The 72,089-nt window shown below is 37.1% G+C and overlaps 1 pseudogene; it reads right to left on the bottom strand.

The window, feature by feature from the left end:
* Positions 1-13,461: 13,461 nt before the first annotated feature.
* On the bottom strand, positions 13,462-37,863 carry LOC143389393 (mothers against decapentaplegic homolog 5-like; annotated as a pseudogene).
* Positions 37,864-72,089: the final 34,226 nt, after the last annotated feature.

Here is a 72,089-nt window from a genome sequence, read left to right as displayed (position 1 = left end):
TTCCCCTGTGGCTCTGTTCCTAAGTCTATAGCTATGTCTTTGACCCTCCCTCTTTCTGCGACCCTATGTGCGTGCTTGCTAGCTTGCTCTGGATCCCCCTGCCCCCCATACCAGCCCCCCCTCCGTACCAACCCTCCCCCTACACCCTTCCCCCCCCCATGCCCCAGATCAGCTTTCTTGCTCTTCCGTATTCTGTGTTCCTGAGTGATGTGAGGCGGGCAGTGGGCAGTCACAGCCGTGTCCTCCCTTGCCCTCATTGGTTTGCAGCTTCTCCCAGGGAGCAGCCACCACCAATCCCGTCCCCCACACACACCAAAGAGCGCCCAGAGATGCCTCAGAGCTATCTCCAGCTCAAACAGGAGCCAAGCAGGCAGAGGGAGTGAGGACAAGCTGGCCACACACACCGGGATGTCTTGACAAGAACGCGGGATTGCAGGACTGCCTTGATAGCTGCCAAGGTGGTGGCGCCAGAGCCTGAGGACTCCGTGCCACCCTCCCTCGGTGCACTCTGTGTCCAGTGCGGAGCTGCGGCAGCACTCACTCAGCACCTACCAGTTTCAAAGTTAGCCTTATTCTAAGGAGTCTTTCTTTTTATTAAATATTTTTGGGAGTCATCTGGCTCAATGTGACACTAGAACTTAGAGAAGTTTGGACTGAAAAAAAAATGACAGATTATCTAATTCAATAATTCAAAAATATTTAGGGCCACTGGGCTTTGAGAATTGGAACAAGATAAGGACTCTTGTCCCTGGCAAGATGCATATAGCCATGCAATTCTGCAACATTTATAAGGGTTGACAGACATTGAAACATCCTGAAGGCCAAGCTTGGGGTGCAGAAAAGACTAGCCAGGGCTCCCATCACCACTTCTCAGCATAAAATTGACCCTGGGTTCCTATTCTGGGAAGCAATGGAGAAGTGTAATAGAAACCAAGAACCCCAATTCTGCGGACATCTTACAGAGCATCATAACTTAGTCTTTGGAACCATATCCAAATTTCCCCAGTCTACAGTAAGGGTGACCCAGTTCATTTGCACCAACTTTGGTTGCAGAGAGGATTAGATGGGAAAAAAGGTACAAAATACAATCCCCTGGCTGGTGTACCAAAAGCACATGCTGTTGATCTGGGGGATCCTTCAGCCTTGATGTGGGATTATGAGAGGTAGGAGACTAATGTATGAACAGGATGTTCTTCCACCATATCACAGACTTGAAGGTAGTATGAAAGATGGCTCAGAAGACATGCTCTAGAGTCTAACCGTCTAGCTTTAGATTCCAGCTTCACCTCTCAATAGCTATGTGACCTTGAGCAAATTATTTAACCTGAGCTTGTTTCCTCAGCTGTGAAATGGATATTATACTGTCTAGTTCTACAGGGTTGAATATTAAGTAGTATGACCAATGTGACATGCTAGCACAATGCTTGTACAAAGCGACCACCCAAGTGTAAGCTATCGTTATAATTGAGCTGCAGACTTGAGGCAGCACTACTGATGGGAAAAGCTGAACCCCAAACATGATACAGTCTCACAAAAGCCCACTGCCTTTTGTGACCACAAACAAATGCAAGAGCTGGTCCTTTCATGGGAGAAAGGTTTCAGTGGCTTAGAAATCCCTTGTAGTTCCTAGACAATTATCCTCTAGAATCAGAGTGATCCAGGAGACTCTTGGGATTCCTTAAAGTAAGCCAAAAAGTGCTAAGATGTATACAATTTGGAAGGTATCTGATATCTCTGTTGGGTTACAGTGACCCCAACACCTAAGCAAAGGCTTGGCCACTTCAAATAAACATACTCTTCTGAAATAAATTCCTGGGTAATTGAACTTGCATAGAACTTGAATCTAGAAAGCAAGCCGATTTTGTAAGAGTGCTGTTTGCCAGCACTATAAACCTGAGTAACTTCATTTCCTTTTCTAGGATAGTGTTGGACTAGCTGAGTGGCAGTGGGTTTTTCCTCATATTGGATCCAGCCTTAGATTCTCCCCTAAACAAGTGACATGGCAAGTTCATGTCTGCCACTAAATACAATATAGTGATGACACATTCAGACCATGTTATAGACCAAAAGAATACAAATGTTCTTCCAAAATTCCTATGTTAAAACCCCAACTCCCAAAACAACTATATTAATTAAGGTCACATATTGTCATAGGATGGGGCCATGATCCTATAGGATTAGTGTCCTTATGAAACCTGGGACATAGTGGGACAGAACATAGTGAGATGTTGGCCATTCATAAACCAGGAAAATGGCCCTCAGAAACTGAATCATCTAGAATTGTAATCTTAGACTTGCTTCTAGAACTGTAAAAATTAAATTTCTGTTGTTTAAGTCACCCAGTGTATGGTATTTTTTTCTGGCAACTCAAGTTAAGATAGATGGCTATCTGTGACATCGATCTGAACACACACTTTCCTGCCTTTTGCTACCCTAATAATTCCAGGATGCCTTGGAACCATCTTTATGCAGTTGGGGATGGCAAGTTAAGAATAGGAATAGAATTGCCATAGGTATCTGGGCTCCTCTGGTAAAACCAGCCACTACAAGCAGGCAGGGGGGTTAAGGAGAAGACACTTTTGATAAGTGATGGGTGGGTGAGAGGTTCGAAATTGGAACAGCAAAGTGATTGTAGATACTAGTGTAAGCTATCGTTATAATTGAGCTGCAGACTTGAGAGAGGCAAAAGGCTGATTCCTGGGACTAGGTGACCTGAGCTTGACCATCTCCTCTAGGTCTCCATCATGTTTCTGAATTTCTGCTAACCTGTTTCTTCAGCTGTAAAATGGAGATAATAATACTAACTGTCTCATAGGATTTTCAACACTGAGTGAGACATTGTAGGTGAAGTGTTAACTCATGTTTGATATACAGGAAGTGCTCTGAATGTGAGCAATCATCATTAAATAGCATGATCATTTATAAGCGCTTGCATCAGTACAAACAGTAACTGCTTTCTATCAGTGACTTGCAGTCCTTTTTCAGGAATGTGCTATCACAAGACAGTACAGAGGTCTGCCACTGCACAGCCACTGTACCCAGAGTTGGAGATCTCTTCTGGATCTCATCCATTCTCATGGCTTCAGTTGCTTTTCAGATGACTCTTGCTACACAAGCCCACTCAATATCTCTATTGGCTATCTCACAGGAAACCTCAGACTCAACAAGTCTAAAACTCTTCATCTTTTGTAATTAGATGCTCCTTCAGTCTTCTCAATTTCAATAAATTGCAACATATGACTGCCCAAAGGAGATTTAAAAAAAAAAGCATGGGGGTCATTCTTAACACCAACCTCTTCTGCATCCTCCCATATGCAATCATCACCTGCACTCCATTCTACCCCATCAAATCCACACAGTCTCCACTATCACGACCCTAGCTCAAAGCCCTACATTCACTTTTACGTCTCCAATCAAAACACACATCTGATCATGATATCTGCCTCCAGCAGCCTCCACTCTAATGGTTTTTCCTAGTACTTGTGATTAAATACAAAACCCTAATCTTAGCCTATGAGGCCTAGAATCATCTGGCCCCACCCACATCTCCTCACATCCCTCTTGTACTCCAGGCTACAGTGACAGTGGCCTTCTTGGTCCTTAAGTTACCTTGCCTAAGTTATTTTCTTTCACCTTCCTTCGGTTAATGCCTTTTCATTTTTTAGAACTCTACTTAAATATTTCTTCCTCATAAAGGACTTTCCTGAAATCTCTAATAGCCCCAAATCATCTCTGTATTCATAGCTATTAAATGACAATGCAATTATAAGCATACTTATATAAGCATACTTTCTTCCTACTAATATGTAAATTATATGAAGTCAGGGACAACATCTTCTTTTCACTGTTTATTGAGAAACTATGTTTTAACCACAAAACAGGTACTTGGTATTTGTTGAAAGCAACATGGTGGGAAAACAGTGCTAGAGCTTTATCTGTATATTCTTCATCTGAACATATCTCCTTTGATTTTCCACCTTAAACAAAAACTTTATCAGATAAAATATTGACTTGAACTCTTCCTTACTTATTGGTCTTCCAAGTAGCCAGATTCCTGGGGCAGTAATCCAAAAAGTTGTCAGCAAGTAACATTTCCTGTCTCCATCTGTGCAACACCTCAGGTATTACTGTTATCTCCTGAAGAGACTAAAGAACATACAATTTTTTAAAGTTTGTACCTTTAGCTATTTCTGCATGAAATACTTTTTTCCATTGCAAAGCACAGACCTTAGCAATATCATTCACATGCTTGTCAATTGCCTTGAATAAAAAATCTGTTTAATCTACTTCACATATCACTTACCTTTTTCTGCACTTAAACTAGATTCTAATTAGATCTTCCCTGGGTGCTATGCCTAAAATTGCAATTACTCTCCTCTCTCACCCTGACATCTCCTTTTCCTTAGAATTCACCAGTAAATTTACTATGCATGTTATTTACGTTTTTGGTATATCCATCAACCAAAATAAAAAACTATCAGGAAAATTGCTTTTGTTTTATCCTATTTATCCTCAACTTGACATCTAACAGCTCTCAAATATTAACTGAATGAATATACAACCTGATACTGCTCAGGGTTAAACAAAACAAAACCCACAGATATTCCACAACAAAGGAGGGTGCTCCTTTGTGGGCACCCTCCCAAACTGATCAGATTAATCCCTAACTAGCCAAGAATTAAATACTCCATGTTATAGCTTTGCTTTCAATGAGGCAGGAACTTCAACTCCAGCTGTACCATCTAGAATGAGGCTTGATTTGAACAAAGTACTTGACAGTTCGATGAGAGTAACTGAAAGAGTAAGTAGTTTCAACTAGCTCATAGTCTAAGTAGTTGAAACAATATCACTGTGGTGCAAGGTTGTGGGGTCCTTTCTTACAGTAACCTCCCAGGGGCAGCAAAACTCTGAAATATTCATCCCTTGGCTTCCATATCCACTTTTACTTCCCAAAGTCATATCTGCTTTCTAGCCATTGTAAAGGAGAAAGAACATTTCTCTTCCAAGCAGAAGTGGCACATATCATTTCTGCTTATATTCTATTGGCTAGAATTCATTCACATGTGGTCAGAATTCAGGCATATGACTTAACCTAACTCGAAGCCCCAAGGACTGAAAAAATGTGTTTTCCAGATGAATGTAGGTGGTCTACAATTAAAGAAGGGGTGAACAGGGATTTGTAAAACTTCTAGCAGTTTATCACACAATAAAGGGCCTTTTCATATAAACATCATTTCTGAACTATTTATATATTGTAAATCTCTGCTTGCATTCATCATCTTCATATCCACTGACATCACTAACTTGGCCTAAACAACTCTAGGTTAATGAAAACCACATTTCACAGTTTATGTAAAAAGAAAAGGCAATAAGGGACTGTTTACCATTAACTATGTTTTTAATTAATATTGACACAACTGTAGATGGGGGTAAAATATGTCAAAGCCCTCCAGACCCCAGTGCTTTTCTTCTTGCCAATTTTCTTCCCCTGTATCACCCACACACACTCTTCAGCAAAAATAATCTTTTATTCTCAAGTGCAAAATATGAGTCACATATTTGGTCTGTCATATGTTCTCTCTCTCAAAGGCATTCCCAAAAGTGGCCCACCTGAGTGCAACTGGCCTGTCCATCACATATAATAGTCAGGGAAGAACATTATGGGGCCTAGGCCAGGACAACAAAATCAAACTAAAAGTTGGTTTTTTAAAACCCTCACCTCTGTAAGCTCTGAAATACAGTGCACCATTTGGGTTATTTTCTGTTGTCTTCTACATGGAAGAAACTGTCCTTTCTCCTTTTTCTGGAAAAATATTAAATGGCAACAGGTTAAAGCTCCAACTCGACTGGCAATTTTATATGTTTTCTGAGCAAAAAATTCAGGAACTTGATTACCTGACCCAAAAGTTCAAAAACAAAGAATTTAAGAGTGTTATAATTTTTTTAGTTGAATTTCCAGCTTTCTCATGAGTTATGGTAATAACTAATAAATTACTGAGCCAGAATCAATTAAACTAGCAGTTGTCATATTACATTTAAAAAAGTGAATTATATTATTAAAAAGGAAAACCCACTCTGCTCAGTCAACAAGTCCTGGTGTGCTGACTAACTACGTGTCAGGAATTGCTCTAGCAGAGACAAAGATCTGTCCTTAGATCTTATGTTCTCATGAGGTGACAAAAGGGTAAAGAGATATATTTTATGTGTGAAATAGTGAGAAAAGCTATGCAGAATGATCTCTTGGTTATATAGGAGGAAAAACTTGGAAACCAAGCCAATTTCTCTGAGAATCCTTTCAAATTAAGGAGCAATAGCCCCACCCATGATCGGCTATATATTTGTTAAAGAACATTAAAACAAATGCAAAACAAACAAACAAACAAACAAACAAATGCAGACTACCAGAACTGGTTTGAAAGGAATGTGCATACTCAGGCATGATGGCACACACCAGTGACCAGTCACTTAGTGACTCAGGAGGCTGAGGCAGGAAGACTGCAAGTTCAAGGTTAGCCTCAGCCACTTAGCAAGATTCTCAGATCCTTAGTGAGTGATAACACAACTCAAAATAAAAAGGGCGAGGATGTAGTTCAGTGGTAAAATATCCCTAGCTCAATTCCCAGTATTGACAAAACAAACAAAATTTGTAAATGTCTAGTGGTTAGCTATTGGAAGAAAGGTTTTAGTTTATGCTTTTCTGTTCTGTTAAATCCTCACCATTTATCTCAGATAAAAGTATTTTTTTTTAAATGAGCTAATGGGTGAGATTTATTGTATGGAGAAGGGATAAGAGATTAAGAAAGTTTAAGGAGTTTTCAAAAATCCATGCCCAAACATGAATAAACTGCCTCACCAGGAATTACATTCACATAATTTGGTACAATATGGATTCTAAGAGTCTTTACCACCAGATTAAAATCACCCCTTTCCCACCTCCCATCTGACATACTGTAAGATGGAGCTGGTTCAGCAAGCTGGCCAAAAGCTCCTCTTTAAAATTTTCCAATAGCCCCACTACCCTAAGCTTCAAAATATGGTGATAAAAATGATTGAGGCTGATTTTTTTTTAAACTTTATTGAAGAATTATAAATTTGACAACAAAAATCACAGTAATATTTTATAATGTTAATTGTGGGAAGGTTTTTAAAAAATACTTCCTCCCTCTAACCATATATAGACTATGATAACCTTTAAATAATTACTTTCTTATAGGCATTGTCCAATCTGACAGACTTCTTATAAGTGTTTATAAAATAGAGACGTGCACCAAAATTGCATTCTGGATTTTAATAGGGAATAGTAATAGTCATTGAGTCTCACCATCTGTACTCATCATCTGAATGTTTGGGCTTCAGCAGTTTGAAAACTAATTACCTTAAATCTGAAATCTTTTGCCAGGAAAAGTGTTTTTTTTTTTTTTTTTTAAGGAATGCCTCTAAAATAGCCAATGAAGTTGCTACCAAGTACCTCACTAAATGACTTTCAAAGGAAATGACAGAATGAACTGATTTGCAATAATTGATTCTTGTAATGAAGTCTTTTCTCTAAAGACAAGAATAAGAGCTTTCATATTTATTCTTTTGAGTCAAAATATTTAGTTTAGCTTTCTCTACTTTTCTAGTCAGGGTGCATGCCACTCCCTGCCCCCAGCCACTTGGAATGAGTTTGTACCTGTTGTGTATGTAATCCAGAGGGTGGTAAAAGTATGCATCACAGTGAGGGAGATAAAAAAGCTAGTCTATGATTTACATTTTTTTTCAAAACAGGATAATCAGAAACTAAAAGCACAGCTAATTCACAAAGTGGAAAATCAAGTGTTGATCTACCAAAGACAAGCAGCCTCAGAAATAATTACTCTAAATCAAAGAAATAATAGAAATGTAAAAGATATTAATTTCTAAATGAGTTCTTTCATGCCAGGTTGTTCTAAGTACTTTTATTGTTATTACTTCATTTTTGTATAAAGCGAACTTTTGTTTTACAGATGAGGAAAACTGAGGCAGAGTCGTAAAGCAACCTGCAAAAGGGCACAGAAGTATGCAGCCCAGGACTCAAATGCATATTCTAGAGTCAGCTCTGTAAAATCTGTCTTCCTATTCTGCCTCCCAATCACCCAGCCAAACCCCCTCATTTACAATGACATCTAGAGAAGGGAAATTTAGTGATTAAACTAAAAAAAAAAAAAAACAAAACCAGAGTCTAGGTTCAAATCCTCTATCAAAACATAACAAAGAAAAACACATCAATTCCCTTACAAAGAGAAAGAAAAACAATCAATTATACTGAGCAACCCTCACGCTTAGTGAAAAGGCATGGTATATCATATTTTCTATCACTAGCACACAGATAATTCAGCAGGTTGTATCAACCGATAATCCCATCCCTCTTCTATAACTCCATTCAATGAACATAAATCAGAAAAAATTACCAAAAGAAAAAAAGACACATTAAGCAGATTTTGAGGTTTATTAAAATAAAGTATTAGCAAACAAAATGCAAAAACAAATTTAAGAGTTATGGCTTTGAAACGCACAGTATAGTAAAACATAATATATTTTTATAAGTATCAAAAGGATAGCAGAATTGAAGCATCATGCTATAATTTCGTTTTCTATAACACGAACAGAAGCAGAACAAGAACAAATAAAAAACAGTCCTACAGTGCAGCCATTGGTTTGGTCTTTATCATTTACATATGAAAGATCTTTTTTAAACAGAGTGTAGGTAAGTACATACATTCAGTTTCAATGATCTTAACCGAATTTAAAATAAGTGAATTTTGAATTGCAACTTTAAACAACCAGGTTAAAAAGAATATCTCTAGCCCAATCATCATCCTCAAGAGTTCCTCTAGTAAAGTCAAAGCAACATCATTTCCAATAGTATTATACAGAAAAATCTGACACTATAAGATTTTTTCTTTTACAAAACTCTTGGGATTCTTTGGCTTAACTGGAGTTCTCTTATAGCTAACACCAGTTAGTTTTAAGACAGGCAATATCTACCAATAGCGGGTGGGGATTTATTTATACAAAATTCTGAACTTTTAAAAATTACAGCAACTTCAAATAAATCCTTAAATGATAATGGTTCATGATTATTTTAGAAATTTTAAGAACTGAGTATATGGACAAGAACCATAAAACCCTTTTAACACTGACATGATCAAAGATCCTGCTATTTTCAAAAAATAACTCATTACTTATTTTACAGCAAATGCTACCAACAATATTACAGCATGTACTCTTACAAAATAACAATAAACAAAACCAGAATATATTAAATCTTGATTATTAGTTTGCATATACCAACTTAGTTTTGAGTGTCGCTTCAATTATAATGCAGTTGTATTTTGTTTTGGAGATGAGTTTCATCGTATTTTTCTCCCCACCCACCCATGGGTAGATCTAATCCAGGGTCTCCCACATGCTAGCAAATGTCTACCACTGACCACCATTCACAGCCAGGAAAGCAAATTTCTTTTATCAATAATCCAGTTTAACAAAGGCTTTATAATACTTTTACCTCCTGTAATCAGGACATACTAAACTGCAATCCAGTGAATTCTAAAGAACTATCCAGATTTCTCTCCAGCAAGATTTGTTTATGCAGGGGAGGAAAAAAATGCCTTGCAAGTACATTCAAGAATCTCACCTCTATCAATGAAGAAAATAATATTGTTCAAATAATGCTGTTGGGGAGAACAGGCAGCAAAAGAAAAATTACCCTCAAAATAGCTGTCTTAGTTAATATCTGAGAAAATCACTTAGGAAAACTCACTCCCATAAAAACCATTAAACAATTCTAAGACCACCACACTATCTCACCTTAAAAGATACTTGCTTATCTTGCTGATGAAAAAAATCAGAATGAACACTTATATTCATACTCCAGACATCAAGAGTTCTTAAAATAGGTCCAAAACTGCAACTCATCAATGAAGGCTGAATTCAATAATTATCAAAGGATTCTTCCTTCTTCAGGAAGTAAAAAGGATAATATATTTAAATGAGAAAGATGACAGTAACTCAAAGTACCATTAAGCAAATAACTAGAAAAATTATTTAAAAATGGACCCAGAGTGGAGTATGAGATGCTCTCTAGAACACAAGTGCAGCACTTTAATACATACTACCAAACTTTTTAGAGTTCCTCTGCTATCAGTAGAATTCTGTTATTTTGTAAACTTTTTCCTCCAAAAGGACACTATTACAAGGGAAGGAAAGGTTTCTCACAGGTACCCTCAGGTAATAACAGGGAAGGTTTTATAAGGTGAACCCTAGTTCTTATCTTGTAAATAGCCTTCAGATTTGAAGACTTAGTAATTGTTTTACATCCCCTAAAGGACGTCTTACTCTCAAAAGTTATGAAAAGCATAAATTTGTAATACTAGGTGTAGCTTGTTGAATGGAATCTTATTCTGGGCTTAACCTCAGCAACACAGCCAGTTCAACTGCTGGGTTATACAGCAACCATGAAATGTTGACATATATATATATATATATATATATATATATATATATATATATATATATATATATATATATATTCATATTCTAATGAAGATATCTTTATTTTGGTGATGCTGCAGGGATTGAACCCAGAGTCTCAAGATCACCAGGAAAGCTCTCTTCCATTGAGCTATGCTCCCAGGACCTGTATTTGACATTTTTGATGTCTTCCTTAAATTTTCTCTAGAGAAAAGTGTCAAATTCAGTATATCAGTAACATGCCTACTAGTTTATATTCCATATATTAGCCATGAAATCAATAAGATGTTAGTCAAATGCACTTTTTATAACCTGCTTTTTTGGCAATCAAGATCTTGTTACTTCAATTCATTATGAGATTAATTTGATTCTGTTCTGCTTTTTGCATTTACCAAACTGGCTGCAATTTCAGTATTCCCAGATTCTTTTAACTGGCATGTATTAATATAGTCTATCTGCGATAAAATGTGATTATTGTAGTAGTACTGATATTCTTGCAAATTTGACTATAAACCAGTCTAATATTAAATAAAATCTTAATATTGTACTTTTTTGAAATAGTTTCTTTTAGAGATACTTTCTTATTGTTAGCCAGAATTTTACTTTGCTTTTTCTGTTTTCATCTTATTAATAATTTTTATCTCATGTATGTATAATATATACATTACACATACATATACATATATCTTTAGGGTTTATAAGAATAGTAGAACTGAATAAAATTTTCATTTAAAGGCCACAGGTGAAAAATTGACAATCTTTAGGATATATAACAGGTTTCTACTTCATGAAATTCTTAACAGTTAACAGCTTCAGTAATGTCATTCAAAAGATAATACTTCTTAAAAAAATAAACAGAGAAAAAGCCAATCACATAATACCTGCTAAGTATCTGAAAGCTGAAACAGGGTGTCTGCAAACAAAACATTTTTTAACCTGCAGCTAAAAACATCTATAAAACTATTTGATGACTAACATAATCACTAAAGTTGACTATATGTATCTGTCATTCAACTTGAGCAAATTCTTTTTCATAAATTTGTGCCATGAGCCTGTTAAGTAAAAGAATGATAAAAATACCTATGTTCTATCAATAAACAAGTAATTCTCTTTCATGTGGCTCATACAACTTAGAATACATGTTACATAATACTTACGTTGAAGGCTCAGGTGACTGTCTGAAATTATTCTTCTTACCCAACAAAGAATTCTAAGCTGAAACACAAATGACACTTCACCTGAAGGCACTAAAATCATCCAATGGCTGCACTTTGAAAAAGCAATAGATAATGACACAAAAAGCAAAAGGAATAGCAAAATGCTTTCCTAAAAAATATTTTTGTGTTTTTTTTCCTCATAAAAGCAGAAAGGGCAAAGCAGAAATTCAAATCAAAAATAACGTTTTTAACAGCTGAATAGCATGGCTCCAGATACTTACAAAGGCACTAGAAAACAAAGCTTCTCATTCTGATTAGGTACATTAGGTCATTGTTCTTTTCAAATTAATTTCTGGTTTCTTGTGCCATAACTAAATGTCCATCTGACTATTCCCTAGAAAAGTTGGTTAATACTTTCAAAGTAAAAACATGACTGATTAAATGGATATTTCAAAGTTGTCATCTTTCCTTTAGAAGACTGTGTTCTGGGAGATTAGCAGCCATGTAGATACTAAAAAAAAGTAGAAAAAGAGCATTGATGATTAGTGAGAGAACAGTCTTTGATACGTAAATGTTTTGAAATCAGCTATCCCAACACCTACTGCCAATTCATTTAATATCAGACCAGTAGCCTCACCCTTGAGGCCCAATCAAAGAGACTCCTCTGGCTACAGTGCATAGGACCTTGCATGGGGAGACCAATACAAGTGAGAACAATGACATTAAGTACATGATTGTCCAACATTAATAAGACCCACAAGCCTGTAGAAATTAAAAAGGCACCTTAGTCGGAGCTATAGAAGAACAATCTTATAACCTAGATTGAAAATAAAATACTAGAAAAAGGCATAACTTCCTAAAACTGTAAACTGTAAATTGTAGTTTGTTAATACAAAAAGGGTAACAAGGAATTGAAGTTAAGCATCTAAGTCCAAGTCACTTGAGTGTTTTACCAAAGATTACACTAAAAACTGTCACCCATAAAAGTGAAAAATAAAAGATTAATGCATGTCAAAATTACAATCCTTGCAACATTGGCCAAAAGCAGTAAACATAGCTGAACAAGGCCATGCATGCACTGTCACTAGCTAAAAAGTAGTATTTATGACAAGATTTTGAGTAAATGACATATACTAGAGATCAATTACTTGGCATTTTTTTTAAAAAGGAAATGCTTTACAAAAGATATTGAGCATGAAGTCACATTATACTGACAAACATTTAGCTATATAAATGTAAATTTTATGTCATCTAGAAAACTCACTTCGCTTTTACTGAACACTACTTGTTAGAGCAGTGCATAGTGTTCCATCATATAAAAAGATTATTTTAGAGTTCCTTTTAAGCCCCGACCATAGGCTTTTTAAAAACTATGTGTTACGCTTTTTTAAAGTTGGTGGGACAAAGAAATTGTTAGAAGTATAGTTTCTGGAAAATCCACAAAAGGAAGACTATTTTTCCTTATTTATAACCTCTATATCATGTGATGCATACTTTAAAAAAATTAACAAATAAAAAACCTGTTGGGATGATAATCTAAAGCATGTTCCAGTTTAAAATCAATACCGAAATTCAGAACATGGGCATAATACTTAGTCCACATCTTTTACAATACCTTTGAGAGTTAATCACATGAACATGAATACAAACAAATGCAGATTCATCACAAAATACAAATGTGTTGGTCACAATTATGTAGAAAAGAAAAAGCTATAAAATCTGTTTTTCCATGTCGGCTCACAGTATTTGTACTGGAAGTTTCTCTAAAATTAAAATAAGTCCAGTAATAAAAATTGAAAAGAATATTTCTGCACTATGAAACGGAAGATATGGGATTTAAAGGAGATCCCATCGGAGTAAAGACTTTATCCAGTCACTGAAGTGGCCCCTGGAGATGCATCTCAATCCAACATGGGGTGCTGGTAACATTCTGTCGGTGATATTCTGCTCCCCAGCCCTATGAAAATGAACAGATATCATAGTCAATCTCTCTTTAAGTTGTCAACAAGTCTAAAGCAATTATAATAACAAACAGATAGTTTAACAGTAAAGATATAAAGAATACTTAAATAACTATCACAAAACCAATCTTGATATTCACCATGGAATTATAAGAAAAGATGTACAATGTTCAGAGATATATGAATTTTTGAATAACATATACTTCTCCTAATAGAAACGCATGACACCAGGTGTTCCAGCATATTTTTTTAATTTTAGAAACATTATAAAGTACACTATCTCATAATTAAAATATTATTTATTTCTTGTATGAGATATTTTCTCACTTATTAGGATAAATAAAACCCATAAATAGCCTCACATAACTTCATGTCAGATTATATGACCAAAAAACTTTGTTTTCAGGTTTTGTTTTTGTTACTAGGGATTGAACCCAGAGTGCTCTATCACTAAACTACACCCCCAGTCCTCTTTATTTGTCAAGATAGGGCCTCGATAAGTTGTGGAGACTGTCCTGGAAATTTCAATCCTCCTCAGTCACTGGGATTTACAAGCATGTGCCACTGTGTCTGACGTGTTTTGATATTTTTAAAATTTTGCTTTTTTTTAATTTTTTTCCTGTCACATAAGGCACTGTAGATAGTGATAAACACATTTATAAATAACTTAATGTAGTGATTACATAGCCATTATCCTTAAAGCTGGGAAAATAATGAGATAAAATGAACTAAAATCCTAGATTAAAACTACAAACAAAAACAAAAAGGAAATTTTTCACTTTTCTTCCATCTGAGTTTATCAAGCTCTCTGTGTTACTGCTTATTCTAGCCCTGGTCCAGGAAAATTATGGGAGGAAAGAGGAAAAAGAATGGAGAAAATGGGGAATGCAGATAAACTAAATATACAAAAGTCTCATTTCTATAGAGCAAGGGGAAATAACTTTAGGGTGATTGAAAATTCAATGTACACATCAGATCTACAGTAAAGTATCAAGAAAACACTGGATGGATGGATGGATGGATGGATGGAAGAATGGAAGGAAGGAAGGAAAGAAACACTAGATAGGGAGTGAATGCCAAAAAGAAAAAAAATTCACACATGGCATATGATAGTTGTTGTTCTTGGGCTAAAAATCTTTATGTGAATATAGTATATGTTTCTTAAATATATCACAAATTCTTTTCAAATTCTGTTCAAGAACCATGTTCGGAATATTCAATAAAATCAGGCCAAGAGGGTAAATGATGAACTTGAACTTTGCAAATTTTTAATAACAAAGCTCAGTTCAAGGAAAATAATTTTAGAACTCCAAATAATTGTCAAGTCAGTCTAATAGAATCTAATAATAATCAAAACTATCGATGCTGAGGGACTCAATAAGCAATTTTAATATTAAATGTTTTCAAATACTTTAATCATTTAACTGACATTCTTTGTAAGCTCAACCCCCGTTCAATATCAATCATGCATTTTATGTCATTATCTTAGACTTACCATAGGTTTACAATCATAAACTCAAGGATTTCATCTAAGAACCTAGTAAACCAAGTTGAAAGTAATACCCACATTTAACGATTTTTCTATTACAACCTATAGACATACATATTTATAGTGACCCATACATATTTTCAATACAGATCACACATACTTACCTTAACAAAACTTATTCGAATGGTGTACATTTTTATGAGCTCATAGACTGCCTCAAACCCATGATTGACAGACTGAGCCAGATGCTGAGCAAATTCCTGATTATTAAAAATTTTGAGGCTGCAGCTGCTGGGAATCTTACAGACAGTGGTGGGATGAAAACCACGATGAAAGTTGCTGTTCCTACTCTGTACAAATATTCTGTTGTCACTGAGACACTCCGAATACACCTCCCCGACAACATAGTACAGATGAACACCTTAAAAAGATGAGTAGCATGAGTCAGTTTAACAAAGCAAAAGAGATTATATGGTATAAGCAAAATATGGAGATGTTCATAGCAAACTCTCTACTGTCTTCAGATAAAAGCAACCACTAGATGGCCTACTGCTGCCAAAGATAATGAAGAGGTTATTGTCTGCCTAAGTCTAACATGGTCCTCAAATAACTAAGTTAAGCCTGAAGCTGACAGCTGATTTGGTTATCTACTTTTAAGTTGTTTTCCTTTTCCAAAATCTTCTATTATCTCTATGAGAGAAAGAGATGGTTAAGAAAATAAAATTGCCTTTTCATGAATTCTTTAAATAATCAGTCATTGGCATAGTTTTGCATTTTCTTTTTGTTAACAGAGGACAACAATATTAAACAAAAATACAAACAAAACCCCCAAAGGTGCATATGTACTTTCAGGTCACCACAAGAGTTTTTAAATTGCAGACATTTTGTAATTTTGAATTATTTTTAATATATTTAAAATATATGAATAGTGTGTGTGTATGTGTGTGTGTATAAAAATAATGCATGAAAAGTTTCAATACAAAAATTTAAATTGTGTAACTAAAGCTGGTATTTTCCCAACATATCTATAACCTCAAATTTCTCTTCATTAAGTGTAGAAACTGATATCAAAATGGTGGATATCTTTTGAACCTTTTTAAGTGCATTTAGTTTTATATAAATGTTCCTATGTAATTTTCGTGTGTGTGTTTGTGTGGAAGGTTGGGTGTTCTTCTTTGTTTTTTATGTGAATATACCACATTCTATTAATCAAAAACTTGTTCTTTCACCTTAAGCAATCTTGAGGATTCTAGTACGCTTCAAAATATAAATTTGCCACTGTATATATCCTCTAAATGCCACTTATAATTCTAGGTTTGTCTACTATCTACTTATGAACAACTTTTCTTTACCACAGTGCTTTGTAGCACCATCCCTGAATACACATATCTCTCTGCACACAAGTAAGTCATAAAATTATATCAGTCGATAATAATAAAAATTCAGCTTTGTTTCTAAGTAAATAAAAATGACCCATGAACAAAAGGATCCTAGAATAGTATGCTGAAAAAAAGACAACTAATTTTAGAAATTCAAAATTTACCAAATAGATTTCACTTAAAATTATTTTTACTGGGATGGGGTGGGAAATCAATGCATACAAGGAAGACATTTTACCACAAACAAACAAAAACACTATCATGGCAAGTAGGCAATGAACTCAACAGAGAATGGGAACTTTGTATTCAACCTATTTTTGACCATAATATTTTATGAAACCTCTTCTATAAAAAAATGCCATCATAATTATATTTATTTGCCTTTGTTTCCACTTGTAGTAAGACCCTCTTAAGTTAAAGCAAAAAGCAGCAAGAGGTGAAAACAAAACTTCTTGATGCATGCATGAGACTCTGGCATCTCATTGCAGTGTGAGATAGTTGTTGTGGCAGCTATATTTCACGATGAATTATACAAAAAAACCTTCCTGAATTTAAAAGGTGAGGGGTGATAATAAAGCCACCAAAGAACTTCGTCATTCACACTTGGTTTCTCCACCTCTAACTCCACTCCCCCAACATCATGGTAATTCCTACACATTATAGCTCAATTGAAGATGCTCCACAAATACCATAATTATGAAATCCTCATTCTTCACTAGCAGTCATGTGTTCCACAAATATATTTGTTGTATATTTCATGAGCCAAGCACTGTCCTAGCTACTGTTATGAACATGATAAATTTCTGTGCAGTTTATATTCCATTTAGGGTAACACTCAAAAAACAAAGAAATAATTATTTCAGATCTCTAGTACTTAAGCAGAAAAACTAAAAAGGGATTGAGGACTCATGATATCTTTATTTGATTTTTACATTCTTTAGTATATGCAACATGAGGCAGAGGCCTTTAGATTCTTTGTAAGTTTACAGCACCTTCCTTAAACAAACTGTGGCTCATGGCCAATACAAAAAAGGGCTGAATTCAACTGAATGTATGATTACCTTTTCCAATATGACACCTAGTATTTTCAATTGTTGAATTACGATTAACATTTGACAACAATCCCAAGCAGAATCTACTTTTGTTATTTGAAGGGTTTGTGAATCCATCTACTAACACATTAGTAGAAGATGCATGAAAAGCTTCCCCAATGTGGTTGTTTAATTCATAGTAAACAATTGAACACCAATGTTTTGGTTCTTCATAAGCAACAGGCTGAACATCTATGAACAAACCAGACAGAAAAGAAACTTAATAAGTGATTATCCAAAACTCCAGATTCACTATGTGTTTAATGTTCAACCAAACCCAAAGAGCTACATGAGAAAGAAAACAAGACATTTCGCTTAAGTATCACTGTCCTTCCTGGGTTTGAACCTATATCCAAAAATACTAGAAATAGACATAAATATGACAATTTAAGCAATTTGAGAAAAAAAGATAAGCAACTATCTGTCTTACTTAACCTGCTCAGACTCCCTTAACAAAAATATCATATTCTAAGTGGATTAATTTTCCCCTTCACAGTTCTGGATGCTGGGAAGTACATCAAGGTGTCAGCTGGTCTGATATGTAGAAAGGGCTCCCTTCCTGGGTTGTAGATAGCTGCCCTGTGGCTGGGTGCTCATATGGCCTTTCCTCAGTGTGTGCTCATAAAGATCCAAAGATTCACTTCTGTTTCTCTTCTTATAAGGGTAACTAATTCCATACTGAGGACCCTGCTCTCATGAACTCATCTAAACCTAAATTATGTCTCAAAGGCCCCATCTCCAAACACCATTACATTGGGGGTTAGGGCACAATTTGGTCTTTTAGCATGCAAAAATACACGTATTACATCTCAAAGGACTCAAACTCCTAACTTATTCCAGCAAAAACTATAAAGTCTAAAGTCTAGTCTTATGAAAATCAGAAAAAGGTGAGATAGGAGACAAAATCCCAAAGCAGAATTCCCCTTCAACTGTAACATGTGAAACTACACCAAGTTCTGTGTTGTAGGGAGTTGCACCCTCCAGTCTCCAGGTACCCTCATGACATCATTCAGTCTACTGAAACCAGACCAGTTATCCTGATGATTTCTGAATCAGCTTCAGAGAAATTCTTCTTTTTTGAAGAATTATAAAAGATTATAGTCAAATAGCTTAACTGGTCTGCCACAGAATTTAAGGAACCTGATAGCCTTACTAAACTCCAGTCCATCTCTGTTCTCTTCAGGTCAAACTGTGTTCCTGCTGAAGTGGCTGTTTAGGTTCATGGTTCACACCCATACTAATCTCATTATCAAATGGCAGGTGAGCAAACCTGAGTTATTTTTTGAAATATGGATAGGATAAGAATTTTCCAAATCATTTAAGTTCTGATTCCTTGTTGCTTAACAATTCCTTCTCAAATTCATTTTTTTCTTGAGAAGCAATTAGGAACTACAATACTCCTTCAACACTTAGGAATTTCCTCAGCTAAATATCCAATTTTGTAACTCAAAAGTTCTACCTTCTATAATACACTAGAACATTAACACCATTCAGCCAAATTCTTTGCCACTTTACAATACGGATGGCGTTTTTTTCTGTTTTCTAATAATACATTTCTCTTTTAGGTCTATACCCTCACAAGAATCAGCCTGGTATAACATCTATATCTGTACTAACATTCTAAACATGATTTACGTATTCCCTAAGAAAATGGAAGGTTTATTTAAAGCTCTCTTTTACTTCCCAGGCCTCACCAGAATCACCTTTAATAGTCCTTTCACAGCAACATCATATTGTTCTAGCATGTATCTCAAAACTTTTCCAGCCTCTACATTATCTAGTTCCAAAGCTACTTGCATATTTTTAGGTATTTGTTATAGCAGCACCCATATCTAGGTACCAGTTGCTATCTCAGTTGGTTCAGGCTACTATAACCAAATACCATAGATGGAGTAGCTTAAATAATAGAAATTTATTTCTCACAGTTGTGGAGGCTGGAAAGTCCAAGATCAAGGTGCCAGTAGATTCAGGATTTGGTGAGGGGCCCGCTTCCTGGCTTGTAGACAGCCACCTTCTTGCTTTGTGCTCACATGACCTTTCCTTGGTTTGTGTTCAAGAGTAGAGAAAGATATAGACAGAAAGGGATCTATCTGTTTCTCTTATAAATTAACTAATACCACAATGAGGACCCCACCCTCATGATCTCAGCTAAATCTAATTACCTCCCAAAGACTCATTTCCAAATACCACCACATTGGGGATTAGGGTTTCAGTATAGGAATTTTGGGAGGAAACAATTCAGAACATAGTGGCAATATCATATCTTAAATTATTTTTCTAGGGGAATCTACTTCAGATTTAAATTTGAGATAAATGTAATTTTTTAACAACTGGAAAGGATTAACTATATCACTATCTGTAATACTATTCTAAACAAAAAATTAAACTCAAACACTTAAGTGATTCTCTCTGCAAACTGGAAATAAAAGCATGAGAAGAGTCATCCTTGCCTTGTTACTAATGTTAGCAGGAAATCTTCCAGTTTCTCACCATTAAGTATGATGTTAGCTGTGGGTTTTCTGTAGCTAGGCTTTATTATCACAAATGTGTAAAACACAAAACACTAAAGAAATATGTTAAAAAGCAATATCTTATTTTGAAACTCAGGATACTATACAGAACTTAAAGTCTCAAAACAAAGTGGCTTTAAAACCACAATGACACCATAAAAAATATACCATTTTTCATTGTCAATTTAAAAAGGTGACAAATAAAAAACCCACAATGAGAATCACTTCATATCCATTGGATGGTAATTATTAAAAAAAAGAAAAAACATAGAAAACAAGCATTAGCATGTACATGGAAAAAATGGAACCTTTATATATAGATGGTAGGAATGTCAAATGATGCAGCTGCTGTACAAAACAGTTTGGTGGTTTTGAAAAGTTAAACATAATTAGCATATGACACAGCAATTCTATTTTCAAGAATATAATATTCAAGAGGATTATAAGCAGACACTCAAACATAACAGCATGATTGACAACAACCAACAAAGTAGAAAAATTCCAAACCATCAATAGATAAAATAGAAACAAAAAGTGTACACACATACAGTGGAGTATAATTTGGCCTTAAGAAGGAATTCCTCCCTCTTTCTTTCTTTCTTTCTTTCTTTCTTTCTTTCTTTCTTTCTTTCTTTCTTTCTTTCTTTCTCTCTCTCTCTCTCTCTCTCTCTCTCTCTCTCTCTCTCTCTCTTTTTCTTTTTTTTGTTACTGGGGATTAAAACCCAGGCACACTCAATCACTGAGCCATATCGCCCTCCCTTTCTATATTTTATTTAATGACCAGGTATTGCTAAATTGCTAGAGCCTGGGTAAGTTGCTGAGGATGGCTTTGAACTAGCAATCCTCCTGCCTCAGCCTCCCAAGCCACTGTGATCACAGGTGTGCACCACTGCACCCAGCAGGAATAAATTTCTAATACATGCTATGACATAGATAAATCTTGAAAATGCCATCCATACTAAGTGAAATAAGCTAGACATAAAGTTCCTAAATACATCATTCCACTTAAATACCTCAAGTAGGCATTACAGAGACGAAAAGTAAAAGAGTATTGATCAGGGGCCAGAGAAGAGAGAATAGGGAGCTTTATAATAGGTACAGAGTTCTGCTTGGCATGATGAGAATGTTCTGGAAATGGACAGTGACAGTGGTAGCAACACTGTGGATGTACTGAACACCACTGAATTGTATGCTGAATTATACAAACCACAGAATCCCAAAACACATAAGGTTAATCTCAACAGAACTGAATGTAGAAATATACAATTCAACAGTAGTTGGGAACTTCAATACCGCATTCTCAATAAATGATTGAATAACTAGAAAGAAAATAAGGATATGGAAAACTTGAACAATACTGTCAACCAACTTCACCTAGTTGAAATGCACAGAACCTATGAAACCCCACAATAGCAGAATTGAAAGGTGGGTTTCAAAGAGTTATCTTTAATATCCAAAACCTAGAAGCAACCCAAGTGTTCATCAGTGCATGCTGGATAAACAAAATGTGGTGTGCACATACAGTGAAATATTACTCATCTTACCACAACAGATGAAGCTGAGGATATTATGCTAAGTAAAATAAGTCAGTCATAAAGACAAATAGACAAAACATATAATGGTGGAGCTGGGTGATAGAGCACTTAAGTGAGGTCCTGGGTTCATGGGAGGGAGAGAAAAAGAGAAGAAAGAAGGAAGAAAATAGAATGGTGGTTTCCAGGAGCTAGGGAAGGAAGATATGTAGAGTTATTGTTTAATTGGTACAGAAATTTTGTTTGGTTTCATAAGGTGAAAACAGTTACAAAGATGTAAGATAGTAACCACTGCACATTATGAATGTAATTAATGGCAACAAACTATATGACTTTAAAATGGTTAAGATGATAAATTTTATGTGTATTTTACTGCAATAAAAAATTATGTGGAAAAATCCTCAATATCAACCTTTAGTAATCAAGACAAAGAGGTGCAGATATACAATCAATGAACAAAACTGAGAGGCCCTAAACAAATCTTTACATTTGTAAATTTTTATTATAAAGTTATTTCTAATAAAGATGTCAGTGCAATAGAGAACAAAAAATATAGATATTTACCATTTGGCATACACAGACATAACTCAAATGAATCAAAGACCTAAATATAAGAGCTAAAACTATAGAACACATAGAATAAACACAAAAAAAATTTTTACAAAGATAAATCTATACATACCTAGAACAGATAATGATTTCTTAGATACAATATCAAAAAACATGATCCAGAAAAAAAATTGATAAACTGGACTTCATCAAAATTTAAAGACACTGTGCTTCAGAAAACATTATTAAGAAAACAAAATCTACTGAGATAAAATATTTGTAAATCACTTTCTGATAAAGGATTCAAATCCAGAATATATAAAGAACTTGTACAACTTAATAAAAAGATAAACAACCCAATGGGCAAAAAATTTAAAATAAACGTTTCATCAAAGAAAAATTTTTAAAATGCTCAACATCATTACTCATTAGGAGTATAAAATTAAAACCACAATGTGCACTTCATACTCACTAAAATGACTATAATCAAAAAGACAGATATAATAGTAAGTGTTAACAGATTACGAAGAACTGATACCCTGAAACGCTGCAGGTGTAAAATGATACAGCTACATTGGAGAAGGTTGGCAGTTTTCCTTCAATGGTTAAACTTACTATATGACACAGTGATTCTACTCCTGCGTATCTTCCCAAGAAACATAAAAAAGGTGTCCACACAAAGACTTTTATACAAAAGTTTCTAAGAGTATTATGCATACTAAACAAAACAAAAACAAGAAACAGATAAAATTCCTACTGACTGGGAAATAGGTAAAATGTGGTATATCTATACAAAAAACCCCACTGTTCAGCCATAAAAAGGAACAAACTATTATTATGTTACAACATGAATGTATATTGACAATACTATGTTACGTGAAAGAAGCCAGATGAAAGACTATATTTTACATGACCATTTATATAAAATGGTTAGAAAAGATAAATCTATACATACAGAAAACAGATTGGAATGGTATGTAGAGCTGTTCATATGAGTGAGGATCCCTTCAAATGTTCTCAAACTACATTGAGGTACAAAATTTATATATTTTCCAAAATCATTCAATCATATACTTAAGGTGAATTTATAGTATAAAAAATATACATCTTCCTTTTTTTTTTTTTTAAAGTGGCCAAGACTGGGGGTGTAGATCAGTGGTGAGTGCTCACCTAGCATGTGGTAGGCCCTTCACTGGGCCTCTGACACTGCAAATAAATAAACAAAAATAAAATAAAAACAGCTACAGGGGCTGGATTTGTAGCTCAGTGATAGAGCACTTGCCTGGCATGTGTGAGGCCCTGGGTTTAATCCTCAGCACCTGGTATAAATAATAATAAATAAAAGATCCACTGATTAAAAAAAGAAAATTAAACAAAGAAAAAACACAGCTACAATAAAATCAACATGGTTGAACATAACTTTCTGATAAAAGATAAAATATACTTCTCTTACCTCTGCTGGATATACTGGGCATAATCTGAGGAAGCATATTATTGCTTGTATCCATAGGCTGGGAGTTATCTTGGCCCATCTGTTCATCAGGTGGCATATAGTCAGGAGGAGGTGTATCAGCTAAGAGGAAGAAAATGAGACAAGCTAAAATCCCAAAGAACAGTTAAAATCTTCATCCTGCTCAAAGTTATTACTTTACAGCATTAAAAAAATTTCAAGATTACCAGTAGGGTCCATTACTGAACTTTAGATGCACAAAAATGCAGGCATTAGACAGCACATATACTAGTAATTGTAAACCTATTACAAGCCCACATGTATGTACAACAGAATATGGTAATCCAAGATATTAAAATAGAATTAAAGGTCAAAAACTGCCTTTCTTTGCACAGAATCAAATACTCAGAGATATATCTTAAGAAAGAGTTAAAACCAGCACTGAATCAACACTATTAACTGGTGAAGACATAAAATGTAGTACATCTATGCAAAATAAAGTATGAAAGTTTGTTTTTGAGCAGATTCTTAACAGCAGGTTAAACAGTTGGTATTTAATTCCTCTACTACTTCCATATTTTAAACATGGTATTTGACAAAATAAAATCCAAACTATTGTTTTTATTATTATTAGTTTTTCAAAACATTACATAGTTCTTGACATATCATATTTCATACATTTGATTCAAGTGGGTTATGAACTCCCATTTTTACCCCATATACAGATTGCAGAATCACATCGGTTACACATCCACATTTTTAAATATTGCCATACTAGTGTCTGTTGTATTCTGTTGCCTTTCCTAACCTCTACTATCCCCTCTCCCCTCCCCTCCCCTCCCATCTTCTCTCTCTACCCCATCTACTGTAATTCATTTCTCTCCCTTGTTTTTTCCCTTTCCCCTCACTTCCTCTTATGTGTAATTTTGTATAAAAATTGTGTACAATAATTTTGTATAACAATTTTTCTTTGATGAAATGTCTATTTTAAATTGCATTTCCATGCAATTTCCCTTCTCTCTCCCTTTCCCTCCCACCTCTCATCCCTATTTCATGTTAATCTTCTTCTCATGCTCTTCCTCCCTGCTCTGTTCTTAGTTGCTCTCCTTATATCAAAGAAGATATTTTGCACTTATTTTTTAGCGATTGGCTAGCTTCACTTAGCATAATCTGCTCTAATGCTATCCATTTCCCTGCAAATGCCATGATTTTGTCATTTTTTAGTGCAGAGAAATACTCCATTGTGTATAAATGCCACAGTTGTTTTTATCCATTCATCTATTGAAGGACATCTAGGTTGGTTCCACAGTCTTGATATTGTGAATTGCAATGCTATGAACATGGATGTAGCAATATCCCTATAGTATGCTCTTTTAAGGTCTTTAGGGAATAGTCCGAGAAGGGGAATAGCTGGGTCAAATGGTGGTTGCATTCCCAGCTTTCCAAGGAAGCTCCATACAGATTCCCAAATTGGCCACACCAATTTGCAGTCCCACCAGCAATGTACAAGTGTACCCTTTTCCCCACATCCTCACCAGCACTTGTTGTTGTTTGGCTTCATAATGGCTGCCATTCTTACCGGAGTGAGATGGTATCTTAGGGTGGTTTGGATTTTCAATTCTCTGACTGCTAGTGATGGTGAGCATTTTTTCATGTACTTGTGGATTGATTGTATGTTCTCCTCTAAGAAGTGTCTGTTCAGGTCCTTGGCCCATTTGTTGATTGGGTTATTTGTTATCTTATTGTCTAATTTTTTGAGTTCTTTGTATACTCTGGATATTAGGGCTCTATCTGAAGTGTGAGGAGTAAAAATTTGTTCCCATGATGTAGGCTCCCTATTTACCTCTCTTATTGTTTCTCTTGCTGAGAAAAAACTTTTTAGTTTAATTAAGTCCCATTTGTTGATTCTTGTTTTCAACTCTTGTGCTATGGGTGTCCTATTAGGGAATTTGCAGCCCGACCCCACAATATGTAGATCAGAGCCAAGTTTTTCTCCTATGAGACACAGAGTCTCTGATTTGATATCAAGCTCCTTGATCCATTTTGAGTTAACTTTTGTGCATGGCGAGAGAAAGGAATTCAGTTTCATTTTGTTGCATACAAATTTCCAGTTTTCCCAGCACCATTTGTTGAAGATGCTATCCTTCCTCCATTGCATGCTTTTAGCCCCTTTATCAAATATAAGATAGTTGTAATTTTGTGGATTGGTCTCTGTGTCCTCTATTCTGTATCATTGGTCCACCTGCCTGTTTTGGTACCAGTACCATGCTGTTTTTGTTACTATTGCTCTGTAGTATAGTTTCAAGTCTAGTATCGCTATACCACCTGATTCACTCTTCCTGCTTAGAATTGTTTTTGCTATTCTGGGTCTTTTATTTTTCCATATGAATGTCATGATTGCTTTATCTATTTTTACAAGAAGTGACATTGGGATTTTGATTGTCAGTGCTTTAAACCTATAGAGAACTTTTGGTAATATCGCCATTTTGATGATGTTAGTTCTGTCTATCCTTGAACAGGGTATATTTTTCCATCTTCTAAGATCTTCTTCTATTTCTCTCTTTAGGGTTCTGTAGTTTTCATTGTATAAATCTTTCACCTCTTTTGTTAGGTTGATTCCCAAGTATTTTATTTATTTTTTTTTTTTTGAGGATATTGTGAATGGGGTGGTTGTCCTCATTTCCATTTCAGATTTGTCGCAGATATACAGGAATGCCTTTGATTTATGCATGTTAATTTCATAACCTGCCACTTTGCTGAATTCATTTATTAGCTCTAGTAGTTTCTTTGTAGACCCTTTTGGGTCTGCTATGTATAGAATCATGTCATTCACAAATAGTGATAATTTAAGTTCTTCTTTTTCTTTTTTTATGCCTTTAATTTCTTTCATCTAATTGCTCTGGCCAGTGTTTCAAGAACTATGTTGAACAGAATTGGTGAGAGAGGGCATCCTTGTCTTGTTCCAGATTTTAGAGGGAATGCCATCAATTTTTCTCCGTTCAGAATGATGTTAGCCTGAGGCTTAGCATAGATAGCTTTTACAATATTGAGGTACATTCCTATTATCCCTAGTTTTTCTAGTGTTTTGAACATAAAGGGATGCTGTACTTTGTCGAATGCTTTTTCTGCATCTGTCCAGATGATCATATGGTTCTTATCTTTAAGTCTAATGATGTGGTGAATAACATTTATTGAACCAGCCTTGCATCCCAGGAATGAATCTTACTTGATCATGATGCACAATCTTTTTGATAATGTTTCTGTATCCGATTTGCCAGAATTTTATTGAGGATTTTTGCATCTATGTTCATTAGAGATGCCGGTCTGTAGTTTTCTTTCTTTGAAGTATCTTTGTCTGGTTTAGGAATCAGGGTGATGTTGGCCTCGTAGAATGAATTTGGAAGTTCTCCCTCTATTTCTATTTCCTGGAATAGCTTGAAAAGTATTGGTATTAGTTCTTCTTTGGAGGTTTTGTAAAACTCTGCTGTATACCCATCTGGTCCTGGGATTTTCTTCGATGGTAGTCTTTTGATGGCTTCTTCTATTTCCTCAATTGATATTGGTCTGTTCAGGTTGTGTATATCCCCCTGACTAAATCTGAGAAGATCATATGACTTAAGAAATTTATCGATGCCTTCACTATCTTCTATTTTATTGGAGTATAAGGATTCAAAATACTTTCTAATTATCTTCTGTATTTCTGAAGTGTCTGTTGTGATATTGCCTTTTTCATCCTGTATGCTAGTAATTTGAGTTCTCTCTCTTCTTCTCTTCATTAGCATGGCTAAGGTCTGTCGATCTTATTTATTTTTTAAAGAACAACTTTTAGTTTTGTCAAATTTTTCAGGTGTTTCTTTTGTTTCAATTTCATTGATTTCAGCTCTGCTTTTAATTATTTCTTGCCTTCTACTACTTTTGCTGTTGTTTTGCTCTTCTTTTTCTAGGGTTTTGAGATGAAGTGTGAAATCATTTATTTGTTGGTTTTTTCTTTTTTTAAGGAATGAAATCCAAGCAATGAATTTTCCTCTTAGAACTGCTTTCATTGTGTCCCATAGATTCCGATATGTTATGTCAGTGTTTTCATTTATCTCTAAGAATTTTTTAATTTCCTCCTTGATGTCTTCTGTAATCCATTGATCATTCAGTAACATATTATTCATTCTCCAAGTGATGCAGGATTTTTCCTTCCTTTTTTATCATTGATTTCCAGTTTCATTCCATTATGATCAGATAAGATGCATGGTATTATCTCTACTCCTTTATGATTCCTAAGAGTTGCCCTGTGACATAATATATGGTCTATTTTTGCGAAGGATCCATGTGCTGCTGAGAAAAAAGTGTAACTGCTTGATGTTGGGTGGTATATTCTATATATGCCAATTAAGTCTAGGTTATTAATTGTATTATTGAGTTCTATAGTTTCTTTATTAAACTTTTGTTTGGAAGATCTGTCCAGTGGTGAGAGAGGTGTGTTGAAGTCTCCCATAATTATTGAATTGTGGTGTATTTGACTCTTGAAGTTCAGAAAAATTTGTTTGATGAACATAGCTGAACCATTGTTTGGGGCATATATATTTATGATTGTTATTACTTGTTAGTGTATGGTTCCCTTGAGCAGTATGTAGTGTTCTTCTTTATCCCTTCTGATTAACATTGGCTTGAAGTCTATTTTATTTGATACAAGTATGGACACTCCTGCTTGTTTCTGAGGTCCATATGACTGATATAATTTTTCCCAACCTTTCACCCTCAGTCTATGTATGTATTTTCCTATCAAATGTGTCTCCTATAGGCAACATATTGTTGGATCTTTTTTTTTTTTTTGGATTCATTTAGACTGTGTCTCTTGTTTGGTGAGTTTAAGCAATTAACATTTAGGGTTACTATTGAGATATGGTTTGTACTTCCTGCCATATTTGGTTATTTATGTTACTTAACATGATTTGTTTTTCCTCTTTGGTTATTTTTTCCCTTTACTGTACTACCTCCCACTGCTGGTTTACATTGTTATTTTTCATTTCCTCTTCCTGTAATGTTTTGCCAAGGATGTTCTGAAGAGCTGGTTTTCTAGCTACAAATTCTTTTAACTTTTGTTTATAGTGGAAGGTTTTAATTTCATCTTCCACCCTGAAGATTAATTTCACTGGATACACGATTCTTGGTTGGAACCCATTTTCTTTCAGCGTTTGAAATATGTTGTTCCAGGATCTTCTTGCTTTCAGAATCTGTGATGAAAGGTCAGCTGTTATCTGATTGGTTTACCCCTAAATGTAGTCTGCTTCCTCTCTCTTGTGGCTTTTAAGATTTTCTTCTTATTCTGTATGTTGGACATCTTCATTATAATGTGTATTGGTGTGTATCTCTTATGATTTTGCACATTCGGTGTCCTATAGGCTTCTAGGATTTGGAATTCTGTTTTATTCTTGAAGTCTGGGAAGTTTTCTCGTATTATGTCATTGAACAGATTGCTCATTCCATTGGTTTAGACCTCTATACCTTCCTCTATCCCAATAACTCTTAAGTTTTGTCTCTTTATGTTATACCATATTTCTAGGATGTTCTGCTCATGGTTTCTTAAACAGTTTCGCTGAGCTGTCTATGTTCTTTTCAAGTTGAAATATTTTGTCTTCATTGTCTGATGTTCTATCTTCTAAGTGTTCTACTCTGCTGGTAGTACTCTCATTGTCTGATTTTGCTGTCTAATGTCTTCCTTGAGACTCAAGATCATCTGAAGCATGTATATCCTAAATTCTTTATCTGACATTCCATCTGCTGCAGATATTACCTCTTCTAAAGTTGAGTTGACCTGCATTGCTTGTGGTCTTTTCTTTCTTTGTCTTTTCATACTGCTCACCTTTCTTTCTGCTTTGTGAAACTGTTGTGTTATTGATTTTCCCTCTATATATTTATACTGCTTGTGTCTAGTTGCAAAGTCTCCCTTTTGTGGAGAAAGACAATGTTAACAGTTCCCAATATCAATATTACATCATCTAAGCACACTTTTTCCTTATTACTACATTTATAGCTAGACTCTATGTCTACAAATGTTGGTTTCAATTATCATTTACAAATATAGTCATTAGTTACATGAAAGGCATACTGTTTGAGGTAGCTTGAAGAAAACTGAATTTCAGGTGTAGGATGTTATGTTCAGGGGTAAAGGAGTGAGGATATGGGGTTAATCTAACTTAGTAACTTTGGGAAGCTCTAACAAATAGATGGGTAACTTATGGAAGAATGTATAGATTCAAATTCCTATCTATATTTATAAGATTACCCTACTTATAATTAGTAAAATTTAGGGGATTGCAAGTGGGATAGAGGGAGTAAGAAGGAGAAAAACAAATAAAAAGGAAAGAAAGAGAAAAAAGAGAGCGGGAAAAAGAAAAAAGAGAAAAAAGAAAGGAAGAAAAGGGGGGGGAGGGAGGTGGGGCATATGCAATTTCTCTATATTATATTATTCTGGTGATTCAGTTGTTAAAGACCCTTTTCATGCACAATTCTTGGTTTCACATCTGTTGAGGTTGTGAGGACCAGAGGGGGGAGGGTAGAGGAGACTGGATGAATGGATGAAGAGAGAAAGAGAAGAGTAAAGAGAAAGAAAAAAAATGTCTCTCAGAACTCTGTTTTCTTTTCTTCCAGTTGGTGGCATTTTCTATTCCTAGGTTGAGTCTCTGGGTTCAAGGTGGTGGTGGTAGTCAGTGTGAGAGGACTTGAGCTTCCACCTGTGGCCTCTCTACTCTTATTCTCTGAGATGTAAACCAGGTGCCTGATCTGCTGCAGAACTGAGCTTGTAGCCACGCCCACCAGTTGGTGGGTTTTAAGTGTTGGTGGGATTTTCCAAGATGAGTTCCATCAGTTTTTCTCATAAGGTGTTTGATGAGGTGGGGGGTGTTGGGGAGACCTTTTGTTTGTCCAGAGCTCCGTCAGGTGACCGCATGGGTGGGTGGCTCGGCCCCTCCTCCAGTTGGGGTGGTCTGTCTACCATGCTGGTGGGCGGCTGTACCCACCATTCCAGGCCACGTGGTCTGCCTACTGTGCAGGCAGGAGGCTGGGCTCCTCCTCCAGTTGGGGTGGTCTGTCTACCACGAAGGCAGGCTGGTGGGCCCCTTCTCTGGGTCACGAGGTCTGCCTGGCAAACTATTTTTGAAATCAAACAATTATCTGAAGAATATACAGTCAGATGTAACTAGCTCTTTTATAACATAGTTCACCAGAAGGATCAGCAGTAAGAACAAATGCTGATTCTCAGGGGTTGTTAGTATTATTACTTTTCTTTTTTCCTCTCAATAAAATCTTTCCTGGGAGTTGAAATGGACTTCCTGGTCCAGAACTTACTGGGGAGTTAGGATATGTACTGCTAGCAGGGGAAGGGGGATAGGGGCTATTTGGAGATAAGGGAAAAGGAGTGTTGCTGGGCTGATGGAAAGAATCTGGAAATGTGCCATTTTGTGGCATATGCGGTTCATTGTGGCTCAGGTTCCTAAACTCAACCAGAAGGCTGTGTTGTGAATTGAATTCATTATGATGTGACACTAACACTGGAGGTAAGACTGAAAGACAAAAATGAAGTCATTATTTAGAAATTACTAAAGCAAATGTCCCACCCACCTTAAAGGATTAGCAGAAAGGATTCATGTAAAACTACAAACCATTTAAAACAATTTACTTTTAGAAAGACTGTTTTGTAGAAACCTGAAACTATATTAACATAATAACTATTTAATAACTATTGCATTTAGCCTGTATAAGAGACTCTGGAAGACAGAAAATCCAGAAAAGATACCACTGATATTCTTTGATACACAGACTTGTTTAAAAAAATCCATAATACAGAATATTAATGCAAAAGAAGTTCAATAAATGAACACTCCCATCTAACAGGGAATCAGAATATTATAGAAAAGACAACACCTGTTCAGATCTTTAAAAAATCAGGAGGATTTCACATGTGAGTGCTAGGGGAAGAGAACCATAGAGGAGGGAGATGGGAAAACACAAGTCACTTGGCCTAGGCACTGAACCCTATGGGAGGTAAGAATAGAGAATAAAGATGAAGTAAGTTATGGAGATGCCCTAAAAACCTTCACGTTTCCAATCTGAATATTTTCATCATTCTTAATTTGAAAAAAATTCAAATTTTGTGTTCTTCGGTAAAGTTTTCTTTACAAAAATATTAATGTTCCCCTAGTAGAAGTCTTCTATTCAAAGTCTGTCTTGTAAAGATGATAATAGTGAAATTTCTCATATGGAAAATATATAACATTTAAATAGATTTTTTTTTAAATAAAACTTTAACCTTATTCAAATGTTCATTTTCTCTAAAGACCCATGTGATCAAAACAACATTCAAACACCTGATTACTTACTTTTTCTTATAGGAAACTAAAATCTGATTCTTCATATTCTTAAATGACAATTCATCTCTTTTAATAACTTTCCTATATTTGTCAATGTAATTTTTCATTCAGAAAAATCTCACTGATTTTGATATCATTTTGTACAAACAAAACTGGTTTGTTTTTTAGCTTCATACTTTCCCCTCCCTAAAGTTGAGATACATACAACAAATCAAATGCTCACTATTTGTACTGGTTTTTCATTTTACTGAATTTGTGCTATAAATATACAGTCAACATTGACTACAACATTTTTTTTTCTACTGTTGTTCTGCTTTCAGAATGATGGGGCAACGACCATTGGAAAGAAGGGCATTAAATGATAGCAAGAAATTTTCTTATCTAATTAAAAAGACTTCGTAAGCTAAAGAATTCAGTCTACTAAAGGTTCCTTTGCTGTGTTTTTTTTTTAACTAAAGGCATAACTAAAATCACTGGCTTCCCCTGCTTTTATATTATGTGCATACATAAATTTTTAAAACTATTTTATTATTCCCAAATAATATGTGGAGTTTATAAAGACTACAGCATAAACATATAAAAACGATCAGATTTTAACAAAACAGCAATTTCTAGCCATCTCCCATACTGTTTCCATAAATAACAAATTTAAATATTAAACCATTTCTTCTGATATTTATTTTGTGCACTGCTAAATAACATACTTATATTGCTATTACTGATTTGTCAAGACATTATTTGTAGACATGCTCTTGTAGCAAATGAGGCAGCTTTCTTGTTTTATTCCATTCCCAATTTCCCTTCCCCACAACTGTCATAAAAAATTGTGATAAATATCCAGTGTTTATATTTAGTATATATGTATGCATATATATATGGATACATATTAAACATTGTTGAGTCAAGTGTACTGTGATTTCAACTCAAACAGTGCTTTTATTAATGTTAAGTATTGCCTTGCTCCTTTATTTGCTTAATTTTAAGTGTGTACCACTAATTTCAGTATTCCACCAGGTCTGCCAAATGCCTATCAATATTATTTTTCATACAGCACAATCATCAAATAATTTATTAATTTCATGTTTTCCTTTGAGTCTTTCTTCGCTTTTGCTCCAACCTGGATTGGTTGCTACTCAAGATTCCCATTAACCTTCCCTCCTGTAGGATTTGTTCCCATTTCCTGGGCCTCATCTTACTAGTTTCCTGAGAAAGGATAAGAAATTTTTATATAAGAAAAATATCTGGAAAAAAGTTTTCTCTGTTTGCAGACAAAATGCCAGATAACTTTTATCCCTCTGAATTTTGAGGGCACTGCTTCATTTTCTTTAGAATTCCAAATTGCACTGAGACATCCAATGTTCTGATTTCCAATCCTTTGTAGATGCCCTAAATTTTTCTCTCTGGAAGCTTTCAGAATCTTTTTTTATATCCATGGTTTCCTAAGATTTCATGTGTAAATCTTTTTCAATCACTTGTTCTGATTACATGGTCAATGAGCCACTACAATTGCTTGAGCAGTAGTATTCCTTTGAAATTTTTTCTCTGCCATTTCCCCCATGTTCTATTTTCAGAATGTATTATTCTAGAATTACTATTTAATTTGAAATCCATTCTGAATCACATGATGTTTTAATTTAAATACCTGTTCATGCATTCAATCATCTAATCCTCATAACAATTCTGGGTGGTGAGTAGTAGTATTCCTATTTTATAATTAACTAGATTAATTTACAGAAGATTTACGTAAATTGCTTGAATTTATATTGGTAGTATGGAGTAAAACCAGAATTCAAATCCAGAAAGTCTAGCTCCATAACCCACAATCTTAACTAGTATGCAACACCTCCCAACTATCTTCCATAATTTTTACCTTTGTGCAATATACTGTATACCAGCTAGTGGGTGATCCTCTATGTTACTTTACTTTCAAGTTTAAGTTTCCTTATCTATAAATTTATACACTCACAGGAGTCTAAAATGTTAGTGCCCTTTTCTAATTCTATGAAGAAATAACCTCATTGGGTTTGAAAACCACCTAGTCCATAAACACTTAATACTACTTTAGTAAGACAGTTATATGAAGTGATCATCTTGTGCTTGGAACTGGGCCAATGTGCCACTTCCTCCCCACCCCCCCCAAGATGTTTGGATGAACTTGGGTCCAAATCAAGTTTTGTTGTTGTTGTTTTTCTTTTTTGTTGTTTTTGTTTGTTGGTGATACTGGGGATTAAACCCAGTTCGGCCTTTACACTATATCACCAATCTTTTTTTTTTTTTTTCCCCAGACAGGATCTCACAAATTCATCTGAGCTAGCCTCAAACTTGCAATCTTCCTGCCTCAGCCTTCTGAGTGGCTAGGATTACAGGCATGTATTCCAAAAATTAGATTTCTTAACATTCCATCTAGCAAGATAGGTGATCTATAGTGTTTTTAAAAGTATCAGAGGTATATGTTTGCTCTTTCTATAGAATGATTGTAGCTGAGAAAAATGGATTTATAGATAAACAAAAACTTCTTCTGGTTGCAGTCACACCCTGGCTATGGAAGTAACACACTTACTAGACTTACTATTAGCAAATATGTAGACTTGAGAGTTTTGCAGACATCTCTATGAAATCTTCCCATTTTCCTTTCTTCATCAATTACTTCAGGCTGCAGCATTCCTGGGACTCCATGAGAAATTGAAGATCATCTCAAATATTAAATAACAGCTCTAAAGCTCTCAAGTTGGAATTTCCCTGACAGGATAATCACTTCTATTCTTTTTCTAGTTTCCATGTTCAATGTTACTTTCAGTCTTTTTACTACACTGGGTTTATGTTATCTGTAGTGTGGTGAACAGACTCTGAGATGGCCACCATGATTCCTGCCTTTGATTATTCATGTCCTTGGGTAGATCTTGAGTGTAAGGAATGCTGTGATTTGCTTCTAACCAAAAGAATATGGCAAAGTGACAGGAGGTATGTGATTACATTCCATAAAAACATAATGCCATTCTTTCAGGAAGAAGCTGCCATAAATGTAAACTACTTATGCAGATGGACATGTGGTAAGCAACTGAAGGCAATCTCTTGTTGATGATCAGCAAGGGCCCAGCAGCTTGCAAGGACTACTGAATTCTGTTAACAATTACAGTGACCATGGAAACAGAGCCTTCCCCATCTGAACTTTTGATAAGACCTCAGGCCTGACCAATACTTTCATTAGAGGCTTGCAAAAAGCCAGCTAAACTATGACTAGATGCTCATTCACAAACTGTGAGGTAATAAATGTGTCAAGATACTACATCTGCAGTAATTTGTTGTAAAGCAATTGATAACTAATGCACTCAGCTACTATCTTAGCTACTGTGGTTTCAATATGTCCCCAAAATTCACATGTTGGAAACTTAATCCCTAACAGTGTTGGGAGGTGAAGGCTGATAAGAGGTAATTCAGGAGTAAGTTATTTATCATGAGAATTGATTCTGTTTTAAGTACAGCCCCCTCTGTCTTCTCCCCTGCCTCACTTATGCTAGCTTGCTATTCTGCCATCATATGATGCTATCAGAAGACCCTCACCAGAGACAGCCCCTTACCATGGGACTTTCCAGTTTCCAGAACCATGAGCTGAATAACTTTTTTTAAAAAAATTATGTGTGTGTGTGTGTGTGTGTATAACGTTATTTTATTATTTTTTAATGTGGTGCTGAGGATTGAACCCAGTGCTTCACATATGCGAGACAAGCACTCTACCACTGAGCCACAATCCCAGCCCCCATAACTTTCTATTGTTTATAATTTACCCAGTCTGTGGTATTGTTGTAGCAGCAATAAATGAACTAAAACATCAGTTTAGGTAATTAATTCCTTACCAAGAAAAAAAAAATACAGAGAAGCACCTACTAAGTGCTGGAAATGTTACTCTAGACACCGGGGATGCAGTAATGAATGAGACTAAGGAAGGCACTACTTATGTCAGTCAGTAAACAAAATAAATACCTAACAGTCAACAAGTGTTGGTGCTTTTGCAGCAAGTACTAAATAGAGTGAGAAAGAATGCCACAAAAATATGACAAGGGGAGAGTCCCTTAGCAGAAAAGGCAATATATAATGCCTGGAAACAGGAGTAGACAAGTCCAAGGAACAGAAGTCTGAGGACAGGTCATAAAGAGACCTGTTCTAAGTGTGAAAGAAAGCCTTTAAAGAGTTTTTAGTAGGAACTGACATGATTTGACATATGCTGTTTTAAATGTCACTCTGGCTGCTACATAGAAAATATAATGGGTTGAGGGGAAAGGAGAGAGAACAATTAGGAGAGTACTAAGTTGAGAGATGATGACAATCTATTATAAAGTAGTGCTTACAGATGGTGTGATGTGATAATATCAAGATATATTTTGAAGGTACAGTAAATAGCATTTGCTCATAGCTCAAATACAGGACTTAAGAATAAAAATGAACTTAGGCTTGGACAACAGTAATTCCATGAATACTGCCATGCACTTCAATAGAGAAACAGGAGGAAAAATGATTTAGTAGGGGGAAAAATCAAAAGTCATTGTTTATTAGACAATTAAGTGGAGATGTCAAGTAGATAACTGGATGTATAAGTCTAAAACTCAAGGGAGAAGTTGACGCTGGAGTTCAAAATTTAAGCATCAGCTTATAGATGATTTAACAAACATGAGGTACTTAATGCATGACAGCATTTATGATAGAATAAAGACAGAGAAAAGATTCAAATACTAAGTCCTAAGAAATAGTAGAATAAAGCATCAAAGAGACTGAACAAGGACAACGAGATAGGAGAATCAGGAGAAAGTAGTGTCTTGAAAGTCAAAGAGAAAAAGTTTTGAGTAGGAGGGCAGAAGACCAACTATGTCAAACTATAAGAAGGAAGTAACACCAAGAAACAACCTTAATTTGTAAAAAGGCAGTCACTAGTGATGGTGAAACATTCAATGGTAGGGAAGAAAGACTAACTGGAAAAGTAACAAGAAAGAAGAAAAAATAAAAGTGTACAGATAATGAAAATGGAGAATTCTATAAAAAGACCAGAAGAAAATGCAATAGATAAGGAATAGGAGTGTGTGAATGAGGTCAGGACAGGAATTCTTTTTTAACTCTTATTTTAGGATGGGTGGTAACATAACATGATTATATGTTATCAGAAATAGTCTGGTAGAAGACAATATGATGCTGGGAAGACTGATGATATCGTTGGAACAATTTTCTTGAATAGACAAAAAGGAACAAGATCTAGTACATATCATCAGAAAGGAAGATCATCTAAGTGTATATATAGGTGTTTACAGTGAAAAAAGAATTAGAACAAGCCAATATCCCTCCCACATTAAGTCTTTAAAAAGGCAACACAAAGTCAATAGAATATTTCAATTAATAAATTAATTATATACAAATCAGCCAGAGACATGTTTTTGTTTTGTTTTGTTTTGTTTTCCCTTTTAGTTTTGTTTTTAATTATTCTCAGGACAATAAAACCTACCTGGACTCTCCACTCTCTTATAATGGTAAGGGTTGATACAAACTTCTTTTTGCTTAGATCCAAAAGGAAATTCACAAATATCCAATGGCTTTAGCTCATGATGACTCTGCAAATCAGGCCAGTGCCAAACATGACAATATATAACATGGGGTAAACCCTTCCTGTGAGAAACCTGTAGGCATCCATCTAAAGATCTGGGAATAGTGACATATTTGCTTGGTTGTCCTGGACTGCTCAAGGCTTTCTCCAGTTCTTCCATGGCACCTTTTTTCTTTTTCAGTTTTTTCACCAAAACATTGACTGCCTTTTCTGCCCATTTTTTCTCCTCATCACCTTGTTTCTAGCCCAACAATCGCTTCACTGCTGGACTAGTAAAAGAAAACAAGCTGGCCATTGAAGTCATTTGATACAAATCTTTAGAGACCTTCCCGTAATTAAAGTCAGTAGCTACTGAAAGAACAGATCACAGGTGAAAAGTCACATACAGGTCCTAAGCAGAAGGTCCAATTAAAGAAGGAGGAGTGACATTTATCTTCACAAGTGCCATATGCTTCTTTCATTGGTACAAGTCCTAAAAGAGAAAGCAGGAAACGATCCTAATTTAAACCAATTCAATTTACATATATTTAAGTCAATATAACTGAAAAATGTGTTATTTGTCACTAAGAACAGAAAAGCATTACAAAGTAAAATAAAAAACAAAAATCTAGAAGAAGACATCTTCTCAAAAGGTTCTGTGACTTCTTACTTCCTTCTTCACAGCTTGAACAAATAATTAATCAACTGACAATGACATACGGTAACTAAGCGTAAAAACAGGCTACTTCACTTTCTATATATTATCAAAAACAAAAACAAAAACAGACTCTTTCCTTTGGTAAAGCTACTAAGGCCTAAAAGAGTCCTCTAACATTTGCTTATGAAGTTCTTTCCTTCTCCAAAGTTCATATATGTTACATGCTGTCAATTCTAAACATGACATGTGCTGAGGTGATCAAAATCCCCTAAAGTTTTTGTTTGTTTGTTTGTTTGTTTTTGGTGATAATAAGGATTGAACCCAGTGATACTCTACCAGAGAAGTTGAGATTATTTAAGTCACATTATCAGATGCAGATTATATTAAAAGTTGTCATAATATATACCAAAATCTCAAATCAGTTATAGTACATATAACTGCCAGAAAGTAAAAAATGTCTATTTTTAAAACTAAGAATGCTAAAGAGATTTAGAGAGATTAAATATATGATTCAACCCAAAGAAGTTTATATTTTATAATTTCTACTGGCTTTTATGATATTTAATGCATATTAGTTTTGAAGATGCTCCATGCAAACTACCATTCTGACCCACTAAAAGTTCTTGGTGATGACAAGAGCAAGTGATACACAGTGGCACTCTACTGCTAAGAGTGGGTGAAAATCCCTGTACATCACTATACAACCAACTACAGACAACATGCACTTAGTGAAACATTTTAAAAAAGAATGTCAGTAACAAAAGAAACTTCCTTTCTTGTGCCATTTTACCAACCAATGCGGTAGCCTTTGACAAATGCTAGCAAATTCTATGGCCAAGATTGTTCTAGGATGGACCATATCTTCCCAGAAAAGAATACATGCACTCAGTTAAAACCAGGTAAACACACACTCACAAAAAAAACTGAGTTAAACATCAGGAATAATTGCTGGTTGCTTATTATGCACCATGTACTATGATCAGCCATTATGTTACGGAGCTTAAAAAAAAAAAAGAAAAAGTCACACCAAATAGGTTTCTTCTTAAGAACCAAAAGATTAATTCATTCAGCATATGCTTGCTGAGAGCCTGTAAATGCCAGGCATTGTTCTGCATGCTGATGGTGGTGACTAACAGCAGTGGCTGTCCATCCTGCTAAGCTGTAACCATGGGAGAGGGGTGCAAGAAACTAAAGATATACTTCTAATGTTAGGATCCTGTGTAGGATGTTTTTGCCAGGCAAGCAAACCTGGCTACATTAAACTAGAGATATAACAAGAAAAAGCATATTTTTCTGTAACAGGAATATATAAAGGAGCTATAAGAAGAGCTGAGCTCAGTCATAGTTACATCGAGGATGTAGGACAAAATCCAACTGGGATCAGAAAGTAAAGGCAATGTTTGTCTCAGATAAGAAAAGAAATTCCAAAGGCAAAGAGACACTAACAAAAAAAAAAAAAAAGGCAGACATAAACAGAGCTTTTCCTGACGACAGAGAAGAAAAAAAAACTGGATGATTGAGATCTTATTGAGGAATAAAAGATCACAGTGGGGTCTACACAGAGGTTGTGTGTGTGTGTGTGTATGAAAGAGGGAGAGACATGAGAGGAACTTATAAACCACAATTCAGAATACACAGCTTATTCTAAATGTTTCAGTGATTATAGAAACAATATGATTAACTAAGTTTAAATAAGATATAGTATAAGAATGCTATACAACCATTAGAATAACATAGATACTATAACTTTTAGGGAAGGTGTTTCTCCTTGTTTCCACAAATTACAACTATGTAGGGTGCATAGAAAGTACCTAATAAATGTTAACTATTCATCCATTATCATCATCATTCAAAATATGGGGAAAAAGTTAATTGTGTATATAAACAGAGAATAAGGACCAGAAGGCTATGTACTAAATTATTCATTGCACTTATCTCTGGGAAGAGACAGAAGAAAGAGGTCCTGTATAACTTGTTCCATATACTTCTCTACTGTTTTAACCTTTTAACAACAAGAGCCTATTAAGGCATTATTTAAATAGTGCTAAAATTAAAACAGTATCTAAAATCAAATTATAGCAACAGAATGAAATTAAGAGTGTTCACTGGTACAAAAACCAAGTTAAAAAAATGCCTACTAGTAGAGGTTAAGATGGTGGTGGTAGTACAAAGGGAAAGGTGAGAGTAACAACTATTAGAGAATCTGAGGGATTTCTACTATCCTGATACAGTTTGTGCTTATAGTTCTAGATGGTTATATATAAGATTTCAGTTTGTGAAAATTCAACTGGTTGGGTACTTATTATAGGAACACTTTTCTGCATGATTTTAATATATTCTATTGATACATAAAAAGTGAACTCTGATCTGATTTCTCATCCCCATTCTCTCCATCATCAGTTCCCCATCTCACAGGTAATCCCTTTTATTTGCCTTTAATGTTCTTCCAAAGAAATATTACATAAACAAGCAAATGTGAATGTATATTTTTCTTTACATAAGTAGTTACATACTGAAAAAAGTGCAAAAAATGTGTTGAAATTTATCTTTAAGATCTTTCCACATTAGATGCAGATCTTTATCTAGAGTTTCCACATTCTTCTCTACAACACAGAATTCAGTGTAAAATTAATTCAATTAGTAGATCAAAGCACAATATTTCCCTGCTCAAAAGAATCATCTAGTTGCTTCTTATGACACTCAAAATCTAAACTCCTTATATTATTTTATAGGACCTACATGATCTGGCCTCGGGCTTCTTCTTCCAATCTCATTTCATAACCATTCTTCCAGCTAACTCTACACTTAACTACACTTGACATCTTTCCATTTCTCAAGGACTCTAAGGTTATTTCTACTTCAAGGCCTCTGCACTTGATATTCCTTCGTGTGGAATTCTCTTCTCCCAGATCTTAACATGGCTCATTTTATCAATTAATTCATTTGCGCACATGACAACTCCTGAAAGAGAAATTCCCTGACCACTTTATCAAAAATAGATTTCAATCCACTTCACAAAACCCTATCCCAACCCTGTCCATCCCTCATAACATTTACCCTAAGAAACCTGATACCATAGCATCAATTTTATTTATTTACCACTGAAATGTTAGTAGGGAGATAATCTTATCTTCACTACCCACCACCAGATCTCTTGGACCTAGAGTAGTGTCTATTTATAAAATATAAACCAGTGAGTAAAAAGAAGCAACTTGCAAAAATATGTGGACACCACCAGTCAGAGGCAGTGGTCAATCCCTGTAATCCCAGCTACTCAGGAAGTTCAAGAATTTGAAGTTCAAGGCCAGCCTGGGCAACTTGGCAAGACACTGTTTCAAAATAAAATAAAAGGGGCTAGGGATACCCAAATCCTAGAATGTTCAAATTCCTTATATAAAATGGTATAGCATCTTCATATAACCTATGCATATCCAAATATATACTTCCTCATCTCCAAATTGTCTATAATACTTAATACCTCATATAAATGCTATTAAATAGTGGTTATAAAGTATTGTTTAGGGAATAATGAAAAAGTCTGTACAAATTCAGTACAGGCATAATTTTTTCTTGTAATTTTGTTTACATTGGTGGTCTTTCTCAGTACAAAACCTGTGGATATGAAGGAGCAACCATACATAATGTACATAAAATTTAAAATAAAATTTGTCATTATAGATATGTACATATATAATGAGAGAATAAAATATGGATAGAAATGACACACACTAACCTTATACTAAATACTAATTGTCTCCAGTGAGCAGAGACAGAAGGATGAAGATAGAAAAACCTTTACTTGTTTTTGTAAACTAGATTTGAATAGGCAAATCATCTATTGTGATAAAGGTTTTTTTCTTAGTTTTCTATAAATTTAAGTATTTCAAAATTTAAAAACCCACTAGTTTTGATTTTAAAAAATAGTATAATGAAAGCATAGAGGAGATCAGATTCTACCCTTCACTAAGGGCAGGACTAGGTATCTAGAGAGGGTAATTTCAAAGTCACTAAAATGTTGAAACAATAAAGTAGTAATGTATATATTATACATACTTTATAAACTGAAGAGTGCTATTAGAACACAAATAATGATCACTACCATTCAAAGGGAAGAGCCAAGACTTAAGAGACTGGATGAATTTATTCACAATCTAACCACTCATCACTGTACCAGTATATGTATACACCTTCTGATCAGCCCAAATTCCTATAACTTGTCTGCTTATGTATCTTCCAAGAGAAATCTTAGATTAAGCTCAAATCCATCCCTTCCTATGAAGAGTTTTAGCACTACCCTACCCGAAAGAAGTTACTATGGCTATGGCTAAGAAGACATTGATAAGACCTTATCTACTTCCCCAAATGGAATACAAAATCCTTCCAAGAGTCTGGAGTACCTGGCATTATTCCATGCACTGAACTGCGTACTTTAATGAACAGTCATTGATTTTTCTATCAGGTGCTACCACAGTTTGAATATGGTTTGAGTGTGTCTCCATGGAAGCTTAGTCTTCAATGTGGTAGTGTACAAGGTAAAAAAAAAAAAAAAACTTTAAAAGGTGGGACATAGTAGAAAATAATTGAGTCACTGGGGGTATTGTCCTTGAGAGGGTCTAAGATAGTTCCTGTGAGACCCTGAGTTAGTTCTCCCAAGAGCTAGTTGTTATAAAAGAGCAAAACTGGACCCTACCAACATGATGGCTTCCTGTCATGCCACATAAACATTCCTTCTCACATGCATTTTCACCAGGATGTCATATGCTGTGATATAAAATAGCCAGGGAGAGCCTTGCAAAAGCTAGTATGATATTGTTAGGACTATCAGCCTCCAAAACTGAAGCTAAATAAACTTTTTGTTTTATATGTTACCTAGCCTCAGGTATTTTGTTATAATAACTAAAAAAGGGCTGCTATAGTTTGAATATTGAATATTCCCCAAAGGCCCACATGCTAAAGGTTCCCAGAATGTTGCTATTGGGAGGTGAAACTTTTGGGAGATAAGGCCTTGTGGGAGGTATATAGGCCAATGGAAGTGTGCCCCCAAAAAGGAAACTGAGGGACTCTAATCCCTTTCTGTCTTTCCTCTATTTCCTGGCTCATGAGGTAAGTAGTTTGCTCTACTATATGCTCCCATTACCATGTACTGCCCTTGCCAGAGGACCAAAGCACTGGGCTACTCAATCTTTAATTGCAATCTCCAGAACTGTGAGCCAAAATAAACTTTTCTCTTTATAAGCTAATTGCCTGAGATATTTTGTTATAGTAATGAAAATCTGACTAATACAAGGGCCAAATTGACTGTACCTTAGAGATAACTTGAGCTTTTGCAGGCATGTGAACATAGACTGCACTGCTATTGACTGAAGAGAAAAAAAAGGGCAATAAACCTTAAAAGATCACTTACAGAGGTAGACTTTTGGACATTTGACTTTTAAAAAATAATATAGCCATATCAAAGATTTCAAAAGCTTCCTTTCATAAAAAAATCAATTATTTAAGCAAAAGAATCATAATATTCTTTTGATAATAATAAGAGTAATTATAAAACCACTAACATTTATTGAGCACTCACTATGCCAAACACCATTGAGGATCTTACAACATTTAGAAACTGAAAATTATTAAATTCAAAGCAGTCATATGTGGTAAATTGCATTATTCTCATTTTACAGATGAGAAAACAGGGAAAGGGAGACTAAATATAACTTGATAACTTGTTTAGATAGGAAAAAATACAGCTAGGAATTGAACCCTGGGAGTCCAGCTCTAGACCCCACACCTACACCCACTGTATTACTAAAAGAAAGTCTCTTGCCAAGGAATATTCTTCCCTTAAAGAGCCTCTCTTAAAGATTCATCTACCACACTATGAAATGTTATTCAGCAATTAAAATGAAGAAGGTATTGATATATGCTACACCCTGATTAAAACTTAAAAAATGTGAAAGACAATCATAAAATCCTACATGTTGTATGATTCCATTGCTATGAGATGTGATGTTAAGAATAGACAAATCCACAGACACAGAAAATAGATTAATTGTTGCCAGGGAGTGGGGGAAGAAGAAAATGGGGAGTAACTACTAATAGGTATGTGGTTACTTTGTACAGAGATGAAAATATTCTAAAATTGATTATGGTGATTATTCAACAACATAAAATTCTTACTTGTATACTATAAGTGGGCAGACTGTATAATATATGAATTATATCCCAATTAAGTTGTTTATACTTAAAAAATTAAATTGTTCATATTACAGCAAGGCTCACATCCTCATTCTTTTATGCATCAACTGATTTTATTTAAATAACTCTTTTTTTAAAAAAAAAGATCTTCCCTAATGTTCTATCCCTTGACTTCTCCAAAATATCCAAATCATTATATACTGAAATAAATTTATAAAGTTTAAGAGACCAAGAATAATACAGTTCAAAGTGCTTATTTTCAAATTGATTTAATATATCAATGGACTTTTAACCCAATCTTCCCTTATTTGAGCTAAGTCAATTAGTAGAAATGACAGGTCTATCAATGCGCGAGCGGAAAAAAAAATTGTTTCTCCTATTATACCTTATAACATAGAACACTTCAGTAACCAAATGTAGGGAAGAGTTTTCCCCATACTCCAAGACACATATATTTCAGATTCCACAGGTTGAAGGCCTCATGACAACAAGACTCCTTTACCTCTTTCTGATGACAACTGAAAACTCGAAAGAGATTTCTTTTTAACTATGCTTCAGAAGGTCCACAAATTTTCTAGAGTGAGTCACAGAACTCAGAGAAACACTTAATTGTACTTATTTATAAAGGATTGGTACCAGAGATTGAACCCAGAGGCACTTAACCACCAAGACACATCCCTATCCCATTTTTTTTTAATTTTATTTAGAGAAGGGTTTATCTAGCTAGGCTGCTTTAGGGCCTTGCTAAGTCGCTAGAGCAGGCTTTGAACTTGTGATCTTCCTGCCTCAGCCTCCCAAGCAGCAGGGATTACAGGCATGTGCCACCAAGCCCAGCTGTAAAGGAGGAGATAAATTATCAACCAGATGAGAGTTCACAGGATGAGGTCTAGAAGAATCTTGCAAGCAGAGCTTCCATCCTCATGTAGTTGGCGTATACCACTCTCCCAGCATGCAGATGTTTTCTTGTCCACCTTGCTGGAAGCCTTCATGTGTTTGGCTATCTGTAAACTCATGGAACCATTATTTAGGCATAAATTATTACATCACTGGAATTGATTTAACCTTCAGTTCCCTCTCTTCCTCCCAGGAAGATTGGGAGATGGGGCTGTAAGTTCCAATTCTCTGAACACATGACTGGTTCCCCTATCAATAAGCCCCTTCATTCACTTGTTACCTAAGCTCAGGTATGTTTGAAAGAGCTTGTCATAAATAAGACCACAAATGTTGCAGAAACAAAAAGTCCAAGTATTTTAACAAAAGGTACTCTTATTGTCTAGTCACTTGGGAAGAGGCTACAGGAACTACGAGCCACGAAACAAGGAGGACCACCAATATAAAAATTGAATGGGAAGGAAGAGCAATTATACCATTAGTACTGTAAAGTGAAAAAGAAAAAAGTGAAAATATTATATACTTATAAGACTGCTTAAGAAGACATTAACTGGGCTGCAAGTGGCCAGGAACAGATAAAAACCAGAGGCTTAGCAGAAATCCTACCTCAAATAAACTCTACATCCTCTGCTACCCCCCTAACACAAATACACTGCAGAGAATTCAATAAGATCTGTAGATGAGGCATGGGTAACTACTAACCATAATAGCACAAATTTTTAGAGTGAATACCAAATAGAAATATGATAATCTATAATTCATAGAAAGGGCAAGAGCAAGAGAAATCAAGTTAAAAGGAGTTAAAAGAAGACAATCAGCCAAACGGACATGAAGCCGAAGGGAAGGGCACCACCACAGAACAAAGCCAAACAGGGAAAAACTGAATACAAAAGCCTCAAACTGACAGAAGTAATCCTATGGGCATTGCAGTTCTTTATCATCAGGAAGATAAGTTCAAAGACACATTTCAAAAGACAAAAATGGTAACAACACATGACCAAGTAAAAGAATAACCAGGTGGGCAAAGAGGGCAAATTGAAAATGTGGTAGTAAGCCAACCATAAGAAGAACACACACAAACCAGGGAAGTAATACACAGACCAGTAGAGACAGAAAAGAAAAAGATATGAAGGGATTACAAATAAACAATTGATAGTACCTTAGTGATCAAAGAGGGCAAAAAAAGAAAGAAAAAGGTTTAAAAGCTGAAAGAATAATGATGTAACTTACAATAAAGGGAAGTTCTAGATATGGCCAAAAAGAGACAAGAAAGTGATAGTAGAGTGGTACAAAAAAAGAAAGCACTGATATACATTCATGAAGATATAAAATTAAAGCTCAAGTGAGAAAGAATAAATATGTTGATTTGAAGGACCATATGAATAGATATGAGAACTGAATCTTTGACAATAGATACTTGATTTTTTTCAGAAGTTTTTGGGTTCTTACTACATATCAGGTATACTACATGCTATGAACTTCAGTTAAATATACTACCCATAAACTCTAAATTCTTAGTAATGGGAAGAGAGAAAGAATAAACAACTTCATATGGCTTTTGGCACATCACTTAAATTTACCCAAGACTTATTTCAATATGATAGCCAATAGCGATACAGCAATAGAGAAAGAACAGGAAGCACAGAGGATCAGTATCTGAGCAGAGCAGACAGGAATATTTGCTACTCCTTATGTCAGAAATTGGGGGATGAAAGTTAGTAACTATGAACCTATTATTTGCATTTATCTTGGCCTTTTATAAATTGCCTCTGACTTATAAAGACCTGACCTGATAATAAGTTTATTAACGTATTTTTTTCATTTCTTAGAGAAAAAAACCTAAGTGCTAGAAAGAAAGCCTGGATAATAACATTTAGAAGTCTCTATGAATGTTAGCGTCTAGAAATTTCTTACAATGTAATCCTACACTGAGCAATAACATCACATAGAAATCCCTAAGAAATGCAATACTACTTCAACCATAAATGAAAATCTTGTAAAATATAGAGACACCATGTATTACAAAAGAATCTACCACAATACAAATCAATTCCCCCTTTCTTCCCCTTCTCTCCCTTCCCCCCACCACCACCACTTCTCTTAAGGAAGCATTGCCAGACCATTCTTTTTACGGGAAATCCCCCCATTATGTGTATCTATTACCTCTAACTTGTAGCTCTTTCCATACCTTTATTTTTACATTTATCCACCTAATCTGCCTCACAAAAATGTAAATTCTAAGAGCCATATCAGTTTTAACTCATTACTGCATGCTAGTAATATATATGCTCCAAAATACCTGTTTAATAAGAGAAAGTTAAAGTACATAAGGAATCTGTAAAAGTAAACATTTCCTAGAGAGGAAAAAAACAGATTTTAAAACTAGAGGAAGCTGTGCCTCAGCCATATTAAAACCCTCAATAGAGGGCTGGGATTGTGACTCAGCAGGAGAGCGCTCGCCTAGCATGGGCGGGACCCTGGTTGGATCCTCAGCACCACATAGAAATGCAGGTATTGTGCTGTGTCCATTTATGCCTAAAAAATAAATATTAAATAAAATACTCACTAGAAAAGAGAATTCACATTATCAAAAGTCATTCATAGCAGATATGGGGAACCCCTATACTCCCAGTGACCTGAGAGCTTAGGTGGAAGCATCAAAATTTTAAGGCCAGCCTCAGCAACTTAGCAAGACTCTGTCTCAAATTTAAAAAAAAAAAACAGGGAATGGAGTTAAGTGGTAAAGTGCCCCTGGTTTTAATTCCCACTACCAAAAAAAGAAGAAGTTATTCATATTTCAAAAAAAATTTCCTCTAATATATTTAGTGGTATTAAAATTTGGAGATTGGTATTAATTTAAAGTGAAATAAACCAAAAACTGGTAGCAAATATTTCCATAACTAAAATTCTCTAGGTAAATCAATAGAGAAACAGAAATGGTTATCATATGGCAAACCTATATCTGAAAGTTCATTACCTGAAATAGCTGTCATAAATAGTTCTGGATCATTAAGCATTTATTGAGCACCTACTATCTTCCAGACATTGTAGTACATTGTGGATTTATCAGAACTATGATGTCAGGTGATACAATCTATTCACTATGCAAGGATAAAAGAGGAAGTGAAGATGCTTTTTTCTAAGCCCCATACAAAAGTACTGTACAAGTGAGTAGCAGAGATAACAAAAACACACATGGCACAGAATCTCCCTTCATAGAGTAATCTTGCACAACAGACATCAAACTATACCATGTATACTAAGTACAATGAAAATACACTCACAGTACTACACAAGAAGGGCAGAGGAGGGGCATCTAATTCAAACTTTTCATTGATATATCCTCTTATCACAAATGAGATGGTAGTTCCTCAAAACAATGAAAACTCTGGAAATAATATTCGGGCACCCAATAAATATCAGAAAAAATTCATTCCTCAAAAGCACTTCTCTTCCTGTACTGGAGTATCTTTTATCCTTCTGATTTTACAAATGCCATTTTCTGCCCATTACACAATGCTCAAGTCCCAATTACCAATTTCCAGATCATTCTTCTGATTTCAGTGTTAGCTATCATCTCAAGTTCTTCCCATAACCCTATAGAAAGTAGGTTTTCCTCACTCTTTAATCTAATACTTAATTCATCTCCTTCACTTGATTAATCAATTTCTAATAATCTGTTAATTCACTAGCCTTGCCACTCTCACTAGAATGCCATATTTAAGATATACTAGCACATGCACATTTAGATAACCTATTGAATTTACTCAAGTCCTTCATTCAATTTTCAATATTTACCAAATAGTTTATTAAAATTAATAATAGAATTGCTAAGAATAAATTCAACATTTAATTAAGGTAGCATTTCAGGAGTTGGTAAAATACAAGGGAACAAAACCTTGTCCTCATGTAGCTTACATTCCAGTGGAGAAAAGTAGACAAACTACAGTGATAGGTTTGTTAAAAACGGTTACAGAAAAAAATTAAAGCACGAGAATAGTTGTGCTATCAGAGAGGTGTCATTTCAAAAATGATGACTAGGCTAGGCCTTCTGGAAAGTGCCAAATAAATCAAAATTTTATGTAAACAAAGACAGTGAACAGGCAATACAAAGATCCCAAGACAGGAGCAGACCTCGTACATTCAAGGAACTAGAAGACTAGTGAAATCTTAGAATAAACTGAGCTAGAAGGAGAAGATAAGAAATTGTGTCGAACCGGAGGAGAGCCAGACTTGCTAGAATGGCTGCAATAAGGGTTTTAGGTCTTATTCTTTGAAGTAAACATGGTGCCAGAGAGCTCTGAATGAAGATGTAACATTTGCTGGTTTATATTACTATGGAACTTCTCTAGCTGGTGTGCTAAGATAAAGGGAAATGAGGCATGGGGGAGTGTGGAAAGCAAGAGTAAAGCAAGGAGCTCAGATCAGAGTTGAAGTAATCTAACAGAGATGATGATGGTTTAGACAAGGGTGATAGCACTGACCTGGTAAGAAGCAAATGTGAGAGACAATAGGCTTCCTGATGGAAGAGATATGGGTGTGTGAGAACAGGAGAGCCAATAACGATTCCTAGATGTCAGCCTGGGCAACTGGAAGAACAGTGTTTTTCATCAACTGACTTGGGAAAGGCTAATAAGGAGGTTAAAGAAAGATGAGGAGTTAAATTGTATGCACATTTAATGTATGAATAAAATGTTTCTCAGCTTCACGAGGCTTCCATCTTAAATGAAAGCATAATAACCCAAAGGTTCTGATTTTCCCTCAAACCACTGAAGTAGGACATACCACAAACCTCATGAACACACACACACATGCACACACAAACACTCTAAACACCCTCCCCTAGTAACAGACACATACTGTGGGCTCATACTCAGACTTCCAAATTCATATACACAGCTCCTTTACTTTCTGCTTCAGCATCTGATTGTTTCAATACAAAATAAAAGGCAAATGAACCAATGCTCCCAATTCCCTCATCACTATTTGCCAAAACAAAACATCCTGAGCACATCATTCTATTTAGATGAATGTCCATATGGACTACAACCCACCATCATCTATGCCAAACCTGTAGGAAAGAATTACAGGTAAGACTGAGTACAGTGGCACACACACCTGTAGTCCTAGTTGCCTAGGATCACTTGAGCCAAAGAGAGAATGAAAAAAAAAAAAAGAATTACAAGTGAGCACTTAAAAAAATCACTCAAACCATCTCTAAAAATTCATTCATTAAGCTTAGAAGTAAGTAGGACCCTACCTCCCATATTTTTGTAAGAATCACATGTTGAGATGGGAACATTGCTCAGTTGATAGAGTGCTTGCATCATGTGCACAATGTCCTGGGTTTAATCCCCAGCACCAGACACCCACAAAAAAGAGTCGTATGTTATGCAATAGGTTTAAGAATCGAGAAGCTCAGGATCATGAGAAAAAGAAGAAAGCCTCATGCACATATACATCCAAGGGAAACTTACTAGGGGATTTGTGGGGTAAAGCTTTAAAAACTGTCTTACCCTCGTGGGTATTTCTTTTGTTTTGTTTTGATACAGGAACTGAACCCAGGAACACTTAACCACTGAGCCTCATCCCCAGCCTCTCTTTTTTATATTTTATTTAGAGACACAGTCCCACTGAGTTGCTAAGGCGGGCTTTGTACTTGCAATCCTCCTGCCTCAACCTCCCAAGCGTATGGGATTACAGGTATATACCACCACACCTGGCACCCTTGTGGTTCTAATGTCAACAGCAGTCATCAAGAATCTCCATGAATAGAGACTTATGACAACTATCAAAGCAACCTAAATCCAATTACTACATTGGATTTATACAATAACTATAGAACTTATAAGTTACATTCATGATTGCACGCAGAAAAGAGAAAAACCAAAAGCCCATACCTCTTCTTGTTTCAGAAATTCTTTTCATTTTGAGAATATCTATAAGGAAGACAGAATACTATCATATGGGCACCAAAAATTATTTTCCTATAGAAATACTTAAATCACCATTTTTCCCATTTGTAGACTCCAATTTCCAAAGACATTAAAAGTTCTCAAAGCAGATTGAAAGCTCTTCAGGAGCTGAACTCATGATCCCTAACACTTTTCAAAATATAATTTTCTTGCCCAATCTTTGTGCCCACACAAGTCCCTACTTTTCTATCTCCCACACTGGAATTTTGTTTCCCAGTTTTTAATCACTCTTTAACCTTCACCTGCTACTTTTTAATCCTCTAATTAAGAAGAGTCTGATCTAGATGTATCACTCACCTCCACAGAGCCTTCAAGATTTCCTACATTGCTACCAGAAGTTTTTGAGTGTGCCTCTACAGGCTTGTAGGAACAGGATCAGACACAGAGCTGGTCAATCTTCACAGTCCTTTTTATTAAATTATTCAATCCACAAATGCAGATATCAAATTATTACTGTTAGATGTATATCTGAAGAATAAAAGGCTAACCTGGGCCCACAACATATATTCCAATGCAAAAGACGTTCTCAAGTTATTTCATACACCAGAGTTCAAGTCCCTCACTTAGTAGATAAATGAGTAAATAAGGCTCAGGGTAACTTTTCAGTTCTAGTCATCATTCATTTCATTTATACTCAAACCCAAAGAGTCGGAAATGATCGATAAATCAACTATATATTTAAGTGGGCGAAAAGATATGAATAAAGGAGAAAAAAAAACAGAATAATGACTTTGAATTATTTCTCTAATACCCCTTCTTTCTGGGAGTACACAACTCAGAATAACTAGATGCCAAGTTATACAGCCTACCAGATAGGATGCTAGATGAGGTGAACACAGCCTGAAAACAAAACTAAACAAAACTTCCCTTGAAAACACAAGCCATATTTTGAGATCATGGTTAAATTTGAAAAGTATAAACCTCCTCTCAACACACCAGTTGCTATGCTCTGAAAAAGCTGGGAAGGGGACACTGTTTTTTTTTTTTTCCTGTTACATTCAGTTAAAATCTCACTACAACAGATAAAACCATTTTCATATTTCCATAGAGTACCAATCTACAAATTACAGACATTTTATAGACAGAAGTGGGCCCCCCAAAAGATGCAAGAGCCAAATCTATTTACAAAATGTACCTCAGCTTTCCAAAATATTATCTCAACTAAGTTAAGATACAATAAAAGAAGGAGGGAAAGTTACTGAAAACACTAAACCAAAACCTTCCCTACCTTCCCAATTCACCACAGAATAGATATATGCATACTGAGATATGTGTATGTACATATATGTATATATACACATATAATATGTGTGTGTGCATATATATACCTCACAAAGAGCCCAGATCTAGCTGAATATTTATAAAAAAAACCTAAGAACTCTGTAATGACTCTATCTTTCTAAGCTCTAAAACAAAAACTATTAGAATATATAAGCAATGAGATGGAATTCAGCTGGTCCTAATAATACTCCAGCTTTTCATAATTCTTTCAAAAGAGTTATAAATCTTGACCTTCTACTTAAAATTTAAAAAAAAATTATTCAGGTTCAGAGTTTTGAGTAGAGGTAAAAGGCATATGACAGTGGCAATGAGCTAAAACACCCCGCACTGACACTTACAATTACTATTATTCTAACTTCAGAAATAAAAAAAAAAAACAAGGTGTAAGACACGGGTCAGCTTCCAGGGATCCTTCATCATCCTTTTGCAAAAAAGCTTCTGTATCTTGAGTCCAGCTATCTTGAGTCCTACCTACCCAGATACTCTTTTCTCCAATATCTAGATTGGTAAAGATGCAAATAATTCCTCTGTTCTACTTCTGTTCTTTACAAAATGGAATGTTCTCCAATGTCTAACAGACTGAGTAGACAGAACTCACAACCATACAATATAAGGTTCCTATAGTATCTAAAGAAATACAAATGTTAGCTGCTTCTTTGTAAGCACAAAAAGGAGACAAGGAACATAGGCTCTCTAGAAATAAAGAAAATATGGAAGACTGATAACCCAGGGAGAAAAAGTTACCTATATCCTTCAGTGTATTCATATCAGCTCTGAAATTCACCCAGATGTGGAGCTCACTGCCTAAACCAACAAATACATCTGGTAATAATAAACATTGATAAGTCATAAACAAAAAAAGGTTTCTTTAATTCAAAGATTCTACAAGCTGTAAGGGTCCGACGAAACGTCGGAGGAAGAGACCACCAAGAGACTGACTTTATGCAATAAGCAGGAGGGAGGTTATTGAGGATCCAATTCAGCATGCTGAGGCTCCAGGCAGGCTCGCTCAAGAAGGGAGAGCAGCCCAGAGCCCAGAGCAGAGGTCAAGCAGTGCTTAAGTACACTTTTTGCAGAGGGTGGGGGCTTTGCATACATCAGAACAAATCATCATGAGGCGCAGGAAAATTAAACAACAACTCTGAGACATGATTAGTACATTCATTGGCGGGAACAGATGGGGCAGGGGTGATTGGTCATGCCTAAGTGGGGTACGCATTCAAACTGATTGGTTTAGGTCCTGCAATGCCTACGTGCCAGGCTTCACAGAGTCCCAGGTTATTAGACAACCAGGGAGTCAATGGGAATATTCTTTAGTCAGGGGCCACTGAGGAACCCATACTGGTCTCTCTGATTTCCAAGTAATTTTTATTGCCTCAGTTACCCTTTCTGAAAACCCAATCCATGTCTATTTATTTTTTGATCTATTTGAATTGGTGCTGCTAATCTTGTTTTTGTTCTCCTAATCTTGTCTAGCCCGAATAGTGGGCACACTTGGGTTGATGTTATTTGTTAATCTCAAACCTAATTGATCTAGGACATCTCGACCCCATAAATTTATAGGAAGATGATCCAATACATATGGCTGTATAATTCCTTCACATCCTTCAGGATCCTTCCAATTTACTACCATTGCACTTCTATGGGGATTAGTTGCCATTTCTAGGCCTCAAAGTATTTGATTGGCCTGTTGTAATGGCCAATGTTTTGGTCATTCTTGACAAGAGATGATGCTAAGGTCTGCACCTCTGTCCAGTAGCCCATTAAATTCATGTCCTTGAATATTAAGTTTTAGCATTGTGTGAGAATCTAAAGACAGCATAGCCCAATCTACACCTGTGGAGCCTAATCCCCTGGAACCTCTTTCTATAGTACTACTGGAAAATTTATCATGTAGGCTGGGTATTATTAATAACTGTGCTATTCTATCTCCTGTTGAAATTACTGATATACCTCTTGGAGAACTAGCTATAATTTTAATTTCACCTTCATAATTGGGATCAATTACTCCAGGACTTATCATCAGTTCTTTTAATGTAGAAGAACTGCATCCTGATAATCAGCCTACTCTTTCTTGGAGAAGAGGTCATTTTACCCCTGTGGGAATGATTTGAACTCCCATCTCTGGAGTTAGTACTGCTCTGGCGGAGGCACAGATGTCCAGCCCTAGCTCCCTCTGGTTTGTCTAGTGAGAGATTTAATGGATAATGTGTCCTGGGCACTACTCTGATGATGTTGCTGGTTTCCTCCATTGCCCCATATATTTGTGGTGGTGGGCCCCGGAGCATTGGGCCCCCCTGTCCGTTTTTTTTGGCAATTGAGTCCGATGTTTTCTCCAGGATACCATGGGTAAACACTTGGCCCTTGGCCATTTTTTGATAACAGAGTGCCCTGTTTGGGGGTTTGAGAATGGCATTCATTAGCCCAATGTCTCCCTCTAGAGCACCTTAGCAAATACCCGGTATTCTACCCCTTTGATACCTAGTTTTGTTAAACCCTTCTCCTATGGGGCAATTCCTTTTAAAATATCCTGTTTGTTAGCAATTGTAGGAAGTTTTTGACATGACATCTAAAGCCTGTTGTACTGCATCTGCCAAGACTTGCCCTTGTTCATTAATGTCTCTACATAATTTAATATATGTGTTTAAATCTTCATGTTTTCATGGTCTAATGGCCTGCTTGCAGAAACGATTTGCTTGCTCATAAGCCAGTTGTTCTATTAATGGCATTGCTTGTTCGGTATCCCCAAAAACTCTGGAAGCTGTTTGAATAAGCCTATCTACAAATTCAGCGTAAGGTTCATTACCTCCTTGTATAGCCTTAGATAATTGACCTTGTAAATCTCCATGTCCTTGTAAAGGCTTTCATGCCCTAACCACATCTGCAGTAATTTGTGAATATATGCGAGGATCATATTCAATTTGTTGCAGCTGACCCTCATAAGGTCCTTTTCCTAACAACATATCTAGATTTCTCTGAGGATAACCGGCTGCTGCATTTTGCCTAGCCGTCTCTGTGCAAAATTCCTGATTGGCAACCTTCCATAACAAATATTGCCCTCCATTTAGCACAGCTTTACACATGCTAGCCCAATCTGCTGGCATCATGTCCAAGTTGGTAATGGATTCTACCATGCTAACAGTTAAGGGTGCTTGGGTACCATAGGTTGTGACAGCCTCTTTTAGCTGCTTCACTGTTTTGAAATCTAAAGTACGGTGAATTCGCTGCCCTCCTGTCTGCTCAAGTACAGGGCATGCTAATCTTTGAGGTCTTGTCTCAGGATCCCATCTATCAACTACGGCGGTTGGGGGCCCCCACCATATGTTTTCTCTATAGGTGGAGCTGTTGGTTGGACACTTAAGTCCTCTGGTGATAGAAAGATGTTAGTAGCAGCCTCCTGTTGTAACTTTTTTTCTGATAGCCCCTTTTCCTTTAAATTCTCTTCTTCTGTCTGACTAGCTCGAGAGACCTTCTCTTTTACTTGATCTACCATAGTCTGAACCTCTAACAATTTACTTAACATTATTTTGGTTTGTTTTTTACTAATTTCTGATCTACTATTAAGATAATGCAACCCAACAAGATAACACAAAACAAAACCTAAACAGAATGAAACAAAAACGGAACAAAAATGCATTGTATCAATTTTCCTATTTTCTTGAAATGTGCATTTGTGGTCTAATATTATCTCTTCTTTAGGGGTGAACAACTTCAAACTTTGAGCCAACCATTTTCCCCAGTTTGCCTGAGAAAGTTCTAGGGACAGGCAACTTGAAATAAAAACAAAATAAATCAAAACAAGAAAACTTTTTTTTTTTTTAAATGGTCACCCATTCTCTCGCTCTTCCTCAGGGATGAGTAATTTCACTTACCGCCCAGCTTCAGGTGTTCCCTGTACGGGCCACCAAATGCCACAGTCTGGCTGGGCACAAAATAACTGAACTGCCACAAAGCCTTGTAGGTTCAAACAGCAACTCTTTATTCCTGAACTCTCACCGACACTCTACACATACTTCCCAGGAACACACTCCCTCCACTGGGCTCCAAGCGCCAATTCTCCCAGAACCCCGTGAGAACTCAACAGGAACTCCAAAGTAGCAGGCACCCGAGGCAGCAGGATCCACCCTAATCCCAGAGCTGCCCTATTCCTGGAGCAGGGTCACCTTTCAACCATTCCCTCTGGCAAATGCCAGGTATCATTCTGACTAAACTGTGGCTCTCAACAAGGGTCCATCCTGTTACTTTGTAATATCTCAATGAAGTCAAAAGAGAGACAACAGAGAAAATGAAGCTAAACAAATTCCTTTTGAGATATTTTGAGACCCTGGGTTCAGCTATACCTGAAGCTCTACAGATCCTCATTAGACTTTTCAATTACATTATTCAGTACAATCTGCTATTGTTTAAGCTAGTTATACTTCTACTTCTTGCAACATATGATAGTGACAGTCTCCCTGGATTTCTCAGGTCCAAATTTGAATTCCTGATATTTCTCACATGCCCTCCCCTACCTGGTCCTGCTCTGGTCTTCCCTAAATCGATAAGTGACAATTTTACCCCTTAGTTGCTGAAGCCAGATCTGGCAGTCATATTGATAGATTGGGTTATTGTTCTTAAATATTCACTCCTTCCCTGCTGTGATATAACATACTCCTTTGCCATGTGGCTTTGCAGTATCCTTCATCGGAGAAGGTAGAATATGCTCTCTTGAAGTTGAATTTGGCCATAATGACTTTGTCCAGTAGATATGACATGAACATAACCTTTAAATATGCTTGATGATTTGACTTTGTCTTTTGTTCTGTTATCCATCTTTAAAAGATCAGACCCCAGTAACTAATTTTCTAAGGATAATGAAAATGTACAGGGACAGAGTCATCCCACACCCCAATAAGAAGCTACATTAACAGACCTGCAGCCTGAAGCACTGCTACCCAAGCTGTTTCACATATTCATAAGTGAGAAAAATCAATGTTTATTGTTATACACTACAAAGATTCTGGGCTTGTTTGTTAAGTAGCAATAGCCAACTAAAAAATATCCATACATATCCCTGTCTCCCATCCTCATTTATTTCTTTACTTATTCCTTAGTTCAATAAGATGATGATTTTTTATTGAACACCTAGTATATATCAAGCATCATCAAATATATACTGTGAAATAAAACAGACAAAAATCCAAGTAATAATAAATAGGTCATTTTAAAAAAATATGAAAACAAGTAACATTTAGAATGTCCCATGGTAATAAGTACCTGCAGTAAAATAAAACCATGAGTAGAGTTTGGGGGAGATACTGCTGGCATGAAGAGCAACAATGCTGCTGTCTTGATGCAGTAGTCAGGGTTAAATAAGGTTGCTCTTCCACTTTTGGTTAGTGTCAAGGCTTACCAGCTCTATCTCAAACCATATCTCAAATCTACCCACTTCTTTTCATGGCCTCTGTCCATAGATAGTCGGCACCACCTCACAATTACATCTCCCCAGACCATCATACAGCCTTGCTCTGTCCCTTTATCACCCAGAAGCTATCATGTTGAAAAAGCAAATTAGTTGAGTTGGGGAAATAACTCAGTGGTAGAGTGTTTGCCTAGCATGCAGGAAGCTTTGGGTTGATTCCCTATACCCGCCTCTGAAATTTAAATAAGATTATGGCCACCCTTGAATATAAGTTCTGCAATCCATTGCATTTCAGATAAAACCTGCAACCCCAGCCAAGGCCCTCCCCTGAGTGATATGGTTCCTGTCACCAATATTTTTGCATGTGTCTTGCTCACATGGGCCTTCTTTCTGTTCCTCATATTTCACAAGCTTTTCTCCAAATCAGGATTTGTGTCTGCTGTTCCCTCACTTATTCTCTCTATCCATCTTGGAAAAAAGGTGTGTATGCCTGTGCCTAGCTAGCACTCTTACTCTAGCTGCCTCCTTCTCATCAACTGTAAGTCTCAGCTTAAAAACCACTTGCTTACAAAGGCTGTCCCTGTCCACATCCACTCTCCCTCCCACCCCATCCCACCTAGATTGGTTCCCCCACCTTATATACTTATAGAGCATCCAGCTCTTGCTATGCTGGGACGAGCTTCTCACTCATCTTAACTTGATCAAAGTGTATATTCCCCACTGTAATTAAGCTCCTCTTCATAATTGAATCTTTAACACTCAGATCAGGCCTGACATGCTGCAAGTCCTCAATAAAGAACCATTTGATTTTCTGCTGCAATTTTTGTCTTATGTTTGCTCCTAGTTAAAATCAAATTGTTTACATGTATTTTTTCTAAGTTTCCTAATTCAATTTTAGTATGCAATGAGTGTGACTCCCCTTACCTCCCAAGCAGAATCCAGCCCTTGGATTCAGCTTTCATTCATTAATTTATTCAATAAATATAAAAACATGCATGTGATATCCACAGTTTACCAGTCATTGTGACAAGCAGTGAGAATACAATGGTAATTCCCTGCCCTGGTGAAACTCAGCCCCCTGGGAACATTTACTTGTCTTCTGCCTTTAAAACTCTTGATCAATTGATGTAAGAACTAGAAGATAAAAAAATCAAAATCTGTCATTTTAGAACTGTTAACTCAATGGTTCACAGTGGAGGAGAACCTACTTCTCATTAAGTAGCTCCTTGGTTTGTAAAGACCTCCTAGTATAACACACCATTTAATCTTTAACATGCAAAATAAGGACCTTTTTCTAAGGTGGAGAGTTTAGCACTAAGGGGTTAAACTATTCAGCACAATCATTCAAAAGGTGGTTAAAAGTACAACTGTATCTTACTGGACTACATTTCCTACTTTTCATTGCTAAGTATGAATTTTTAAAAAATAAACCTTTATGGTTTTTATAAAAATGACATAACATTTATTGGAAAAATTCAAATTATAAAGAAAAGGTCAAGAATGGTAAAAAAAATTAATTGAAATTCCATGAATTAGAAGTGACCGTGATTAAAAAGTTCATGTAACACTTTGCCAGACCTCTTTGCATACATATGTACTTACAATAATTGCTAATATTGATCAATCACTTACTTTAGGCAAACTGTTGAGAAATGTGCTTATATATTTTATAAACACCAACCGTAATCTTACCATGAGGTTCCAATTACTAAAATCATCATTCTCCCACACCACACACACACACACATACAAGAAGAAAAATAAGATACAAGCCATGAAAGGACTAACTATTGTGTATGCACATGTTTCTATGGCAGATGTGGGTTTACAACACCCAAAATTATTTCCGGCCCTTCCTTAAAGTATATCTTTTTAAATACCTGGTGTTTGCTCATCTTCAGAGGATATAACAGAATTCTTTTGAGATGGTTTGTTCAGGAGGCTTATTCCTCAATTTGCATACTTTGTAAAATTTTGCATACTCTGCTTCCCACAACCCAGTCCCTTACCACCTCCCCATCCATTTCCCTTAATGCTCTCTTTCACCTGTCATCAAACTTGTCTCTGTGCTGCCTGCACTGCTTCCAACTCCCAACTGGTCATCACATTTTCATCAACACACCTTTCGTTCACAATTATCTCTCTGGAGGAAATGCCACCTCTGACTGTCTTTCCTTCCCAGGCCACTTTATATCCCTCTTCCTCCTTCATGAGGCCTGTGTGGTCCTCAAGGATCTTCTCTTGATGCTTGGCATTCTGAGAGGTGTATCAATAGGAACAGAGGGCAATGTTATGATGGTGAGAGATAAGGGGGGCCAGAGAGGTAAAGTCCATTCCTGAATTTGTGTAAATAGTAAGGGAGCTTGAATTCACATCAAGTGGAGCTTAACTCCCAAACTCCTTCTCTAATCACTACACAAAACTATCTGGTGTCTTGATGCACTCTTACCAAAACACAAAACTATACTACACTGTTGCATCCCCCCAAAAAATTGTTCTTATGAATCCTATGATAAATTTTAGTGAACCACAGTACTGTGTAAGACTGGATTGGGAAAACAATAGATTATTAAGTAAGATAATAAATAAATGTGTTGATGTATACAATTGCAATTTCTAACCTGAATCTGTGTCCTTCAGTGATGGCAAAATCACATAGAGCAAGTAGACCATAAAATTTTATAAGTGTTCTAACAGCCAGGTGAAGGCCCTGAGCAAGTTCAAAGAGCCTGAAGTGAATGAAGTTAGTGTTCCAACAGGTTTATCTTGAAGTGTAGTGAAACATATTCATTCTGATTTTATAGTGACTAATACTCCTGTGGATGTGTCATTGACAATATGGGGGCATCACTAATGTGCCACATTAGAGGTAATTTGTACTGATGAATCAAATCAGTTAAGATTCTCAAAGTCCACTCTGACTTCCCAAGTCATGCAGTGTACTGTTTCCATCCCTGAGAGATGCCATGCTAAGCAGTCCAGAGATGTTGATCTGTTATGTTGCTTTCACAAAACTTGCTTTTGTAAAGCACTGTTGCACTGTGTACTAAAAAACAAATTCAAGTGTATAAAAAGCAAGATAACAAGTCCACAAAGTCCTCTGTCCCAAATGCATATTGATGGAGTAGAAGGAGCCCCCTGCTGGGTCATTCTGACAGAAATGGGAACTCGCATGATATTGGAGCTCCAATGTGGTCTTGGTTTTAATGTCTCTGAGGTCAGAGCAAAAATCATCTGGGGACTGCTTCTGGCTTTAGAACAAGAGGAAAGAATTCTATCTTTTATCTAAGATAAAAAATTTATTTTACTTACTTATGATTGCTGGATGAGATTCTATATATGCCAGGAACTATAATGTTAAAGAATTATTTCATACATTCCTGTTTATTTATGAAAAATAAGGACATTCAGAGATAAAGATAAGTGAAAAAGAACACCCATCTCTCTCCTTGAATCTTCAGTCCCATCACATCCTTCAGTCATTTCTCAGATCTTATCTCTGGTATCATGATTGCAACTTCCTTTCTGATTCATTTAAGGTTGAACAAAGTGCCTGTTACAGGTCCTAGGCTCAACACCGAGGCTGATTAGAGAACAAACACATGCAGAGGTCTTGGTCTCATGAAATGCAATCAAGTCAGAGAGACTTGTCCCATCTCTCTCCTGTCTAGCATGATCCCTGGACACCTGCTTTATTCTTCTGATAATCATCAGCTGAGCTCAACTTTTTCAATGGAAAAATTATTTTTTTCACTTTGTTCATCTTGTAACCTCATCACCTGTCTGATATTCATTTTTGAGGTCTATATCCAACCTCATGGAAATAGATCCAGTGATGCCTTTCTTAATGATTTGGCAGCACTGACATACCCACAAATAAATTGGAGTAACTAGACACACCTGGACACTAACATCCACCTTTGCTTTGAATTCTGTAGGACTTGGTACTTGGGTGTTTTGGTGAGTGCTGCCCACTCACAAACACATCCTGTCTTAATCTAGCTGTGATATTTCACCTTAAGGACCCCAACTGTGCTGGAACCATGAGGATGTTGTGAATGATTTCATCAGCAGGTCAATGTCCCAGAGCTAAATGAACAGCCCTAAGGAGGAGCCAGTTTCATTCCTCGTCCTCACACTTCACTTAGATTGTTCTTACTCCTTCCACATGAGACGAGAGGATGAATGCTAGCTCCCAGTGACCACAGATGCACATGACAAGGACATCAGGGAATGTGTGGTTGCAAGGAATGTGATTTCCTTGTCCATAAATTTCCTTTGGTACCAGGGCTATAGAGAGTGGATTGTCCAGCAGGCTTCTAGAACAATAGCTTAGGGCAGGTTGGGGTTAAAGCCTGCCCTAGAGAAGACCTCCTGCTCTTTTATTTTCTTTTATAGAATTTATAGTAGCTGACATCTTTTGAGAAACTTCCAAGTTTGCCACTGCCCAGAGGAAGTCTCAGTATTTGGCAAATTTCATGCCAAGCCTCCTTGGAATGTATTGGCTTCTATCATAACTAGTTGTTTGCAGTCTGGGAGGGCACATGTCAGTCCTTACATGGGCAGCTGTGGTCAGAGTTATAGGGCTGCTTCCACTCCAACTGGACAGCACATTACAAAGCCCCTGATATAGGAAGGAATTGGCTTAGGTCACTTTCCTGATGAGGCATTCATGGCATGGCAGACACCATGGGCTTCCTGAAGTCCACTGCTGCCAGGCCAGCACACAAAGTGAGATCCAGGGATCTGCTTGGTCTGTGTAGATTTTCCCACACTGGGCACACATGGTTCATCAGTCACCTGCACGCTTGTCATAGTCTTATTGGTAGCCTACTACTTTGCAGGCTCTGTAAAGACAAGTGCCAGACACCATGAGTGAAAAAGAGACCCATCCCTATCCACACAGATTCTCTAACTTCAGTGGAGAAAATGGGCAATAATCAAATAATCACACTGTATCAAAAGAGCACAGGCCATGAGGGCACAGAGTCAGGGGCAGGACAGGCTGCTCTAACCAATGGATGTTAGGGGAGACCTTAAAGATGAACAGGTATGAATTAAATATGGGATGTTTGGGTGGGGTTGAAGTGAGCAAAGCATTCTAGGCAGATGGACTGGTGGGTATCAAGACCCTAGCAACATGGGGCAGCATGGCGGTGCCAATGAGAAACTAAAGAAAGATCAATGTGTTGGTCAGAGGAAAAAACAAGGAGAGATGGGCCTGGAGAGGTGGGCAGGACTATCCAGGGCTTGGGAGGCCATGGTTGTGTTTTAGAGCTATACTAACTGTGCACCACTAGATTGCCAGGTTCTTCTGGGCCCTGGGGAGTTACCTTCACAATGAGGAGGAAGGCTGAAGGTATTAGAGAAGAGACAGATAGAAAGGGGATGAAGGTCGAAAGATGGGAGTTCTCTAAGGACAAGCCCTCCTACAACATTTCAGGAGCACCATCACTATCTTACCTGTGAATTCTACTTAAGCCCAGCCCAGGACCATTCTGTCATCCCAAGCCTACCCAGTTGGCACTCCCAAGGCTTTACATATCTCCTCTGCTGTTGTGTAGTATGATCAATGTCCCCCCACCTGCACACCTGATAATGAACAGAGCAGGAAAACGGGAACAAGGTACAATGAGGACACACAGGCCTCAGGGACTGAGCCCCCACATGCTATTTTCACCGTTAAAGGAGGTGTCAAATATCACTTCCTCCCATGACTCCTAGATGACATGACATCCTGGAGCATCTGTGGGAAGACACATCGCACCTGAACTATTTCTGTAATGTAGGGTAGGAATATGGAGTGTCTAGTTCTTTACCGTGATGTCTGCCACATTGTGGTGCATAGTAGACCTACAGTAAATGTTTACCAATTGAATTATAATGACAAACATGTAAAATTTATTTTCTCTTTTTATCTTAAGGGGAAAATTTGGAGAAATACCCAAACTAAAAGTCAAAACAATTTTCTTATGCTCAGGAAAGGGAAGGGAGAGTTCATCAAATGTGTTGTTTGGGTACAGGGGACTAAATCCAGGAGTGTTTTACCACTGAGTTACATCCCCAGCCCTTTATATTTTTTAATTTGAGATGAGTCTAATTAAGTTGCAAGGCCAACCTTGATCTTGTGATCCTCCTACCTCAGCCTTCTGAGTTGCAACACTACACCTGGCTCATTGTAAAAATTTTAAAAGGGCAGGAAAAAAAATTCTTGGCCTAACTGGGGCTCCTGCAGACCTTGTTCTCATTGACTTAGAGAACATTTTGTTGTTGTTTTTGTTGTTGTTTATTTTCTTTTAGTTTTAATTATGGAGACAGACTCCAAACAACTAAAGACTGTAGAGACTGATAGCTGTGTGTGTGTGTGTGTGTGTGTGTGCGCGCGCGCAAGCACGCGTGCACACACACACATGCATACCTGTGTGTCTCTGTAGGTTCCTCTCTTCTCTAGTGACCAAGAAGGCCCCAGTTCTGGCTTGTAAGTGAGTGGACAGCATATTTAGTCCAGGGCATGGGGTGCAGCATGTAGACTTTTCCCTTACAAAACATCATACTTAGCACTTTACTCACCTCTGGAGTCAAAGAGAAATTCTATCTCTGAAGCCACAATTTAAATGACAGGAGAGAGGAAGGGCCCCTGATTTGGGGGATTGCCTCCTAATAATACTCACTCACTGGCTATTTCTCTGCAACCAGGACCTGGGGACTGGACCCAGGAGGAGACTAGGATTCTCTCTCCACCGAGCATGGAGATGGGGGAACTGTGTATTCACCTGCCTGCCTAATGGAGCCAGAGCCCTGGCCTTCTGCCTGATGGAGTCCTGCTGATATATGCAGAGGTTTGTGCACTTTTACACACATAAATTTTTCTGGTGAAATGACCCTTAGCCTGTCCTAAGGTTTTATGATCCCTCAAAAGGTAAGAACCTCTTATCTTTATAAAGGAAATTCTTCACATTTTATCTCACATTTCAGAATATCCACTGAGCCTGGCTTTGTTCCTACTTGATCATCTCAGTTTCTGAACAAAGTGCATAGTGCATAGTGTCCTCGATGGCTCACCAAGAATGAAGTTGACAAACTAGGAAACATCCTATGGATTAGAAGGTGGCTTTTCCTAGAAGAACCAGTGCTCCCTTGAAAGGACACTTAGTACTCAGAGGTTTCTCTCTGTGGACCAAGCCTCCATTTCTGTTCTGCTATACAAACCAAAAGCTCCAAGACTCTAGTGCCAGGGGAGCACCTGCCACTGATCATAGCCCCCTTCACTGTTCTAGGTGGCATTATGGACCTTCCTTCTTTGGGGAGGGATCAAGATTGAGGAAAAAGTGGGAGAAGGGAGAGGGTCTTGATAATCTGTCCTTTTCCTCTCCCTGTACTCACAGACTCCAGCCCAGGGAATCCAGCCAGAGGGGCCTTGAGGAGTTTGACCCATGACAAAAAAAAATAAAGTGGCAGAGTAAAGCATCAAGTCAAGGGCGAGGTTTAGAATCCATGGAGAGCTTGAGGAGGACTCTGCCTGGCCAAGAAGAGGCTGCAGGTTGGCTGGGGTGGGATCAGGGTCGGATCAGGTAGCAGGCATCAGAGTCAACAAGAGAGAAAGGAGTAGGGGTCTGTGAGGTGAGAGAAGGCTGGGTTCCCTGGCAGGGAAAGAAGCTCCAGGGCTTGAATCATGAGCTCTTTGGATTGAAGAGGGGAGAGGTCCAGGAGCTGGAGCCTGTGGCAGCAGCCTAGGCTTCCTGAGGAAGGAAGAAGGCCCAGGAGTCTGGATGAAAAGTGCACAGTATTGAACTAGACAGTCTGGAAGTGTAGATTTCCATCCAGCAAAAAGAACAAAGATTAAATACTGTAGATCATCCAGTGTATATTTTTATTATGTTTATTTCAGCTCCTCTTTATCTTTGTTCCTCACTGTTTCTAAATTAGTAGAACTTGATCAAGTCATCTCAGTTTCTGCCTCTGTGAAGGATCGACTTGTTAGTAAAGAAGAGGATCTCCAAGAAATCTTTTGGCCTTGATAAGTGGAATTTACAGTTCCAAGTCAGACGTGCAGAGGCAGTACATGTGCTTGTGTGTGTGTGTGTGTGTGTGTGTGTGTGTGTGTGTGTGTGTGTCTGTTTTGGGGTAGTGGTGGCAGTCATGTACCTCCATAAGAATTATTTGTCTTCCTCATTGTCCTCCTTCTCATCTCTACCCACATCTCTCCCTCTTCCCTGCTGTTCCCCCAGCTCACAGCACCATCCTTTATCTAGGAGGTCAACAGGGATCTCCTCCATCAATTCTTGACCTCCCCATGTGTCTTACACATAGTAGATGGAGTAATATTGTCAAATGTACTATAACCTTGTCATATACCCATCACCTTCAGGTTTATACCCTTCAAAATTCTTCCCAGTGCTTTTAGAATGTGGTTCACCAGGAACTGGGGATACAGCTCAGTGGTGAAACACATACCTGGCATGTGTGAGGTCCTGGGTTCAAGCCCAAAAATAGCAACAAGAAAAGAAAAAAATAGAATAAGGGGGATCCTCACTGCTCCCAGCTCCCATGCTTCTCTCCTTTAATTCTGCATCCCTTCACACTGGCCTTCATCTGGTTCCTTCCAAAGCACTTTCTCCCTCCTCCTCCTACTTGGACAGCATGCTCACTCCCCAAGTCCCCACTCCTGTCCATTTTTGATCATCCTTCAGCTTTTAGAGTTGCTTCCTTAAGGAAACTCTTCATGTCCTGTCAAACCAGAGTGGCCCCCTCAATCTAAATTGCCACAGAACTTATTTTTGTTGTCAGAGCATGTATTTCCTTTGCTATTATATACTAAAGATGGTAATTATTTGATCAAGAGGTGTTTCTTCACTCAGCTGTAAGCACCACGAAGTTGGAAATGCCTGTCGATGTATACTAGTGCATCCCTAGAAGCTAGATGGGGACTGATCCCAGCAGTTACTCAAGAAAATATATGAAAAATATATAAATGAATGGAGGTGGCTGGAAACAACTTACTTATTCATTCACTAGCCAACAGAAATATGAAAGAGGGACTACTATGTGCCAAGAACCGTGTATTTCACAGCAAACCTAACATATGTCTGTCTTCCAGGAACTTAAAACTTAAGAAAAAGATCTATCTTCTTTAATTATGTCACATTTGAGATGACATCAAAGCTACAGTGGAAGTTTTCCAGGCCAAGAAAGGAGGGGAAGGGATTCCAGGAAAAGGGTACAGCAGATAAGGAGGCTGGGGGAAGGCAAAAAATAAGAGTATGAAGAAATCAAAGAAGACCAAAGTGGCTGATTAGTAAGGATGAGCAAAGGAGAGTGCAGAGAGAGAGACGAGGTTGGACAAGGAACAAGGGACAGATCCCTTCTGTCTTAGAGGTCCTGGGGGAAAGCTGGTGTTTTCTCCTGTGTGCAATGGGAAATCATCCAAGGTACAGTGACATGGGGCAGGCTCTGCTCATGCGTCTGCTGGCAGAGAATGTACTGCAAAAGGCGAAAATGGAAAATGGTGAATAGTCAGGAGGCTATTGCATTTGTCCAGTCAAGAGAAGGACCACTTGCTCTGTATCAGCTTGTGACAGTAGAGATGGACAGGAAGGCAAAATAAAGAAAAGTTTTCATGATAGAGTTGAAAGAACTAAGTGACAGACTCGATGTGGGTTTGGGGTGCTGATGAAGAATAGTGAGCCATTAAAAATGACAACTAGCAACTCAGAAAGTCCCTTCTCTAAATAAAATACTTTAAAGAGAGGGGTGGGGATGTGTCTCAGTGGTTAACCACCCCCACCTGTGTTCAATCCCCAATACCAAGAAAAGAATAAAAGAATGACTCCTGATGCCGAGTGCAGTGGCACATGCCCGCAATCTCAGCAACTTGGGAGGCTGAGGCAGGAAGATTGCAAGTTTGAAGCAAAATTCAGCAACTTAATGAGACCTGTCTCAAAATAAAAAGTAAAAAGGAGTGGGGATGTGGCTCAGTGTTAAAAATGCCCTTGCATTTAATCCCTGGTACAAAAAAAGAAAAGACTCCTGTATTTCTGGCTTGAGTAACTAAGTGGTTAAAGTATGTACAGATGAGAACAATCAGTGAAAGAGTGAGTTTAGAAATAGAGGTCTGTTTCAAATATGTTAACTGTGCATAGTTGTAAGAGATACCCAAGTGGTTTTAAGTAGATAGTATACATTTGGCATTCAAGGACTTGTCGGGTAATTTTTAGAAATTTTCAGTGTAAAAATGATGCTTAAAATGCTGTGTATCAAGCAGGGTATGGTAGTGTACACCTGTAATCTCATATACTCAGGAGGCTGAAGCAGGAGGATCACAAGTTTGAGGCCAACCTGGGCAACATATTGAGACTCTGTCTCAAAATAAAAAATTAAAAAAGGCCTGGGGATGTATACCAGTGGCAGCGTGTCACTGGGTTCACTCTATGACAAAAAAAAAAAAATGTCATCCATGTATATCAGGGAGCCTCTGCTGTGTAATAAATTACCCTAAAATTTAGTGACAGAAGACAACTATTTGGGTTTTTTTTTTGTTTTGTTTTGTTTTTGAAGTACTGGAAATTAAACTCAGGGCCTTGCATATTCTAGGTAAGCCCTCTACTGTTAAGCTACATCCCCAGCTCTTTTTATTTTATTTTGAGACAGGTCCTGCTGAATTGCCAAATTGGCCATGAACTTGAACTATTTCCTCAGCTACCCAGCTGGGATCACTGGTGTTCACCACCATATCACATACAATCATTGTTTACTAGCTCACAAATCTTTGAGTTGGTAATTTGGTCTGGGATTAGCCGGTTGGTTTGTCTTCTGGTCTGTCCAGGCTGAGAATGGTTTGAAATAACCTCACTCACAAGTTTGTTAGGCTGTTATCCAGAGCATCTCAGTTTTTCTCCATGTGACCCCTTCTACAGGCTAGCTGAGGCTTCCTCACAAATTGATTTTAGTATCTGAAGTAAAGCAAGAATCTCAAAGTATCAATGTACAAATGCTTTGTAAGTCTTGGTTTATATCACTTTTATAAAATACCTGTTAGCCAAAGCAAGCCCAGATCCTAGAAGTAGAAAAATACTTTGTATCTTTTGATAAGAGGAATGGCAAATTCACATTGCAAGATGAGTACGAGAGTAGCATGGAAGTAAGATGAGCTCACTCCGAGTAACAGTGTAAACATAGAAGGGAAGTGTTCTGAGGGACACCACCATGTAATGGCAGAGATAGAAAGTGGGACCTGCCAAGTAGGGGCAGGAGCAGCCAGTCAATAGAAATCCAGAACAATTGGCTTGTGCATCCTGCAGGAAGGGAGAAATTCAAGAAGGCAGGAGTGGTCTACCGTATGGCAGGAGGTAAACTTGGGTGAGGACAGGAAACTAGATGTGACTAATGGGGTAGGATTCATCAGTGGGAGGCAAAGCAGGAACAATGGAGTGAATTCAATTGGACAAGCAATCCAAGCTGCTTCTTAGTCCCCCCCACCCAGCCCCACTTTACCCCAGTCCTGTATATTGCCAAAGTAGTGGGTGAACAGAGATTATAGCCCCCTGGTACACCTCCTATCCTTCTTGACCCTAGTAGGAACTGTTTACCTTCCATATACCCATGAAGCTCCTACTAGGGATCAATTATACCAGGTGCTGGAATACAGGTAGGGCTTGCTCAGGTCCTGGTAGGGGAGGAGGGGAGCTCAGAATCAAATCTCTCTTTATTGTTCACCCCAATGCAGTGCAGAACTTCATTCTCTCACCTGATGGCAGCTACTTCCCTCTGACATTCCTGACTCTCTGCTTCACCCTCTGAAGTCTACAATTCACACAATGTTCAGGCAGATCCTCATAAACCGCTAGTCTCAGTATGTTGCTTCCTGGGTTAAAAGCACTCAACAGCTGTCCACTGGCTGAGGGTTGAATTCAGACGCACTTGCAAGGCTCCCACAATCAGGCACCAGACTGATCATTGCAGCCCCACCTCCCACCCCTGTCTCCCCAGGACACACACACACTGGCTCACTCAGCTTCACCTCCACCATTTCTCTAACATACCAGGCCCTCCTGTGCCTGGCCATGGGCCACCCATGCTACCTAACACTGAATGTACATACATTTGCTAACCTAGTGGACAAATGGGTGTCTGCTCCTCTTTGTTTCCCCAAAATATAGAATTGGGTCTCCTGACAAGTGAACAACCAATACGTGTTTCTATTATTCCATGAACAAGGTCCCATTACCCTCAACCCCAGAGCTTTCCAGGGTGCCCTCCTGTAGGGATAGAAATGAGAAGGAACAAACAGTGCCCAGAAGTCGGCTCACTTGGCTGCTGGCTTCAGCTCCTATTCACAGCTCAGGTGATCTTGAACACCCTTAAACTTTGCCTGGCCTCAGGGAGCTGGGATCATGGGGAGAAAGTCTGTCAGAAGGCATCACAATGCCAAGTGCTATAGTCCCCGAACTATCTCCTTCCTGGAAGTTTCCATACCCCAAGAAGGCTCCCAACTCCCTTTAGACCATATTCCTTACTAGGTGGCTTCCCTTACCTACTGGGTTCACAAAGATTGCTACTGCTCTTCTCCCTCTCACTTCCCCAGGGGCACCACTGGCCTGACAGTTTCATGATCCCCACCTCGCATGGGAGTACATGATCCTTTGGCTGTGTGGCCCATGTGATGCTCTAAACAAGGCAGTCCCCACTCCCCACCATCTGACCCATGAAGGAGTTCAGAACACAGTCAATCCTGTGCCCCACCTCCATCAACTTCCTAAATTGTTCCCTTGTGTGTGGCAGATTTTTCCCCAGTAGTCCCTCAGCCTTCATGGCTTGACAATGGCCTGATGCGCTCAGACTCTTCCCAAGCTCTTTCTTTAAGTCCCCAGTTTGAGCTGCCATTGTGTTCTGAGCCCCAAAAGAGCAGCTTAGGGACAACCAGCAGCCTAGATTGAAGAGCCCACTATCTGTGAGACCGGCACATGAAATAGCAATTTAATAAGGATTTGAGGGTACTATGATTGTCGCCATTTTACAGGTGAGGAAACTGAGGTTGTGAGCAATGTGAGGAGGCCACTCGCTCAAGGTCACACTTTTTAAAAAGTTTAACTGACACTTTAAATTCACTCCCTAACATATTTGACATATTGTGTATGTGTATGTATGTGTATATATGCATTTACAATACCGAATTCTACTGCTGAGTTATATCCCTGGACCTTTTTACTTTTTATTTTGAGAAAGGGTCTTGCTAGTTGTCCAAACTAACCTTGAACTTGCAATTCTTCTGCCTCAACCTCCCAAGTCTCTGGGACTACTCATGGCTAAGGCCACATTTTTTTTTTTTGTACTGAGGATTGAATCCAAGGGTGATTACCACTGAGCCACCTCTCCAGTCCTTCTAAATCTTCTTCTCCTCCTCCTCCTCCTCCTCCTCCTCCTGCTCCTCCTCCTACTCCTCCTTCTTTTTCTTCTTCTATTTTTTTAACTTTTGAAACAGGGTCTTGCTATGTTGCTTGTTAAGTTGCTGAGGCTGGCTTTGAACTTGCATTCCTCCTGCTTCAGCCTCCTGAGCCACTGGAATTACAGGCAGGTGCCATCATTCCCATCTAAGGTCATCTTTTAAAATCAGAGTCAGTTGACAAATTCCAAAGCCCAGAACTTTAATTCCTTGTTATGCTGCTATATGCCCCCAACACAACCCAGATCTGATTTTTTATAAGGCCTAGTTTATCCCTAGGTCAAAGAGTCATTATGGAATTTAGACAGATTTGAATGACTCTGAGAATCACAGAGGATTTAAATTTCTAGATGGTTGAAATGTTAGCTTGACTTATGTAAAATGAAAATAATCTTGATGGTTCAAGAAGATTCTCTGAAAGTTCTGTGGCTCTGCAACAGGATGTGTGCTTGGCAAAGCATACATGAAGGAGTTCAGAACAATTTCCTTCCTACTCTCATCCTTTTACTATCCTATTAAAAATATGCAAGAATGATCCCCTGAGTAACACTGCCCAGGTTCTTGTTGTATGGCCATGAACATGCAGATGTAGTAGTTAGTCTCACGAAAGTCCACCTTCTAATGTAATGCTGTAAGAGCAGCACTCTCTAGGTAGTCTCCACCAACCTATAAAATGTCTGGCAAATAACCATCAGATCTCTTGTTACACATTTCCTCTAACAGG

The sequence above is a fragment of the Callospermophilus lateralis genome, unplaced genomic scaffold (assembly GCF_048772815.1).
Source record: "Callospermophilus lateralis isolate mCalLat2 unplaced genomic scaffold, mCalLat2.hap1 Scaffold_73, whole genome shotgun sequence".
In the NCBI taxonomy this organism is placed as follows: domain Eukaryota; kingdom Metazoa; phylum Chordata; class Mammalia; order Rodentia; family Sciuridae; genus Callospermophilus; species Callospermophilus lateralis.
Note: the sequence above shows the minus strand (reverse complement) of the source record. Positions and strands in the feature narration are given on the sequence as shown.